Source organism: Haliotis asinina, chromosome 16, assembly GCF_037392515.1.
Source record: "Haliotis asinina isolate JCU_RB_2024 chromosome 16, JCU_Hal_asi_v2, whole genome shotgun sequence".
NCBI classification, from domain to species: Eukaryota; Metazoa; Mollusca; class Gastropoda; order Lepetellida; family Haliotidae; genus Haliotis; species Haliotis asinina.
The window spans coordinates 21,999,725-22,071,813 of record NC_090295.1 but is presented as its reverse complement, the minus strand read 5'-3'; the positions used below and the strand labels follow the sequence as shown (position 1 = coordinate 22,071,813).

The window sequence follows — 72,089 nt, the reverse complement described above, 5'->3', positions numbered from 1 at the left end:
TGAACATGACAATCGGAAAAACGTACTCGAGTAAGGTTTTAGAGTTTGAACCACTTATTTAAAATCTATATCAAAGCAAGCCCGTTCAAACCGCTTTCGTTAAGTACCTTGGTGAATCTTTTTACAAAACGTCCGAATTACATGGTTTGGTTCGGCTATTAATCACACATGAGAAGGAATCTGTCAGGGCATTCATAAACACAGCTGTGTGGCAAAGATGTGAAGATGGTGATTCTGTTAAATGCATTTAATGTTCTTCAAGATGCTTTTTCAGGAGCATTTCAAATATATTTACGAACATAACTTGTAGCCATTCTTTTAAAACAGTATCTAGTAACTAGAGCAGAAAGTAAACTGTTATCCCAAAGCGTAATTGAAATCGGGAAGGACAGACCTGAAAAAGAAATTTCAAGACAACATATTTAATTCAAGCCCATTTAACGTTAATGTGGAGGGATGGTTCGCTCGCGCTCTTAAGCTGCTGCAGTTAAAAGTCTGAAATTTAAAATTGCTGCTAAATGAGAAATTAACCAGAAACACGTGTGCGAGTAGATACAAGAATGAAAGATACACTCTTGGCTTCAATAAAGACGGGCTTTTGACAGTCCTGTCTCTTCGGGTAATGTTTTCCTGACGTTGTATTCACACTGAAGCTTTTATTATTATAGTCATGAGGTTTTAGTGCAATGTTTCGTTTTTTTAACCCAAAACAAATTTGATGGAAAAATTTGTAGTGAAATATGCAAAAAACAAAATCGATTAAGCGGACTGTTTGCATTTCAATAACGTGTTAATGGATGGCTTGAACATTAAGAGTAGAATTATTGAGTGGAACCTGGTCAACAGGTGTCTTGCACTGAACGCATAATTACAGAACACTGTCGGGTTAAACGTTTGTCACTGACACAACAGGTGTTTGATGGAAGGTGATGAGAGATTTATGTTTTTTCAGACAAAGAAGTTAATCCTGTTGCATATATAACGTTAGTTGCAGGCCATATTTACTTGACATGCATGTCTGTTGAGGTCCGTTTGGTGACAACGCCACGCCATTATTGGTGCGATGGGTATCTGAGGTATTCTATGGCTGTCGTCTACCAGCAGTTGAAACTGACACAAATGCAGGCGGTTATGCAACTTAGATTACATGTATATCTAAAACCCAAGTCAAGTAATTATTCGATTTTTTTTGGTTTCGAAAGCAGAACGAACCGATTGTTATGATTTCATCGATACATTTTGTTCGAACTTTTGCGTATGATCCACCAGAATCGACGTATTTATTCTATAAAAAATCGTTTGTTTCTTATCGCTACACTCAGCAATGTCCCAGTTGTGTGACAGCGGTTGGCAAAGAAACTTGAGTCTGGACCAGTCAATCTGGTGACTGACAGCGTGTTTGTTGTTTAACCTAGCAGACCCCGGCTATATGGAGGCGGTTTATAAAACTGGAGTAAGGATCAGAGTGATCACAAATATGATCATCTATCTATCAACTGGGACAGGCAAACCGACCCCGCTCCCCGCTCATCCACCTTCTCCCACTTCTTCACGGATACATCTTCTCACACTGTATGCAGGTGAGGTATCAACACAGCTGTTTGACGGCGCAACGGCATAGTACAAATGTTTCAGGGGCAATGATAGCTGAACTATTGTTCTGTATAATATGGTATTTTAACACTCGCTAATGTTGTTTCATTGAATACAATACAAGCTGCATATGATAAAAAAAAATCACACAGAAGCCAGAAACGGAAGTACAAGCTCATTTCATGTTCAAAATGCAGGGATGTCAATACTAAATCAAAATTGGCAAATAATATTGCATAAAGAACAAAAAGACCTTGAGATCTATTATTAGGGCGAATCTAGATGGAATAGGTCAGGATCAGATCACTCACGGGGATCAAATCCTTCCCCTCAGGACCAAAACACTCCCTTCCCGATCAAAACGCTTCCCTAAGGATCAAATATTCACCCTGTGTAAAATCAAAACGTTCCCCAAGATAGAAGCCCTCCCACTGTACTTCGTGTAAATATGTTGTGATGTTTATGTCGACTAACGGTATCGGGTGGTCAGGCTCGCTGACTTGGTTAACACGTCACCGGTTCCCACTTGTTCAGATCGATGCTCCTGCTGTTGATCACTGGATTGTCTGGTTCAGACTCGATTACTGACAGACCACCGCCATATAGCTGGAATATTGCAGAATGCGGCGTAAAACTCAACTCACTCACTCACTAAAACAAAACAGTAACGAACATGTTTCAGAGTCTCCTTTCTCTACTGACAGGAGAGTGGACTGAACCTTTATAACTGTAGGTGTTACCCTAAACAACCTTCTAGTTCAGTGTTTGTCAATCGACTGTCCCATTTTGCTGCAAACTGGACGATGAAAATCCACTGCCATTTTTACAATGATTGAAGAATGAAGTTCTGAACCCTTTTACATATTTCCGATTTTCAAAAGGACTTACACCTTTTAAATGGTTTTATCCATAGGACCATATTTTTTACCCATTTTAGCAAAATCCGTTAATGAAATGTATAAAAGAAAACAAATGGTTTTATATATATAACGTTATGTGTATATATATGGTTTTATGAAAATCGTTCCATAATGTATTTGACCCCTTTTGTTTATGTCTAGATAACAACGTCTCGTAAGCCTTATTGTGTAAAGAATTATGTTTTCATTGTATATGTCTTTTATGTCTTGGTTCCATAAATGTGACACTAAGGTAAACTATATCTGGCTGTCTGACAGCTGGAAGATAACAGTGCAACAGAGATGCACGTCACTTCGCTGAATGAATCCCAAATATTGACAAGCAAGCTTAGAGATTTACGTGGCGAACCGCACGCGCAGTTTACCTTACCTTGTACACGCACTCGTGCACTCACCTAACAGTATTCGCTAGACGCCTTGCCGACATCATTAAGTATATTTATAAATCAACTCAAATTGTTTTGAATCAATACAACCCGAACCTCAGTGGCTCCAGATTTATAGCCGATCCTGTAGCAACATGACCCTATTATGAAGAGAAACATACATTGCAATTTGGTATTCAGCCTCAGGGGGTGACGGAACTGATTGACGGGGATCGAGGAGGGGGTTGGGGTGGAGTGAATCACGGGGGGAGGGTCGTCCGAGAATCACAGAGACCCAGGCAAACAGGTGGGTTTACGTGAATGGAGGTAACTTTCCTAAATGAAAATTATTGCTTACGAAAGACGTTGCATTATATTACAAGTGAACGTGTCTCATTCACGGGTGACTGGATAAGTAGGGGTGTTCACGTACAGGAGCGACAGCGTCCGTCGTACGTGACATGTCCTGTCATGATACTGGAATCACATCCTCCCTATTCAGACGGGAGATGAAAGACTGGCCCCTGTGTATCGCTACCACTCCGGTTCGCATTCCTCTTAAACAATTCCACTGTGAAGCTTTTTTTTAAAAAAACAACAACGACTGAGTCACCCCAGAAGTACCTATTGCACCGAAATACCTCGACTGACCGAATATTTCAAATCTTGAGTGTATTCTGCACGGGAGACTAAATAATATTGTAGATTATCCCTTATTCTTCGTATTTTTTATTAAATAACAAAGATATAAACACCTGAGTAAATTTACAGATTAAATGCTTTTGTTCGACAATTATTTGTGTAAAAAACTCATCACGTTTCAGAAAAACCTCCAAAATTACTTTATTGCTTTTGGGTATTGCTGGTGCATTAAAATATTTTGGTCCCTTTTATGGCCAATACACAATGTAACAAATATCAATGCCAGAAATGGGCCTCACACATTGCACCCTTGTGGGGCATCGAACCCAGTTCTTCGGCGTGACGAGCGAACGCTGTAACCACTAGGCTACACCACCTACCTATATTCGATAAATAACTCACGAAGCTAAGCGGAATCATGCAGAAAAGGGAAGCCTAAGAATTGTAATTGTAATTGTAGCTATGATATTGTTCTTGGAACGACGCTTTACAATTAAGATGCTTGATAAACCAAAAGAAAGTGATGTACAATTTCGACATAGTCAAGTCTAAGTTGTGCAGTCAAGACTGACTTTAAAACGAGTAATGACCTGTAAAACATTTTTATTTAATATGTACAGAAGAAAACACACACCTTGTGTTATGAAAGGACCTACGACTCGTATGTCACAATCAAAGGACCTCCAAAATATACGGATTTTTTAACTAATCCCAAAGGAACAGGTGTGTACTTTCTTTTGTATTTCAGTTTACTTGAGGTGAAAAAGAGTCTTTTTTAAAAAAGAGTATGAGTACGATTGAAGTTTCGACTGACGTTTTCAACTAGCGTGTCACTCTTGTAGTCACAACCAAGAACACCTCGATTTGAAAACATCTTAGGACCACCGGTGTCTAATGTTCAAGTGTACTTAACTTCATATCTATATGGTCTGATGATGGAGCATTGTGGTTAAGAGCTCGTCACACCGAAGACCCGATTTCATAGGATTCTGGAGCCCCCGCCTTCATGCTGCTGGAGTATTGCTGAAAAGTATGCTCACTCACACTCTTATATGTATTGTCCACCATTCAGTACTTACAACAAAAATATAACTCGGGAAGTATTCTTTCCGTTCCCCATATTCTTTCTTCCGCGGGATCGGGTGGTCAGTCTCGCTGACTTGGTTGACACATGTCATCGGTTCACAATTGCGCAGATCGATGCTCATGTTGTTGATCACTGGATTGTCTGGTCCAGACTCGATTATTTACAGACCGCCGCCATATAGCTGTCATATTGCTGAGTACGGCGTAAAACTCACTCACTCACTCTTTCTTCCGCAGATTAACTGAGTTAGCGCTAAGTGGTTCCGCCGTATTATTGTATTTCATTTGAGGGCTTTTCTTATTTGTGAGTCCTTTAGTAATTGTTGTGTTAGGTTAATGATTCTAGTATATATCAATTTAGAAATATTATTTGGGATTGGGGAACTGGAGGAACTCTTGCCTATAACTCCTCTGAGGTCATTATGAGATGTGTCCAGGGTCGTTAGTAACACAAAGTGTTCGTAACATTGTGACCCGTCGTAACTGTACAGTTTATCATAGTCGTTACTGAAAGAAAACGGATGTCCAGGGCATTCTCCAAGGGCAGTGGGGCTATCTGCATGAGTAATCTACATAGAATATGCTTGGACTGATTAGTCATTGTTGTCTCTCATTGTGAGTGAAATACGGATACCTCCAAATTTCTGCATCGTATTTCAGAACAGATGATTGTTGTTTTGGGCCTTACTCAGCAATGTATGGCGATCGACCTAAAACAAGTGAGTGCAGACATGACAATCCAGTGATTGACATCATGAGCATCGATCTACGCAACTCGGATACGATGACATACATGACAGTCAGATCCTGTCATTCGCATCCTTATATAATCGTGTATTGATTGAAACTAATTCATAGAATCTATGTCAACCGTATTTGAGTCTCGTAACCACTTGAAGGATAATATATCTTGCAAAATTTCTGTTGCACTAAATGATTTTACAGTGTGACTGCGTTGTATAAACTTTAGCTAAAATTGACAGGCACAACTATCACTATTGGCCCCGAGGATGAACGTTAACTCGATGGGAGGGCCAGCTAAACCAAATGCTTCTCGGTTAAGTAGGTTGGCCTTCAACGTACACTGTATATGTCAATTTACAGTATGCTGCATTAGACATACACCACCTCCTAGATTGGAACCGCAAATAACAAAACAACCTTCCTATTCAGACAGATTGGAACTTAATAGCTGAGAATTTCCCTACGTTGTTATAATATAGACACACGTCAGACCGTAACAATAGTCCATGTGGGGTTACGCCCTGGAGAATAATATGACCGAAACATGGGATTTAGGAGAAGCGTGTGGTCAGAAGGTCAGATAGGCTTCTAAGCTTCAGCCACCACGGCACGCCCATTTGTGTTATGGACGCCGGACAATGGTCAATGTCGTCAGTTGAGTGGACACGAGCCCGTCTGTCTCGTGGGAATGAAGATATGTGTCTATTTTCGTCAGTGGATACATCTGTGTAACAAATGACTGAAGCTGGACGGGCTTTGTATTAGTATCACGTCAGTGACGATTTTGCATTTTATGTGCATTCGTATGACGTTTGTGGCGAGTTTGCATTGCTTTTGCATTAGTACCACGTGAGTGACTGATTTCACGGGTTTTGCACGGTGATACTAATCACGTCAGAGACGATTTAGCATTGTGCATTAGTATCACGCCAGTGGGGAGATTGCATTGCTTTTACATTAGTATCACGTCAGTGACGAGTTCGCTTTGCTTTTGCATTAGTATCACGTTAGTGGCGAGTTTGCATTGCTTTTACACCTGTATCATGCCAGTGACGTGTTTGCATTGCTTTTGCATTAGTATTAGGTTAGTGAAGAGTTTGCATTGTTTGTGCATTAGCATGAACAATTTTACATGTTTTTGCATTAGTATCAAGTTAGTGACGAGTTTCCATTGTTTTTACATTAGTGACGCGTAACCGTGTTTTTGCACTAGTATCACTTCAGTGACGAGTTTGCATTGCCTTTGCATTATTGTCACGTTAGTGACGAGTTTGGATGGTATGTGCATTAGTATCATGTCACTGACGAATTTGCATTGATTTTGCATTAGTGTCACATTAGTGACGAGGTTGCATTGCATTTGCATTATTATCACGTTAGTGGTGACGTTACCTAATTTTTGCATCATAGTCACGTCAGTGACGAGTTTGCATTTTTAATTGTATTAGTGTCACACTGGAGACCGGTACTGTGACGTTTGCACCAGTATCCCGCCAGTGACGAGTTTGTATTGCGTTTGCACTAATATCACGTAAATAAAGAGTTTGCATGGTTTGTGCATTAGTATCACGTCAGTGACGCGTTTCTATTGCTTTTGGCGAGTTTGCAAGGGTCTTTTTTGCATCAGTATCACGTCATTGAAGAATGTGGATTGACTTTGCATTAGTATCACGTCAGTTACAGGTTTGCACTGTTTTCTTGCATTAGCAGCACGTTAGTGACGAGGGTTGGTCTTTTTTCATAACACTTGCATGACCCTAGCGACGAGTAATATGTTCCAGTTCGGTTTTAGATGTTCATGGTGAAGTTACCACTTCTGCATTTAAACCCGAAACTTCAGCTACTTTCAGAGAACATTTTAATCTACTCTTGGGAGGGACATTTTAACATTTTACCCATAAATACACGAGTCCAGATAGCTCTAAATACTCATGACATTTCCCAGGAGCTTCTTTAAAACGGAAGTGATGTCATGCCTTTTGCAAGTGAGCCACATTTTTGAAATGACGGAACATACCTCACCACACTGAACTCCTGTTAATCAGGAATATTCTTTTTCCACAACATTATAAACTCCCAACTTTAGTAAAACGCTTCTCTTATCATGGCATATGCAGTAAACGACGTTTTTTCAAACCAAAAGATAGACAAATTGTTTTTAGGTCTCAGAATTTCACTGCACATTTTAGTCGAAAAACGTGTAACGAGCTACGGCTGTAACGAACTATGATTAGCGGTTCCTTTGAATTCGATATAACCGTAAATTACGTGACCATAGTGACGCCAAACGTTATGTTTGGAGTGTGGAAGAAGCTTCTCTGAATACATTACATTTTGGCCAAAACCGTCAATATCGAGAAAACAAAGTCTCAAAGACTCAACTTTCAAAATCTTTCACACGATCGCGAATAAAAAAGGCAAAAGTCCAAGAGATCCCAGTCGCGCGTCCTGCACCTGCCGAGACTTTGAGGTCAAGGGTCAGATTCTCAAGACGCAACATGATTCCTTGTTCAATTTAACACATACTTATCCCGCCCATGCTTTGCTTACACCCTATTGTCCTTCCGAGCGTCCATTCCGTTTTGGATTGATAATTTACAGAATATTGTCCCCAAAGCCTTGACCATTGTGAACCTGCATTTAACTCCCCGTGTTTCGTACCCCCTGCTGGCCGATAACCAAGTTTGTGATGAGACCTCCTCAGGTTTGGTCAGTGGTCATTGTGTCGGTATATCATTCAATGTCCGATATACAGTGGGGGTAATTGGCTGGCCCGCCTGGCTATTGTTACCTCGGCAGACACTGACCGCTGGTCAGACGGCCAGTTATTATGGTTTACATCTAACGTTGAGGCTGGTAAAGAGGCATTGAAATATACCCATGCGGTTTTGACATTCGGATTGTCTCTCGGTGCTTTGCACCCCGGCTCACATTAGTAGGAATCCATGTTGGAACTTGTTTCGGTCACGTGAACATCACATGACATAAAATCCACCGACGACGATCGCCAAAACCTTGATCAAATAGGCGTTGCAACCTACAAATGCGGTTTTGATGTTCGACTTTTCTGTCGGTGCTGTGATGCCTCGGTCCACGTTAGAGTGGAATCCATATTGGCTCTTTCGGTCACATGACCAGCACATGACGTAACGTTGCCTGATGACAACCGTGAACAAACTGTTTCTGGTGGGGTTTTTTTCTTCATTTTAAACCGTATCCCGAAACTGCCTCGCGAGCATAAAGGAGCTCCTTGTTCCGCGAACTATACGCGGCGGGTTATGGCGTTATGCGGTTTGCTGTAAAATCATGCAAAATGTATAACTACGCCGTCATTGCCCAAGGTGTCGTGTAGTTGTTAGCTGAACGAACCGAGCGGCGACTTAACTTATTGCAGCCTGAATCATTCCTTCTGACAATGACATAATGCCGGATACATCTACAAAACACCGAGACCCACCCTTCTGCAAGTCCTGTTGTAAGAGAATCTCCTGATGAAATCTCTTGCGTCGTACATCATGTGTCGTGTATGATATAAGCTCCACACTTTGGAACATCAACAATCCTAGGAATTTTTATATGTTCTTTTGATTGTTTATTTGTTGTTAAGCGCCGTCCTAGGAAGTATTCAAGGTATATGATACAGAAAGTCAGTACAAAAGAATACACAGTCCTGGCTATCCTCAGGGACAAATTCCGCTTGGTGTGAAGTAAACCATGCTTGTGAAAGTTGTGTGGTGGTGTGTGATCCTGTGCTTGGAACTCAGGTCACAAACCAGTTGAAATTAAGCAACGTTGGGTGCAAAGCGTTCTTGGATGGGTGAAAGTGTTTGACAAGACAAAAAAGTTTAATATTTATAAGGACTTGAGTTAACACAGCCCCTCGCCATTGTTACACAGTTACACATTCGGAGCAATATATACATTGCCTCATGAATTTAGCTAGATGCAAATGAGAAATCTTATGAGAGGATTGTTACAGTTGAAAAAAAATGAATCTTGATGGACATTCTCGATAAAATCGATCCATTCAAATGACTCGAGTCTATTCAAATGATACCTAATTGTTGTGAGTTTACACTCAGTGGATGCAGTCACACAAGCATTAAGCCATTTTTATATCATACATCGTTCACAGTTTTAGGACCTTTAGGACACTTTTCCATCATAATCTTAAAAGTTAACACCAAAATTTTATTATTTGCAATTAACAATTTAAAAAACGCAGAACACGCACTGATATGTTTATGTAGAGAGGATATCTTCCTAATTTTCTGACAGCTTGACTTCTGAGTGTTTCAAGAACTTCAGTTTGTTCTGCCCCACAAGGAAACACATGTGATTCATGAGGTCTCACATGAGGCAAGTTAGTTTGTTGAAAACCATATATGTGAATGTATAAGTACCCAGCAGAAAATGGGTACCCGGTGGGATAAATCATATGACCAACTAGCACCTAACAGCTTAGGTTATCCGGGGTAGGCTTTGTGATGCGACATTTGGCAGCTTTGAGATGGATACCAGAAATTAATTTTATATAAAATGGGTCGCTGAAGATCAGTGATGGCACTAGATGTTCATATCAAGTATGTCGGTCCCAAACGGTTTACTTGTAAATCTGGTGGTTAGACCACACAAACGAGTGACTGATACTAGAGAATATCTCGATGCTGTGTTTATCTTTGTGTCGCCTGGGTGAATCTAAGAATATATTTATTAACTTTCTGACCACACAATGAAGCTGACATACACGGATGAATGTAAAAGAGAGTCAGGAATTCTCATTCGGAATACACGATATAAAATTAGGAGCCAAATGTGGAACGAAAAAAATGGTATCAATATACCAGAGAAACAGTCCACGTAACAAACAGTCCATGGTAAGTACGTTCAGAAAACCATCAGTAAGTGTGTAAGTTTAGTTTAGTTTTACGCTTTCGGCGATATTCCAGTAACATCAGGACGGGGGCACACCAGAAATGGCTTTTCCACATTGTACCCACGTGGGGAATCGAACCCGAGCCTTCGGCGTAACGAGAGAACGTTTCAACCACTAGATAACCCCACTGTCCAGATACACCATCAGCTTTCACTGATTTCGACCACCTGATCCACGCAGCTCCACCGTATGACCACGATAGTTTGTTGGGTACGTACATTCATCAGGCCCCGATTTCTCGGAGCAAAATTAATTCTGAGTTTTGACTTAAGTCTGAGTTTTTACTAACATTTGAGAAAACGCATTTCACAGAATGAACTGAAATCGGCATAAAACTCAAACTATCGGAGACAGGTTGAGTTTGATGGCTTGATTACATAGGTTGTTTGGGCTTTTATATTTCAAAAATGCAGTTGAGTTAAAAACTCAGCTGTTTCAAATTGTGAAACTCAGTTTGATATTTGAGTAAAACCTTAAGTTTGTTTCGAGAAATTGGGGCCAGGAGTATCCTCGTGGTTTTTACCAAACATGTATTCTTTTGTTTGTGTTTTTGTTTGTTATTTAACCACCCACACAGAAATATTCAAGCACTGTAAATGATCAGGTCTTGATCAGACAATCCAGTGATTACTCTACTTTACTGGGACTTGATGACATGCATCAACAAAATCGCCTATGCTGATCCGCTCGATCCCGTTAGTCTCCTCTCACCACAAGCATGGGTTGCTGAAGTGAGTTAGTGAGTTTGGTTTTACGCCGCTTTTAGCAATATTCCAGCGATATCACGGCGGGGGACATCAGAAAATGGGCCTCACACGTTGTACCCATGTGGGGAATCGAACCCTGGTCTTCGGCGTGACGAGCGAACGCTTTAACCACTAGGCTACCCCACCGCTGAAGACACGTGTATTTGAATCGGATCACACACAGCTATACACCAGGATCTTCCCAAGGCAATACTTTTTCATGAACCTTTTTGCATAGGTGTATTTATCAAGTGCGTTGTTGATCCGTAATTGTTGTTTCGTCTTCGTGTGTATGTAATGTTTCAAATGAAACAAAAGAAAACTTGAATTACATTGAATTATACATCATAGAGATGCTGAGATGCTCTGACCAGCAAAGAAGAGTATTAGTAGTAGTATTTTTATGAGTTATTCTTTCACGAGAACTGATTCCACACTCATTCCGTGACAAAATGTCGAATGGCGACTCGTGCCGCCTTCATGGCCATTTTTATGACTAGATACCGCCTGAGTGCAAACGGGCATATTAAGGAACTCGTGGGACTAGTCCATACGTATATTTCCTACAGTATTGCATATATTGCACAGGAATGTATTACGGACTGTTGCTCAAATATAATGCGATGGAACTCAATAAGATTACACACGTATTTAGAATCCCAAAATACTCTTGAAGGTTCCTTTGCTCGAAGTTCGTGAAGGCATGCACTATTTTATTGGGCCTGAGTTGGCGGGATAGCCTTGTGGTTAAAGCGTTCCCACGTCAGGCCGAAGACCCGGGATCGATTCTCCTCAGTAATATGGCTGGACTTTTGCTGAAAGCGACATGAAACCAAAGTTACTGACGTATTGGACAGTCTTGTTTCCATCGATATCACAAGTCTATAATCACGGAAATGGTCGAGTGGTAACGAATGGCTCCCAGGGTGTTCCCGTACGTTACGTCAGAGGGACAGTAGCCAGCAGCTACTTGGAAGAGATTTTTATCACGAGTATATTACAAACCACTTCCTAGTTCATTATATTAACTGATGAGATCAGAGAGAACGACCCGGAAATAAAATCCCGTTCGCACCAGCTGCAGGACGTCCGTATACCGACTGCGGACACGGGTGTCATGCCAAACAATGATGCATTTTGATTTTATTTACATATTATACTGCATATTTCATATTTATAAAATTCATCCTGGTTACTATAGATTTAAAAACCCGGTCCAATAATGGACCTTGTGTTGAGGAAAATGCCTTTACACCAAACCGTCAAATAAACGAGACGCACATGCATTGACGTTGAGGTGTTTTTCATTAGGCTTTGCGAACTGCCTCCGTTGTTTGTATCGGAATTGCTGGTAGCATACCCTTTTCTATTTGCATCCCTTAGTTTGTATCAGGATCTGATTACTAGTAGTATACCCGTGGTTAGTTATATGCCTTACTTTGCACCAGGATCTGATTGCTAGTAGTATACCAGTGGCTAGTTACATGCCTTAGTTTGTATCAGGTTGTGATTGCTAGTAGTATAGACGTTGTTAGGGACGTGATGGGCGAGCTGTCTAATGCGCCAGGCCAGTGATCCAGTAAGCATGGTGGTGCCGGGATCGAGCCCATCTGTGACAGGTGTAAAACCCTTGGAGTCAGTCACACCGTGCAGTAAACTTGGACAAAGTACTGTGACTGTGTATCGCAGGCCATCCAGCTGTGAATGGGTACCTCGTGGGGATTAGAGAGCCGCAACAGTTCGATGTTCCTTGAGGCAGCAAGGCATCCAATGATCGAGGGGAAAAAATACCAGCGTCTTTGAGCAAGCACGAGTGCGTGGATATGTGCGTTACATACATATCCAATAGCAAAAGTAGTTACATGCCGTAGTTTTATATCAAAATCTGATTACAGGTAGCATTCTCATTGCTGTCACCCATACAGTAAATATCTACAAATGATGTCATTTGTAGCCTACCTCCTACCTGGCATCTTGTCCAATTAACGCACTTTCTAAATCAACGCGAAACCTAATGAAAGTCTTGATCTTTGATTGGCTGAGTGATTAATATCATGACTTTTTGCTGTTCGTCATGACAGGAACACCTAAACTGGCGGTACACAGTCTACAAGTGTTTGGAATTGAACCCGAATATATGGTGTCACAATCCAGCGATTTAATTACACGGCCCACCCATCGTCCTTCCATGTCTGTTGCCCACGATTAGACCTGTTATCAAAATTTAAAATATATTCTACTTCCGCGTTTGCCCAACAGGAGAAAAAGACAAGACACGACATATACTGAAGTGCAAAATAAACGCAGCTCTGTCAAGTGTTTAAATAGAAAACAAATATAAACACTTAAGTTTATGAGATTTCATTTTTTGCGTTTCTTTTGATGTTCAGTGTATGTTCATTTACTTCAGCAGATGTATTTTGTTGACGCCATCATTGCTTCATTCCAAAACGTTCAAAGTATATACACAATGTGCATACATCTATCATGCGATGAGGCACACCTGCCAGGGGCACATTCACCAAGCAGTCGTAGTGCTGTGACAGTCAACGTATGGGAGTTACGATCATCTTAGCGCTACAATCGTCTTGAAGAACGGGGCCATGTACGGCCCAGCGTACCCCAGCCTCGTGCCATTGTACTGACTCATACAATATGTACGTTTTTATTTTAAGTTTGTCATGCGATCTGGAGATTTTAAACGTCCATTTTGAACTGTCCAGCCCGCAGGCAATTCCACCGTGTAATTTCCACCGGTTCAATGCATAACAACCACCGTATGTTCAGTTGCTGTATTGTATCGCTGTGAGTACAATTTCCTGTGATATGTTTTACTGGTCCATTTTTAAGCCATTTGGGCCCATTACTATGACAATATACTTTATGTATTGTGAAATCGTCCACTATGACAATACATTTTGTATTTTGAGATCATTCGTACTAACAACCGACGTTAAAAGGGCAATGATGTCGGAATGTCCTGCTATTGTGATGTTCTGTATCGTAAAAAGGTCTGTAATCATCGAACAGTAAAAGGTATAATTTAGATGAGATGTGATTATGGTTAAACGGTCCTCAACGACAGAGGGCAATTCAAAGTAGCCATGTCTTTGACTATTCCGAAAGCGATCGTACCTACAACATTTGACACGCGTTGTTTAACTGGGCGCTTGGCAGTATTCCAGCTGTAAGGCGGCGACTTACAGATAATTAAATCAGAACTAGAATATCCAGTGATTGATATTAACTAGGCATCCGTGACACGCTGTCAACCAAGAACAGGGTGTGTATCCGTTCTTAACTACTCGCTTCTTTTCGTGACCTACAAGAAGACGAGTTCCCCAGTCCCAGTCATAAACATGGCCAAGAGGTACGAGATGCTACCCGGAATGACACGAGTTGTTACGAATGGTCGTGTTCCTCAAAGCGAACTTAGCGCTAAGGCGATCGCAAGTTCCATACTTCAGCATAGACTTACGACAGTCGTACGGTCGCTTTGAGGAACGGGGCCTAGGTCTTTTGTATAAGGCTGAAAAATCTAGAGGCATTGTCGGGTTGAACTGAGAATCGAACCCATACTTTTGTCCAAGTGACATATGCCTCCTCAGACTAAAGAATTACCACTTTGTCCCTGTACTGCTATATTATGTCATAAACTGACCATACAATTAGATAACGATTAAAATCCACCCCGGAACGAACGCTTTTCTTTCTAATTGCTATTTGACAATGTTTGTTGGTGAGTTAGCATAAATACATTTCGAACAGTATTTCTATTATACTAGTATCAGCTCTATGTGGGGCTGGGAAAACTATAGCTTCCTTGCAGAAGTTATTTGCGAATAATTCAATGCAACAACAAGAAGTATCTAAAATGCATAGCACTGTGGTATATTTGTAACCGATGAAGTTCTACAAAAATATGAATATATTACATAAATGTTTCTTATAAATCAACAAGTTCGCTATATCACAGTCTTTCAAGATGTCACTTCAGATCTGGCCGGTGGTTCTTTGCATTTTATTAACGGCCGCGACTGCCGATAGGTCCAGGGTCATTACTGGATTGAAGAACCATATCTATGTGGATCCGGGTACATGTAAGGGACGTAACAATGAACATCACACTGAAGTCAGTAAATGGTGACACTTCTTAAATGTGCGACCACGGCCTCCAGATGGACCCTTTTCCACATTCCAAATTATCCCTACGTTCAAAATGGCCGCCATGAACGTCATTCCGGTTTTGCTCACGAACTTGCACGTGCGGCTCGTGAAGCACGTGTTTCACATGTAAATTAGAAAGTTGTGCAGGTGGTGCGACTAAACATGTCTCAGCAATGCTAGAACATGGGATGATGGTGATGCTCCCCGACACCTGTGTCATCGGGTACACTGCTGAGGATGACGGAAGCGTTACCATTTGAGTTGTCGCTACTGACGTCACAGGCGTGCCTGACAAGATGTGATTAGACAAAGATGGCGTGTTCTGAATTTTGGCTGGCACCGTATAGTTCGACACCTGTCTGCTGTTTACAATGTTCGCAGGCACAACAAAAGCTACTTCCCCAGAAGAGAGCTTTGTCGGTATGACTTGCATCGCACTGAACACTTGCGCCGTTTCCGTCTGGGCTAATGACGTTACGCTCGCTACGTTGTTGTTGACATCCATGGCAACATCATTCTTTGATAATTCCGTCGATGAAGGCCGAATCTGGTTACTGGATACTACCGGTGATGCAATTTCCCTAGTTGGTTCTTCCGGAAGTGACGTCATTGTCTTAGATGTGAGGTGGTCTAAAACACGAGTTTTGAGTTCTGCGTCACATCCGGCGACAGTATCGAGGTATCTACTGACTTCCTGTTTACACTCATTATAACCATGGCGGTGCTTGGTTACACTGTTGTTGCTTGGGTCTTCCGTTGTTGTGTCTGAGCAAAATAAATGAATAATCAATGTGAGAACAGTTTGGTTATTAGATAATGTGTCCTGTCTCGTGGAGTGGTTTCAGAGCTAATGGTGAAACCATGATCGGAGTGTTCAACCCCAAAACCGCTCACCCTCCTCCGTCTCCGAACGAGACTAAGATACCTCCAAACAAAAACACATGGAAAATTGTACAAAGCGGGGTTCAAACCACGTTTCTCATTCTCCGACTTTGTCTAGCATTTATCCGCTCTCGTCAGATCTATCTACACAACGATGACCACATAATGTCATGTATGTAAAAGCATGCCACAAGCCGATGTTGATATATATACTGCAGTGATGAAAACGGGTTGAGTGTTGGGTGGTACAATCTCACCTATCAATCAACGATAAGTACAGGTGAGAGGAGATTGCGGTCACTCATCTGCTCCTCTAATGCTACATTAGATATTGTTATTTCCATGACAATGTGAGGTATGTTGGATTGGATGTTTGACAGGTGTCTAAAGGACAGGTATATTGCGTGAAATGGGGCGTGCAGTGTCTCACCTGTGAGCGAGTGCTTCTGGATCTCTCTCAGGTGTTTGACTGTCATCTCCAGAATGTCCGCCTTCTCCATCTTGTTGTGACGCCCACCCTTTGGAAAAAAAACATAAATTGAGTTACGTTGTTGATTTTCGACTGATAAGCATTGTCACCAGTGATCGTGATACGGGGTGTGCTCACTGTGACCCTCGTTTGTTTTATGGTATGAAGCAGCCAATCGCATTTAACTAGCAAACAGTGGGATGATTAACAAGGGATTAATATGTGGTGAGAGCAGAACAAGCATCATATGTAATCTTGGATTCGCATAACGTGCAGTACAACCAAGTCTGTCTAAGGTGCGCCAATCTGTCCAATGCATTAAAGAACCACTTCCCTAACTAATATATTTTATTCGGCTTCTTCGAGAACCACTGCGTTACCGAATCACTGACCATAACTTAGTCCACGAAACTACAAGCTTAAAGACCTAGGTTTCATAAAAACGAAAAGCAGTGGGCTTTTTCATTCCGCCAAAACCTTAAACATGGTGCCCTGAGTTGAGTTTTACGCCTCATTCAGCAATATTCAAGCTTTATGGCGGCGGTCTGTAAATAATCGAGTCTGGACCAGACCATCCACTGATCAACAGCATAAACATCGATCTGCGCAAATGGGAACCGATGACACGATCTCTTTAGTCGCCTCATACGACAAACATGGGTTACTGAAAGCCAATATTCTAGCCGTTATCAGTATAAGTACACTGTGAATCTATCTCAAAAAGTCAAGCTCGACTTTATCAAGTTCATTATCAGCATTGTGTTATTAGAAATTAAAATTATATCATAAATTTAAAACATCTGATTGGTGACACCTTGTCCCCACTTCCATCAAAATCTGCGAGCATCAGTCGATATCTTTAAACATATTGAATTGTGTCAACAGTGACGATAAATACTAAATTATGAAACACACAAACCTTTATATGTTCCATAATAATTCAAGGCCGCAAGCCGTGTTAAAGGGGGGGTACAAAGGATTAAAAACGAAACCTTCCCGCTGCGTTCTAAAAGAGAGCATAGAAAGTGTTCCCGATACATCAGTTTATCGGCTTGTTCACCGTCACCCACATATATTGACAGTCCGTGCGAAACAAGCAAGGGCACTTTCAGTACTACCGAGTTATGTATTGTGAATGAAGACATACATCTACATACATTACATTTGATAGGGGTGTTGCTGTTATGCCATGATACACCAAACTGGTTATTCAAAGCCTGTGCGTTTAAGGAACATTGACCAACGCAGTATCCCTGTATAAGATTGAGTAGTATGTGTCGTCGAAGACGCGTGTGACCTCAAGGCGCTGCTGTCCCTTCACCCTGTGTCTATGTGAGACTACACTACTACTACTCACATATATGTACCTCACTAACACGGAAAATTTCCGGAAGTGTAAGATTGATAATTCCGGAAAACATTCTGCAGAATTACTGCAACATGTTTGCAGAATTATCAGGGTAACCTTGAATGAAATCTCCTGGCGAGGTGTGTTGACGGATTTAAAGTCTCTCACTGGGGGAAGGGGTGCTTTTTCAGAATTAAAGCGGTACTTTCATGTAATTACCATACCGTGCGAATGTGGTATGACAAACATTTCGAGAATGTTTCGAGACAAAGAGAGGCAGTGTGACATTCTCGAACAAGCTCTCGATGTTTTCTAAATTCTAAAGCCATATGTCTGGAAAGTGTGGCCTAAAACTCACTCACTCACTCTAAATTCTAAAAGCGGATTCAAGATTCGATTCGGACAGCAAGTATTTGTACACATGTTAATGATATTACATCATTTGAGTGAGTGAGTGACTGAACCAGTGGTTTGTTGCCGATCACTGTAATATGTACACGTGAAAGCCTGCAATTGTGTATTGCTTGGCACACAACACCCGTTACGACACAACAACGTCATGGATCACATTTATCCCTCCGCACTTGTCATTGTGACTACAAATATAACGGTCATCATTTCCGACTTTGTGACAAGTACTGGGAAAAGTATTAACCTGTGACAAGTATAAACCTTTTGCGACCTGTTCAACCCCTCACGCGGTAGATGAAACAAGACCGCTTTAACACCTTTTTCAAAAGACATTTCCAGGTTACAAGTTCATATAATAAAAATATGCTAACATATTTACCTCTTTGTTAATGGCATCTAACAGTAAAGATTTCAGCTCCGACAAACTGGCGTTTATTCTCGCCCGTCTCCGTTTTTCCATCATCGGTTTGTTGGTCTGAAAAGAGAAACGAAACGTACACTCTTCCACCCTTATTCTGTTATTTTTATGTATATTATATATACATCAACAATCCGACAATCGAATACGTTGTTATTCATACCCTGCGAGAGTCCCTCGCTGACGCTGACTTCTCAGATCTCATGACTGTGTTATGTTCCACGAGTTCAGATCGTGTCCCTTCTGCAGAGGAATGTTGCCTAGCACGCGCGTATATCGATAAAATACCTACACCGTGCGTTTCGTGTGACAGACACAGACACGCTGGAACGTTACACCGTCTCAACTCGCGTGTCAATCACGTTCCATTAAGCTCCGCCCAACTCGTGGCGTTCCGATCACTCATTGGTTTAAATAACGTCGCGAGCAGCACCACGCCTTGGCGCATGCCTAAACACGCCCGTCAACCAGGAAACTTGTTGATATGGTAATAAAGGCACGCGACCAGGCTTTAGAAGGAGTGTGGGAAAACCCCGCCCCTACCTCGCGGCCAGGTAGACGTCACCTGTGTTCCCCCAATCCCCTACCTGGGGGATATATGTGGCCAGGAACGCCGATACCCGACACACCAAAACACCTCGGCGAACGGGGCACTGGGAGAGCGTGGGAAATGAGAACTCACGTCCGATTTATTTGGTTTACGATTTAAATATCTTTAAACCTATAACCTTGTGTCATTACGGCGGTGTATAACTTTAGTAAAAGCTCATCAGCTTCTCATAAGTCCCTACTGTCGACGAAGGCACCGCTGAGCCAAGCCTCGCTTCAAGCGGAGTCAAGGTGTGAGCTTTATCATTTTTGATATGTTTTCATCGATTTCAGGATTGTTGCGGTAACTGTAATAACAAACGACAGGGGGAGGGACAAGTGGAATTACGGAGTGTGACCCTCAGTGTAGCCCCTCGGACCCCTCGCAGTCCCCTCTGACGTACAGTAACCATAGGTGTCTTGGTAACAGGGGGGCTGTCGAACGCCATGGTTTGTTGACTGTGTTCCACTTTCAGATAGCAGGCTGATTGTAAGACGACTCGTTCACACCTGCAGGGCAACTCGCAGAGTTGAGGTTGTGATATATTACTATTATTTTCACAAGCAATCAACTGTGATTCATGTGTAGAAACAGCGTTAGATCGACCTCAGAGTGCAGAATTCCTCTCCTCAGTCTTGTCAGAAACCTGCTCCCAGCACTGTCAATCCCTAAATATTTGTCCAGTATGTCACCACACAGACAGGTCGCATGTAGGAAGACTTGTCATTTTGTCTTTGTTGCGCAACCCTATTTGCGCTACAGTTTGCTTGTGCACAGCATCAAACTCATAATATTGAGTGAGTGAGTGTACTTTTTACACCAATCTCACCTTTGATGCATCTCATTTTGACCTCAGAACAGTCACCTTGCTATAAGGACTGGGTAGCATTAATCGACAATACATGTACGAATTTCCTTATAGCCGAGTCAGTATTGTTTTGCGCCGCTTTTAGTAATATTCCTGCAACCTAACGTCAGGAGACATCAGAAATGGGCTTCACACGTAACCATGTGACGCTTTAACCACAACGCTACCAGACTGGACTTAATGATACTGCGTGCGCACACACGCACGCACGCACGCACATAACACGCATGACCATGCCTACTCACAAGCTTATGGAATAGATTTTCTGCTGGCTTGTCACCCTGGCATTAAGAGAATCGAAAATATACCATTGAACAATACCCTGCTATATTACGGCGTCCTGTAAATAATCGAGTCTGGATCAGACAATGCAGTGATCAACAGCATGAACATCGATGTAAGCAAATGGGATAAGATGACACGTGTCAACTAAGTCAGTCAGCCTGACCACTCGATCCTGTTAGTCGCCCCTTATGACAAGCATGGATAACTGAAAACCAAATCTTCACCTTGTTAAGAATTCTAAGGGCAACTGAGTAGCTTAACAATTAAGGCACACTGAAGATCTGGGTTCGACCCCCACACCCCGGGTTTCATGTGAGAAGCCCAGCTTTTGGTGTCCCCCATCGTGATTTCATGGGATAATGTTCACAGCGGCGTAAACCTTACTCACTCACTCAAGACAATCAGTGTACGTCGCTGCGGAATCTGGAATACCGCTCAGTAGAAGATCCGGAGTACCAAAACCAAGTTCTTCCTCTGAAGATTAACCCTATGAATCAGGCATAGAATTTCCTCAACATAAACCTGACCCACCATGATATACACGAAATACGTTTTCAAAAGCGTTGTACCAAACTCACTCACTTAGAAAATATCATAAAGCTCCAATCGGCTCAACATGAAGCGAGCGGAATGAGCCGAGATATCCCGAGTGTTCTTGCGCCAGACCATGCGCAGCAATGAAGTATATGAGGCGTCCCTGATGGTGGTTCTTTCCGCGTGACATGTGCCGACCTTTGATATTTTGACCGGAAGGTATGTGCTGAATCTTCTTCTGATGTTAATGGTCATTTGTCTCATATGTTTCATTTAGCTCGGTGACTCATAAGGCTTACAAGGCTTGCGGGCCTTTAAGATAAGTTATCCTCTTGATCGAGTTTTCATGTCTTTTGACATTTCTCATCGTCTCGGATATGAATACCACAATCATCACTGCATTTTTCATGCCACCTCATGGAAACCACAGGGAAAAAGGTATACTCTTCATAGTTTGATTTCACCAAAGAATGTATACAGCTTTAGCGAAACATTAGCGTCGCGAAATGAGACAAGCTTAAGGCCACAAACACAGATGTGATACCAGTTGTAAATGCTTCACATAAAAAATTCCTTTTTATTTAATGTTTAGCCACCCTAAAGCATCGATGAATACTTTAAGTTGTACTTTAAGTTCTCTCAAGGGTAATACTGTCTGGTGTACGCCTCTTTGTAGGAGTGTTACCCGAGACGATAGGCGAGCGATCACACTGCTTCAAAGAGGCGTACATCGGGCCGCTATATTGTATGTACAAAACATCATTTTAATTTTATTTGGAACACCGCTACAGAATGTATGACATGTAAACAAAATGGCGTCTGCCTCTCGACTGGATTTTTTAAATCAGTGAAACATGTTCTGACAAGCTTAAAATTGATATGAAGATGGCTGGTTATGTTTATGTTGAGTGTGCAAACGATTCAGTGATTAAACTAGCTATAGTGTAAATAAAGCAGTGAAAGTAGGAAAATAAATGTCTACTTATTTACCTAAAAACAGCTAATCAAGCGGTTGTGGAACACGGGGAACCACATGCCTCAAATCATGACGTCATGCGTATGATAGCGATACAGCTTGTCTGCGGATAGTTTGGCGGTTACCGTGGCAGCGGGTAATATTTTTTCCAATTGTCGCTTTCCTGAGAGGTGAGACACGGAAAGTTGTTGAAGCGTCATTGGCCAATGATATTAAAGTATTTTACATGAAGGAAAGATCAGTTCGTTTGTCCCTGCACTATAATTGTGACAGGATATTTTTTTCGCGGCCATTCTTTAAAACATCACTTTGGGCTTCCTCCCTCACTCACTAAGTCACTCTCTCACCCAAGGAATCGAATTGAATCACCGATCCAGTGAGACCATACATAGATATAGCTTTAAGTGTTATCAAAGTGCCATGTGTGGACATGATAACCCTATACTGTTGGCTGTTTGGTTTGTTGTTTAACCACGAGATCAACATCATGAGCATCGATCTACCCAATTTAGATACGATGACATTCGTCAGCCAAGTCAGCGAGCCTGACCACCTGATCTTGTCAGTTACCTCTTTCAAATTCACTTCCACAAGAACTAGAAATTATTGGGACTGGTCACGATTTGAGATGTTTTAAGATATCTTTTGACAGGTTTCGTTGGTAGTATTTTAAATAAGTGACATTTCTGGACTGTTGGACACAAACGCTTTATTTCAGATTTCACCTTTTGGAGTAGGGTAGCCAAGTGATTAAAGCGTTCGCTCGAAGCGAGGGAATGAACCGACGATTTGCGGCGTAAAACCATAGTCTCTCAATTTGTCGTCCCACACAGAAAGACACCAAACTCGGGAGGCAAGAAGAACTGCAGATGCATGAAATGGTGGTGTTCATACCAAAGTATTAAATTTCAACTCCCCACGCAACTATATGTAACCTTCAAGGGTAAAATTGCCAATCCCTCTTTCAAGATTAAATCAAACTTCTCTGAGGACAAGATGTCATGATCGACTAGAGGAATATGCCTGATGTACATACTGAAATATATATGAGATCATCAGTGAAGCGGAAAGTTAAACTTGTGTCCTTTTCGTGAAAGGAGCATTGATTTGGAAAAAAACCACACGCACACACCCGTTGTCGACAGTGTTAACTCTTCCGTGGGGAGGGAACGATGGAAAAGCCTTGATGGTGAAATGCTCGTCGACCCGTTGGCCCGATTTTGAGTCCCCAGCTGGCTCCAGTGTGTGAAATTCGTTGTCGGTGTTGCTCCCAATGAAGCTGCAAGAAATTACTGAAAAAGAATGAGTGAGTTTAGTTTTACGCCGCTTTTTCGTTGCTGGTGTCGCTCCCACATGAAACTGCCAGAAATTATTAAACAAAGTTTAGTTTTACGACGTTTTTTGCAGTGCTTCAGCTGTATCACAGAAATGGGCTTCACGTATGTGGGGAATTGAACCTGGGTCTTCAGCGTGACAAACGGACACTTTAACCACTAGGCTACCCGACGTGTGCATCTGTATGTGCAAACGAGTTGTAATTACAGGATAAATATAGCATTCGAGTAATTGATCAAAGGATCCAGGTACGGATAAGGGACGCAACTCAGGTGACCTGACATCGTTATAGTTCAAATTTGACACTTCTGTCTAAAGTGGTTTGAAAACTGAGCCCGTAATAACTTTCCAACCGTAGCCAAAACTGCCCCCTTAAGATCATTAAAATCTGATCAGTTCACCGGGGCCTGTTTTCCAGCGATCTTAGCGTTACGCCAGACAAAATCTGACAACGTCCATACTGTTATCACAGTCGCTGAGATCGCTTTGTGAATATAGGCCCAGCTTCCCCCACACAAAATTGCAACATGATAGGTCCATCACAGGGGTCAAGCAATACCCGCCCCACACAGCCCCGGGGAAGCTGGAGCGAGAGGGGAGGGTTAAACCAACATTTAGGGAATAATATCCAATGAAAATGATTTGTGTATGGGAGCATCGCCCCGCGTTAATGATGAGTTAACAAACAGAGTGATCTACCTGGGGTCAACAATTCTATTCTTGTTAAGCGTGATTCAGAATTTGTAATGAGCTGTGTCCAGTCGCGATATCATATAACATAATACCCATACACCGATCTTTATCTCGCTTCATCGCTAATGTGATAAAGACCACTTTCATAAATATTTACAAACTAACAAAACGAGCGGCGGCGGTTTGCACACAAAGTTTTCATAGTTTAACTGGGTTTATGTGTTTAACGCCCACAGTTATAAACGATAACGCCTTTCTCATGGCGGGTGAAGTATTTGTAAGATGTTTTCACACAGGCACGTTTCTAATTTACGATACGGGAGAAGAAAGCTGATAGATTAAACACTAACCCAAAAACAATTTAACCCTAGGGTACAAAATTCTGGAAATTACAACAATCAGTTAGTGCTCTAGTTGACAGACCTTCAAAAACGGCTTCAGCATTTTGTTCACTTTGTTACACAAAGAACAACGCCTATTTCCTTGTCCAGATGGTATTGTAAGGGTTTTATAAAACTTGGAATCGATATTTAACAAAAGTGCTACAAGAATTAAAAAACATGTATTTAAAAAATGATTATAATTTAAAAACACCAATTGTCAACAGCGAAACTTCTGTTATTGTCACCGAATACGTGACACGTTTTCATGGACAACAATTCTTGTTCCCGATGATGCCATAATTCATGTTCGTTAAGAGCAACTATAATTTGTCAGATCTTGCTGGCAACGAAATCGGCACCGTCCTGAACACTCTGAACGTTATGTTCCATGTCCAATTTGGTCATATTAGAGACCTGCCTCTGGTTTATACCCCCCCCCCCCCCAAAACAAAAAACAAAAAAAAAACAAACAAAAAAAAAACATAAAATAAGTTAAAATAGCTCCCTACTTCCCAGATATGGATACAACGTATGAAGCTTACAATGTTTGAAGCCTTTTCTGGTGCCCCCCGCCGTGATATTGCTGGAATATTGCTAAATGCGGCGTAAAAATATATTCACACAATCACTGAAAACACACATGTTTATCTGCTGATACAGACACACTGCAATCCGTGCCTCACTGTACGAAATAACCAACCAACCAACTTTGCAGAAAGTGAGAAGCTCTTTCAATGCTGAATCTGACCAAAGAAAGCTGCATCTTCTGACATGCGAACTACACGCTTGAAAGTCTAATGGACGGAACGTCTTCCCGGAGAGCAAAAAATCTTTAGTTCGATCCCCGGCTGCGTCGTACAGCAAAATGTTTCGAATGAAAAGTCCGGTACAGTAAAACCACACGCACACGCACACGCACACGCACACGCACACGCACACGCACACGCACACGCACGCGCTCAAACATATCTCGCCTTAAAGGTGCCATAAACCTGAACGCAAAGTTAAGCCACATATCATTCAATAACACAAAAGCGGCAAACCGGTTTTAAATTACCTAAAAAGGCCCTCGATTGGAATGTAGCACCCCTGAGATGTGATCATTGACATCATGAATGTGATACGGTTCTCGAGTAGCCTTCAACAGTGTGACGATCACACAGCAATATTTATTGCCCCTCCCAGATTTACCAGCTTCAGTGATATCGTATATCCCACAGTAATCGTGTACATTATACCAGCGTTTTATTGGTAGGCTGATCTCTCTGTGTGATTTAAGGTGACATTTAACGCTGACGAAAAGTCACAACCAAGTCCAGAAAAGCGCTTTTGAAATAGTTGCGAGTTATTTTTGGATAAGAGTGGGACACTTCAAATCTCTGTATCGCCACATCACGCCATTACATTGTTTAATGCCATCTCTAGATTTTGTTTCATGTTTTAAACGAAATTAGAGGACAATGAAAAGTATTTGTTATGAAATATAATGCAGGTTTGCATTTGATAAGAATGGTAAAAAATAGTTTTTTGGAGTGGATAAAAGGCAATACATCCAGAAAAAAGTGATGGTGGTGGTAGCATTTGAAGGATGAGCAGTTGTTGTAGTGGTAGTAGTGGTAGTGGTAGTGGTAGTGGTAGTGGCAGTAGTGGTAGCGGTAGTGGTAGTGGTAGTGGTAGTGGTAGTTGGAGTGGTAGTGGTAGTGGTAGTGGTAGTGGTAGTGGCAGCAGCAGCAGCAGCAGCAGCAGCAGCAGCAGTAGTAGTAGTAGTAGTAGTAATTATAATAACAGCAGAAATAACTAAATATCAGTGTAAGGCCTGTATAGCATATGACATCTTTCCCTAGGGGTGTCACATCTCTTTCCCGGTTAGAAGAAACCAGCCCACCAGTAGAGGCCTGCTCGTCAATATAAGTCCGTCCGTCAGTAGAAGCCTGTCCGTCAGTAGAAGTCCGTCCATCAGTAGAAGCCCGCCCGTCAGTAGAAGTCCGTCCATCAGTAGAAGCCTGTCCGTCAGTAGAAGTCCGTCCATCAGTAGAAGCCCGCCCGTCAGTAGAAGTCCGTCCATCAGTAGAAGCCTGTCCGTCAGTAGAAGTCCGTCCATCAGTAGGAGCCTGTCCGTCAGTAGAAGTCCGTCCATCAGTAGAAGCCTGTCCGTCAGTAGAAGTCCGTCCATCAGTAGAAGCCTGCTCGTCAGTAGAAGCCCGCCCGTCAGTAGAAGCCTGTCCGTCAGTAGAAGTCCGTCCATCAGTAGAGGCCTGCTCGTCAGTAGAAGCCCGCCCGTCAGTAGAAACCTGTCCGTCAGTAGAAGCCCGCCCGTCAGTAGAAACCTGTCCGTCAGTAGAAGCCCGTCTGTCAGTAGAAACCTGTCCGTCAGCAGAGGCCTGTTCGTCAGAAGCACATCTCTCAGTAGAAGCCTATCCGTCAACGTCCACTCCCTTAGTTAAATTTGGAGTCAGCTTGTGCATCATCCCTGGTGAGCTAACCGCAATAAATACTTATTCTATTCAACATTTATTAAATTTTCATCCCTCCACCAGGTAATAAAAAACAACCCTGGACAAAAGGTTCAGATTTAGCGTGTAGAGTTGTCAGTCACAGTCACCCAGCATGACAAATGGAGTGCAATCGTATACCTACAGAGGACGACGATCAGGACACTTCTATCTCAAAGTCTCTTAACATTGAGTCATAATTACGTTCACTTGACACTGACGACCAATTCATGTGGAAGTAGATATCATGGAATTCAAAACTGTGGGTAGCCTGACAAAGCCAACACAGACAGAGAGACCGTTTAATCACATAAACGGATTACGCACGGCAGGTATTGTCTATAAGACTTTTGAAATGTTTCAGTGCTCGTTTCTCTGCCAGAGCTCACTTGTGAAAAAAGTATAAAGTATTACAATTTGGGCCACGTGTTTATTAGATTAAAAACAGTAACTACATAAAATAAATCTCTTATTTGGAAAGGAGAAGTTCTTTTGAGGAGATACAAAAATGAATAGTTTATCATTCCCACTCTGAAAGACGAATATCCTTGATTCGTGTATCTTTTTGCATTCTGAGGTGAAATGTAACGTGTTAATGTGCTCCAAGCTCCACACATGACTGTTTATAGACATGTTGGCCCCGTGGAAGATCTGTTCACTGCTGGGCCAATCATAATAAATGTGTTGTGTCGGTGTAGGGAGACAGATAATATCGAACTTGTGTTATACAGGGTTTTAAGATGTGTTGGCAGTTTCATTTCGTCGATGTCTACTTAAATACATTCCAGAGACAAGATGTCTCATTTGGTATGTCATAGCTTTCAGTGTGATTGTTGAATGGTCCATAGGCGTCCCAACACTCTCATAATTTGACAGCAATGTAGACTAACGCCTATATTCTGAATATATACGGGGTGGTGTGCGCGCGTGTGTGTGTTTGTGTGTTTGTGTGTGTGTGTGTGTGTGTGTGTGTGTGTGTGTGTGTGTGTGTGTGTGGCGGGGGGAGGGGGGTGGGTTTGGGGGAGTAGGTTAGCCTAGTATTTAAAGAGTTCGCTCGTCAAACCTAAGACCCGAATTCGATTCCATACATTAAAAAATGTGTGAAGCCCATTTCTGGGATTCCACATGATATTGCTGGTACATTGCTAAAGGCGTCGGAAAACTAAACTGAAAGACAAACAGGCACATTAATCATCTGGCACTATAAGACAAATGAGGCAGACCAGTCAAACACAGAATAAGGGGGCCTTCATTGAGCAAACTTACATCACAGACACCGGTGCTCTCAGAAGCACGAAAGTAAAAGCGTCCGCTCGTCAAGCGGATGACCCGGGTTCGATTCTTCACATGGGTACAATGTGTGAAGTCCAGTTCTTGAGTTCCCGAGATGGTATTGCTGGAATGTTGCTTAAGAACGGCATAAAACCATACTTACTCACAACGCGAGTGAGTGAGTGAGTTTAGTTTTACGCCGCACTCCTCAGCAATATTCCAGCCATATAGCGGCAGTCTGTAAATAATTGAGTCTGGATCAGACAATCCAGTGATCAACAACATGAGCATCGATCTACGCAAATGGGAACCGATGACGTGTCAACCAAGTCAGCGAGCCTGACCACCCGATCCCGTTAGTCGCCTCTTACGACAAGCATACTCGCCTTTTGTGGCAAGCAAGGGTTGCTTCACAACGCTAAAACATCGGAGTTTTTTAATAATATGATATCATAAAAGTATAACAACACACCAATCATATATCAGAAAAGATAGAGATCTGCAAGTCACTATTTGGGCAAATATCTTCAACAACAACAACAAAAATATGCATGAACACTATACAAAATACATGCACCATTTTTGGAAAAAAAATGTCCGCCAACTGACACAAAAGGTTTTCAGTGGAACCTTGGGACGATTAGGCAATATTTTTTCAACATGAAGACATATAAGAACCTTATTTTCCACTTCAAAAAAATCAATTTAGCGACGCGACGCCTTAAAAGTCCGTGGGAAAGTACCGGGATCTAACTCAAGTCACGAACTTTAATTGATAATGAAGCCTCCTCGTTCATTACTGATATTGTGTACAATTTTGACACACTAGTTAGAAAGTCGTAATAATTTTTTTATAACGAAAATATACCCATGTTAACTTCACTACTCGCTCTTACGAACTTTTGTTGTATGGAATTTTCACTTTCATGGGCGGTTAGCAACATTTATATATATTTTACGACTTAATGAAGTCTGAATTTTTTAACTTGAACGGCAATAAAGAATAATCGCATATTGTCCAATTTTGCCTGATGGTGAGGGTCCTAATGTGTAAAAATTGGACGAAGTCTTTGATGAGAGATGAACGTCTATTTATGAGTCTTTTCGGTTGGAAAACATAATTTGGAAAATGCAGTAGACTGTGTGATATCTAGATAAAAGCCAAACATCACTATACATAGTCATTTTCACATGCTTGCCCGAGTTATATGCATCCTGTGAAAGAGATTTCTTCGGGCTGTTGGGTGTATTTATAAATCTGTCCCGAAAATGTGGAAAATATGCCAACAAGGTGTTTTGCTTGACCCTAATTGCACGAGTGTGTGAACTCCGATGTGAGAAAGCAAGGTAAAGCAGTCAACAGCTAGTCATGTATTGTGCGAGAATTGACAGGAAATGTGCTTGCTTTAGCATGCGTGATTGGTGTCGGTATATGGAGAACATTCTTTTGATGTTGACAAGGCGTATTTTGAAAGTTCGTGTGTGTGAGTGAGTGAAATATATATTAGCGGCAGCAGCGTTGGACAACGAAGATCATTAACGATGAGTGTTACATGGTTTACTTATCTCGAAACAATCATTTCCTATTCGTCCTGTTCATGGTTCTGTTTTTGTTCTCAAGGTTGCAATTGCCTTCATATTTGCTTAGAATGTTTGTTGTTTGACGCCGCACAGATCAAGTTCTCAGTTATATGACGGTATAAAGGTGAGTATTGATATATTTGTTTGTTTTGTATTTATCATAACAATCGGCAAAATAATCGAATCTGGAACAGTCAGTCCAGTGATCAAAAGCATGAGCATTGATCTGCAGAACTGGAATACGATGACATGTGTCAACGGAGTCAGCGAGCCAGATCACCTGATCCCGTAAGTCGCTCTTACAGGAAGCATGAGTTGCTGAGGACCAAATCTAACTCAGATGTCCACGGTTCCGCTTTCTCTTTGTCTCTGAAAGTGTGCAATTTCACAGAGACAAATAGCTTTGTTTAAAATGAAAAGTATCCACAACCGTAGCGGAAATATCATGAGAAAATACTGACTTGCTTAATAAGCGGCGTTTGCATTACAGGCATGCGCAGTGCTGGACGTCATAGTCTTTCAGAGACAGTTAGACAGTATAAACCATTCTCTTGCTCGAGTTTTTCAGCCAATTGGAAAATTTAATATTATCCGATATCTTCCTCACTTGCGATATAACCTGAATGAATTATTGGCTTGAGGACGAAAAAACGTAGCGCAGCGGACAAATATGTTCTGCAAATCATGGCTACGATCCAAGTGTTAGTAATGTTACGGTCTCTTGTAAATATGATTTACCAATGGCCTACAAATGGCGAGGCGCTACGAACGGGGAAGGGTGGCCTAGTTGTTGAAGCGTTCGCTCGTTACACCGGAAACTCGGGTTCGATTCCCCTCCGAGGTGATATTGCTAAAGGCGGATTGAAAAAAAACTAACGCACTCACGCACTCGCCCACAAACGCCTTGCGGACTGGAATTATATCCGTTGTTTATTGGGCTGTGAAGGGTGTAATCGAGTTTATTTTTATGCCGTTTTAAGCAATATTCCTGCAATAACACGACAGGGGACACCAGAAATGTGCTTCTCATTATATCGGGGTGTGAGCTGCGCACCCGTGACGTAATTTACTACACACGTAAATTAACTTTGAGCATTCAGCTGAAGTAATATTCGGTGAAGGCAGTTTTACTCTTTCAAACAAATGTTCCTGTGTTTTCATTCTTTACAGACCACCAGTGAATGTTGCTTCACTGTCGTCCATTCGCTTACTACGAGACACTGAGCACCGTTTAAGTCGATTATGCATTTAAGTCGATAGGAATCGGAGAGGCAACCAGCCGGGGTGGAGTTCATGGACAAGCATGTTACTGTGCGCTAACAAATTACGCCATATTCCTTACGCTGATAATCTGACGTCGAGGCCCTTCATTTACAAAGAAAGCAAGTGAAAGTATTCTACAGTCGAAAACCGTTTTGCCGAACTTTGATTTGGCGAACTTTCGGTTGTCGCGAAGTGAAAGCATGAGCCCGGCGTATTCTATTGTCATTATTTTCCAGTTATGTCGAACCTCAGTTAACTCGAAGTATTTACACAGGTGTCTTCAATTTCACTTATTCCGTTTGGTTGTCGAAAATGCATTGAACATATGTAGAGGTATGTACAGCCTGAATCGAAAGCGAGTCAAACAGCTGTCCAATCACATTACATAATAGTGCGAGTAAATTTCTGTGCAAGCATGTGGTATGAATGGTAGGGATTGTCAAGGGCGATGCTGAAACGAAATTACAATTACGAATGGTTCCAAAGTAATTGTTACAGCAATATGGCGGTAAAATGCCCAAGAAACTCGAGCTTGTCGTAAGAGGCGACGGGATCGGGTATCGGGTGGTTAAAATGGCTGACTTGGTTGACATATCATTGTATCAGTGTTGCTTAGAGCGATGGTCATGTTGTTTGTCGATTATTTACACACCACCACCACATAGCTGGAAAATTGCTGTGTGCGGTGTAAAATTAAATTCACTCACTCATTCATCCCTGGACAATCGAGTATGGAACGTGGGTAAAGAACAGTATTGGTGCTCAAAGTGGTCATTAAGGATGCTTTTAAGATGCTGTCAACAATATACCAGCAATACCACAGTGGGGGCAAAAAGAAATGGGCTTCACACACTGTTCCCATACGTGGAATCAAACCCGGGTCTTTCGGTTACACGCGAACGTGGAATAAAGCTCTACGCATTATTTTAGCTAAATCAGATAGCTTATAATTTGATTTCTCGTGACAGTCATCTGCAGAATACTGCTCATTGTTTTGACATTTTTGGTATCAAAATCTGAGGCTGTGCAGGATATTGTGTGCACTCGAAGGATTTTACGGAAGCATCGAACAATTTTCCCCAAACTTCTGGTAATGTTTTGGCATCAGACACGAAACATGTTATTCGCTCTCACAATTTAAAGTTAATGTGAGTATGTAAGTAATTTCAGAGTAAAATACTTAAGAATGAAGCATTTGAAGATAGATAGTATACCTGGTGGACTGAGACGTTAATTTAACTGACACGTACATGCATGTACAGGTTTTATTGTCTGGGGTGTATATGGGTATGATCTTAAGCCGATGTACGCATTATTCCAGCGATATCACGCTGGGTGACACTGAAGTGGGCTTTTTATACCCATGTGGAGAATCGACACCCGGGCCTTCTGTGTGACATGCGAATGCTTTCACCACGAACCCATTAAGATCCGGGTTAGAACTGTTCTTCTCAGTAACACATGCTAGTGGCAAGAGGCGACTAACGCGATCGGGTGGTCAGGCTTGCTGACTTGGTTGACCAATGTCATCGTATTCCAAATGCGTAGATCGGTGCTCAAGATGTTGATCACTTGGTTGTCTTCTCCAGACCTGATTATTTACATACCGCCGCCATATAGGTAGACTATTGCTCAGCGTAAAGCTCATGAAAATATATCGCGATATTTGGTGCTCTTGTATGAAAGTATGACCTTAAAAGCTGGAACCTTGGAATCAGTCAGAAACTATGGAAGCGTTTAAGGGGCATGTGTATCAAGGGCATGTAAAATCTAGCAGTTATCAGTTCTTGATAGTGCACAGCATACTTATCCAATGTTTGTTGCGTTGTGTTGTATTGTATTGGAAGGGCTAGGAGAAGAAATATATCTGGAAAGGCTCATTCACAGAAAACAAAATCTTTCACCAAATGATGAATGCTTGGTGTCACAAAAATAACAAACCAATCAGAATATCCGGCCAATTTCATGTATTTTGGTGCAGTAATCCACAAGTAATATCATATTTCTGTTCTTGTACATATGGTTGAATCTACAGAATACCCAAGATGTATTTAACTCCGTTCATTTATATATCAGCTTATGTCTAATGTGTTTCAAATAGCATATGGAATCAGTATTATATATGGACATACACAAATGAAAAGTCTTCTGCAGTCGACCAGATACGTCACGAGAGGGAAACGCGTGGCGTTCGGTTTGTCGGAATAACCCGAATTTGTCCCGAATGATAAATTCAACAGGTTTTCAATAATTGAGACTTGGTCAAATGGTACACATTTGTATTAAAACCCAGTTTGAGTGAAGACGGAAACAAGTCGTCATTATCGATGGTATTCGCATTCGGTAAATTCCGGCATTACTCGAGTTATCAAACAAAAAAGTTGGCGATATGTATTTCAGTTTGACTTCAGCTCATCAATATCTTTGATGTACGCTTTGTTGATTTCACATTTTTTAGTGGGCTCGGCAGTATGCTCTTCCGCGGAGTTATCTGCCCATGGCTGAATCTTCCCACTACCAAAGATAATGAAAACGACAGCTGCAACCACGTAGATACCAGCGCTGATGAAGAAGAAAACTGACCATTGTTCCCGAGTCCTCTGAAAAAAAATGTAAAATACAGTTAACTGGAGAAATGTGTATGTGTCAGTGAGCCTCTTTGATCAGTGACCCGTGAAGATCTAGGTTAGTCTTCAGCAAGCAATGCATGTCGTAAGAGGCAACTAACGGGATCGAGTGGTAACACTCGCTGACTTGGTTGGTACATATCATCGTATCTCAACTGCGTAAACCGATGCTCATGATTTTGATCACTGGACTGCCTGGCGACCAACGTGATCCACTGGAGGCAAACCCTGTCCATGTTCAACGCCAGTTGGTCATCATCAACTATCATTTCCTCCATGGACTGTCGATCGCGATAGAGAGTCAGTCCACGTAATTTTAGTCCCAGAATTATTCGTTACACTCCTCTACGGAGTCTAACAAACCCTAGAAGGAGGTCGCGTCAGGTAACCTTTGAGCGACCTATGACTGTTCAGTCAAACGCGAGACGGCCGAACAGATTCAACCAATCAGACAACGGCTACTGTATAGGGTTTGATAGGATTCACAAAATTCCTCAGTCACTGACACTGATCCATCAGCAAAAGAAAATCCGCATAAAACACGAATAATTGACCTGCAGTACATACGCTTAAGCTTTCTGATGACATCGTTACCATTAGCTAATATATCCGCAAACTGACATCACTGAAAACTGACAAAAACGCTATTTTCAAGGACTGTTTACTCACTGTTGACATTGTGGCGTGCTCCTTATGCATCACCCAGAAGCGGAAAATAGCATTCGGAATCGTTCCGGTACAAACCGTTCCGAGGTAAAAGTTCAAAAGGTATGTGTGAATGTCACCTTTCGCGATTTGGTAAGCTGTGTTCTGATTGGTCAGTCTGAAAGGTTACCTGAAAGACCTCCAGCTAGGGTTAATTAGACTAGGAGTGTCGCGAATAATATTGAGACTATGTTTACTTGGGCTGGATACAGAGTGAGTCAAAACTTTAGATTTTAGATATGTCCAAGAATAAATGTTCCTAATATCAAGATGTCTTACAAGATGAATGATCATGGATTACAGACCCTTTATCATTTGGTCATGACACATTATAGTTTGTTTACATGTGAAGAATTTCTTGACACATCTTTCGGCGCGAATCGGAAAACAACCCCGGGAAATCGACGTCTTTACAACATAATCAAATGAATCCATTTCACATATTGTGCATGTTTAGGCTACATGGGGTTATATAGACGCTGTTTCAAGACTTTAGCTTCTGTCAAAACATACAAAATGTGAGTATCGGGTGACCAGGCTCGATGACCATCCGATACCGTTAGTCCATACTCGATTATTTACAGACCGCCGCCATATAGTTGGAATATAACGAAGTGCGGCGTAAAACTAAACTCACTCACTGACTCTTGGAACAGTGTTCTACTTATATTACAGTGTCCCCATTCACAACGCACCCATAATGTTACGACTTGTCGTAACTCCATAGTTTATGACAGGCTTACGAATGTGGTTGCGCTACAAACATTTTGTGGATCGTTGCCGAGAGAAACAGGTTTGACAGCCAAAATGGACACCATTAAAATTGGAAAACAGCCTATGTGGTGTTGAACATCAAGAATGGTTGTGAAGAACAGGTGGTGTAGACTCGAACCCAAGTCACCATTGTGCTTACGTCTGGGACGATGTAGGACACGCTGAGAGGGGCGATGGAGTACGCTGCGAAACTTAATCCCTCTCCTAATGCTGCTATGTAGGATGCGAACCTGGGAATATAACAAAGAGAGATCTCATCAGTGTGACAAAGCAGCCAGCAGAATCGTCTGGATGATGGTAGGTGTGGTCGCAATGGCGGTTGAGGCAACGTAGTGGTGTGGCGAGATGAAGAGAGTGATTGAGTTTAGATTTACTCAGCAATATTCCAGACATATGGCGTCGGTATGTAAAGACTGTGGACGCTGTCCTTCCACTTTGCCAGTTTCTAATCCCTTGTCAAATAACAAATATCAGATTGCAATTAACGACCCTAATTGTCTTCATCAGACTGGCCATGCATGGCGTGCGGCCATTATATACTGGGAACGACAGTCATCTGTCAGATATAAGATGGCAAACGTTTAGGTATATGTTAGCGTCATACCAAATGGTCGTGGTGGCCAGAGTTTGGTATATAGAGGTCATAAGTTCAAAGTCAAGACGAAGAAAGGATGCTGTCTCCCACTTGTAAAGGAATGTTTACTTCTACATATAAAGGTAAAGATGAAATAGAAAGGCGTGTTAATGTGTTAAAATGTAACAGTTCTTGTAAATGGGTGAAATGTGTTATATATTTGATTAGTGCTTGTACATTACTGATGCTACAAATATCAGAGATAGTGCTTGTACATTACTGATGCTACAAATATCAGAGGTAGTGCTTGTACATTACTGATGCTACAAATATCAGAGATAGTGCTTGTACATTACTGATGCTACAAATATCAGAGGTAGTGCTTGTACATTACTGATGCTACAAATATCAGAGATAGTGCTTGTACATTACTGATGTTACAAATATTAGAGGTAGTGCTTGTACATTACTGATGCTACAAATATCAGAGATAGTGCTTGTACATTACTGATGCTACAAATATCAGAGGTAGTGCTTGTACATTACTGATGCTACAAATATCAGAGATAGTGCTTGTACATTACTGATGCTACAAATATCAGAGGTAGTGCTTGTACATTACTGATGCTACAAATATCAGAGATAGTGCTTGTACATTACTGATGTTACAAATATCAGAGGTAGTGCTTGTACATTACTGATGCTACAAATATCAGAGATAGTGCTTGTACATTACTGATGCTACAAATATCAGAGGTAGTGCTTGTACATTACTGATGCTACAAATATCAGAGATAGTGCTTGTACATTACTGATGTTACAAATATCAGAGGTAGTGCTTGTACATTACTGATGTTACAAATATCAGAGGTAGTGCTTGTACATTACTGATGTCACAAATATCAGAGGTAGTGCTTGTACATTACTGATGTTTCAAATATCAGAGGTAGTGCTTGTACATTACTGATGTTACAAATATCAGAGGTAGTGCTTGTACATTACTGATGTTACAAATATCAGAGGTAGTGCTTGTACATTACTGATGTTACAAATATCAGAGGTAGTGCTTGTACATTACTGATGCTACAAATATCAGAGGTAGTGCTTGTACATTACTGATGTTACAAATATCAGAGGTAGTGCTTGTACATTACTGATGCTACAGATATATGAGGTAGTGCTTGTACATTACTGATGTTACAAATATCAGAGGTAGTGCTTGTACATTACTGATGTTACAAATATCAGAGGTAGTGCTTGTACATTACTGATGCTACAAATATCAGAGGTAGTGCTTGTACATTACTGATGTTACAAATATCAGAGGTAGTGCTTGTACATTACTGATGTTACAGTTATATCACAATGTATCATGTGAAGGTGAAATGGAATAAAATATTGAAATAAACTGTCTTTAAGTATACTGTTTTAATCTTCTGCTAATCGTTAATTAATCCTAATTAATCCCCTCATTGTTGATTTAAATCAATCCCCCAACAAAGAAACTGACATAGTGGGAGTAAATCGTCTGGATAGGACAATCCAGTGATCAACATCATGAGCAGCGACCTACCTAACTGGGATACCGTGACATGTCAACCAAGTCGTCGAACTTGACCACCCGATCCTATTATCATTTCCAGGTCTTTAATTAACTTCCTTATTATAGCAAAATGGGAGGAATTTCTGCTTAAGAAAGGCAAAACAGTATCATAATTAAATTGTAAGTTTCCTTCAAACAACTCGCACCCAACACTGATGACGTCACTATGAACTGTTAATCGCTCGACGTTAAAAGAATTAGCTTTCAGTTATCACTGCCTGCACTTTTATGATAACTAGAGGTCGATTTCCTGAAAGTTTCATACATTTTAGCTATAACACTATGACTTACTCATTATTGTCATATTTAATCAGTGTGCACATAACAAAAGTGTTGAAGTTTGGAAAAAAGAACTACTTTTCCTGGCAATGGTGTTAGGAGTGGTATGCTTAACCTTTGACCTACAGGGACGTTGAAATGGTTCAGTTAACGAATTTTGTTCATGAAAACAAACAGCGTAAAACGAGTTGAATTAGAATGAGGATAACTGTAGAATGAGCTCGAGGATAACTGTGGAATGAGGATAACTGTGGAATGAGGATAACTTGGAATAAAGATAACTGTAGAATGAGGATAACTGTGGAATGAGGATAACTGTGGAATGAGGATAACTGTACTGTGTTTGACGAATTGGGGACGCATACCGGTGGTTATGTAGCCGGTAATCTAGTTGTATCGCGCTTACGCCTCGCCGATTCCAATTCGTCACACACAGTACATTTATCCCCTAATTAGCCTTTCTTTCCTGCAAGAAGATATGATCTGACGTACTGTGGCGCTATATCCACAGGGCTCACCAAACTGGCAGCGGCAGTGACGGACTGGAACGGCATAGCTAATGCGATGATGGCAACAGCGATGTACTCCTGACCATCCCCCACAAAGCACAGACCAATGGTCAGCGCAGTTGACACCGCAAACCCTGGTAATAATCCATGAAGTAATGCCACAATATTCAGTGACTAAGTTTGGTATTACGCCGCTTTAAGCAATATTCCAGCAATATCTCGACGGGGGACACCAGAAATGGGCTTCACGCATTGTACCCATGTGGGGAATCGAACCCGGGTCTTCAGTGCGATGATCGAACGCTTTAACCACAAGGTTAAACCGCCCCGGCAACACTAAGTGAGTGAGTGAGTTTTACCGCCGTTTGTACTATATGTCAGGTACTTCAAGCGTGTCAGCCTCGTGTAGGAAGACTGATAGAAATAATGCAGGTCTCATGCTTGGGACAAGTGATGACAAACCACAAACCCAATAAACACAATCCGGGATTCGAACCCATAACAAGGGATACAACATACCATAGCAGCATCTTGGACAACTAAGCCTACCATTTTCAATGTAGTTACAACAATAATCAGTGGTTGAATGACAATAATCATTGACAATAAAGTAATTGCAATAATCAGTGATTGAAGGACAAATATCAATGCAGTATTGGCAATAATCAGTGATTGAATGAAAATAATCAATAAAGTAATGGCAATAATCAGTGATTGAATGACAATAATCAATAAAATATTGGCAATAATCAGTGACTGAATGACAATGATCAATACAGTAATGGCAATAATCTGTGATTGAATGACAAATATAAAAATGTAATGGCTAATCAGTAACTGAATGACAAAAATCAATAAAGTAATGGCAATAATCAGTGATAGAATGACAATAATCAATAAAGTACTGGCAATAATCAGTGACGATATAGAATAATAAATGACATTCTCGCAACAGTAAATGAAGTAATGGCAATAACATATGAAACAATAACAATAGTCAGTCAAGTTCGGACAGTAATCAACGACTTACTGCAACTGTACAATGACTGGATAATAGCAATAATCAGTGAAGCGGTTCCAGTTATCTAATACATACTAGCACAAATCATAAAATTCATGGCAATAAATGACAAGCGAATGGCATTGTTAATGTCGTATCACCGCGCTTTGGTAACTGACACGTTTTGCTTGGTTTTGAAAACGATAACAATGCCCTTCATATCATCATTCCATACTAATCATGGTTCAAAGCTCAGCTGGAATATGATACACTTTGGTGTCACGACGGTTCGTTGCGTTGTTATGTGAGAACTTACGACGTACCGATTGTCTGAGTGAGTTTCCGAGTGTGGGTGACGGACAACCGTTTCATAAGCAGCAAGCTGACGTTGCTCCAGGCCAAAGTCCCTAGCACCCGAGTAACATAAGGCATTGAAGAGAGCACGCCGTTCTGTAGACAGACACCCCCAAAAGGGAGTTAAAAAGAAGTGTACCAATTCAATCGAGATTTTGTGATCTTTCATATCTCATGTCTTATTTCTTTGTTGTCGTTGTTGTTGTTGTTTTTTGACATGGAAGAAAACCCATAAAACTGAACATTTTTGGTTATTCTTTGACGGAATATTATAATTTTGTCTTAGCTGTATCAAGAACAAAAGCGAAAACGCTTCAAAGTAATGGCTGGCCCAAACGAAGGGGGAGCCATTTCTAGATGATGACTCTCGTTCCCATTAGTGGTGTTCCGATCACTTATTTGAAATAATCGAGGATACGTCGCAGAGGTAAAAAATCCAAGCAATCGATCATATTTTCTCATAATCGAACACAGTCGATTTTGGAACCACTGTGACAAAGTCTGAAATACCTGACGATGGAACAAACCTAGGACGTAGTAAGGGCTTGAAAATGTGTTTCATTCTTAGAAAACGCACTTCACTTGCTGAAACTTAATGACTGAATATTTCTTGAAGTCTTTGGGTAGTTTGTGATTATGATATATTTGTCACTTCAACGTAGCATAATGCGTCATTTCGCATCGAATGTGAAAATTGATAATGCAATTTGTGCGGGTTTCTAAAAAACAAAAACCCACAGAACCAAATGCTTGTTCTTTATACGTATCTCCAATAACAACTTTATGAGGGAAACCTAAAAAAATGACGCTAACAAATTTTGATGGCATTAAACGAGTCATCAATTGTGAGATTTCACCAAATTCCCACCACTAAGTTTACAGGGCAGCTTAATGTCTGCGAGATCCTGGATGCTTAAGGCCTTAGCTCTCCTTACTGAAATGCAGCGTCTTTCCAATAGCCACCAGTGCCGCTGTAAGGTCCCAAAATGACAATCGTACCGCATGTAGTTTTCAAGCAATGTACCAACGATAATTTAGTCTGCTTACCTCTTCTACATCAAAATTCAGCGCCGTTGCCATATACAAAGGGAGGTAACTGCTAAAAAAACTGCTGTTGCACGTGTGCAGAAACATGACGATGAGAAACGCCCAAACCGGTTTACTCCTAAACATGTCTTTCCAAGGGACATGTTTTCTCTGGAAAATACATGTGTCGAAAATACATTAATTTCAAGGTTAGGTATTGTACATTCACACGAAGCCATGCAACGGAATATCGCCATTTGCATGACATTGTAATATTCCTGCGTTTGCTCGTATATGTCACAAACGTGGAGATCTATTACTCCAGTTTGTTCTCCCACAGAAACCAGAAACTCCGTGATGTATCTGGATTACAGCTAAAACGGAGCATAACCCAACTCCTTCTGGTGAGTGGCGTTTAATTTGTACCGGGTATTACTAAAAGCAAAAACCTTAAGGTCCAAGTCGACGTTTGTTCTGTGTTGTAAGATGTACATCTTCTCGAAATGAGTTATATTTGGATGCATTTCCGGTTTGTCATAAGCCAGGTACATCCACATGAGACCCCAGATGATCGCGTAGCCACCTGCAGGCATAAAGGAAGCAGCGTCACTGAGTGCATGATTGGGTTAAATATAGATATCATCATTTCACCAATGTTTGCGAGAACAGTCTCATATTGCTACCAAACACATTTAGGTTATCATGGATTTTACGATAACTATATATAACCATAAAAGGTGGCCATGTATGGACGTCAACTCCCTTGTTCGTAAACTCCAAGAAGACAGGTCCCCCTTCTCGATGCTTGTTATGTGCGAAACCAATCAACACGCGCGTAATAATTGCAGTGCTTTGACAAAGTAAAAACCCGTGCTTAAATCATTTATGACTTATTTTCGTCACCTTCTTTCACTTGCATCAAAGAGGTTTAATTCTTTCAAATAATAATTAAAGACTAAAACAATCACAGCAAAATAACATGCTTCAAGTGGAATATAAGGAGTTATTGTTCTTGTTCTGATATTCATGCGGCAATGTGGATGTTCTTGTTCTGATATTCATGCGGCAATGTGGATGTTCTTGTTCTGATATTCATGCGGCAATGTGGATGTTCTTGTTCTGACATTCATGCGGCAATGTGGAATCCTTTTAAAGTGGAATTATACAGAGGCACAAATCGTCCAGGCGCTAACGTGTCCTCTTGCAATCCTAGACGACAAACCTCCCACACCAGTGAAGTGCATTTATATATTTGTCTGCTGAAAGTGAACCTCCTCACCAAACACGTAGAAGATGAACGGCCAACCGTTGTCTACTGGGATGAGGCAGAGGTAGCCACAGATGAAAAACGTCACTATGTTTGCTATGTTGTAGCCTGGAAGTGATAAAGGCGTGTAAGATAATGTTTCTATGGCAAATAAACAGACTTCAAACAAACTTTCAGTGCAGCGTAAAAGCCTGAGTGAACACAAAATAATTCAACTAATTTCCTAGAGTGCCCGGGCGGTAGGGTAGCCTGATGGTGAATGCGTTGGCTCGTCATGCGGAAGGCCTGGGTTCAATTTACTGCATGGGTACATGAGTGCATGAGTGTCCCCGTCGTGATATTGCTGGAATATTTTAACAGCCGCTTAAAACTAAACTCACTCTCTCTTGGAGAGCAAATAATATTAAATTTTGCATTTCATTTCTAAATTGAGCGTGGTAATTCAATTACAATGAAACCTCGCATGTTCATTTCTAACTTCATAAGCCATGTCTTCCTCTATATGTGTACTCCGGCGGCCTGTAATTATCGAGTCTGGACCAGACGATCCAGTGACTGAAGTCATAAGTCATAAGATCCTACTAAACTAGGATGCGACGATTATGTACCCATGTCAGTGAATCTGACTACCCGATCCAGTTAGTCACCTTTAAAGACCAGCATAATTGCTTTGAATTCTAAATGCATATTGACACTCACACTGTACATAGCATTGGCATACATAGTATGGGAACTCGTGCTGACAAAGACCCGTGAAAAACCGCGGTTAGATAATTATGGACCTCAGTAACCCATGCTTGTCGTTAGAGCCTACAAATGGGATCGGGTGGTCAGGCTTGCTACCTTGGTTGACACACGTCATCGTATCCCAGTTGCGTAGATTGGTGGTCATGAGACGTGATAATGTGTGACATCATATATGCCAAATCAAATCAGCAGAAGACCCCGTGTGGGCTATCATTTGGATTACCCAATGATGGTTTGGCTTGGATGTTGTTTACAGGCTATACACGTGTTTGCACACCTGGCAATATTCCAGCTTAAATCGCGTCTGGACCAGACAACGAGACAGTCCAGTGATCAACGGCATGAGCTGTTAGGATACGAACTTGACCACCCGATCCCGTAACTTGCCCCTTACATCAAGCATTGGTTGCTGAAGACTTCTTGGCATCCCTCAGTCACTTACCAGTAAAAGTATAGGTGACCAGCTGTGCCTTCTCATGTATGGGAGCCCAATACAGCCACACATCGACTGATACTGGCATCACGCTGTTCTATATAACATACAATATAACAAACACACAAAAACAAATTGAACTGAAGAATGAGTGAGTTTAATGTTACGCTGCACTCAGCAATATACCAGCAATATGGCGTCGGTTTGTAAAAAATCGAATCTGGATCAGTCACTCAAGTGATCAACAGCATGAGCATCGACCTACGCAATTGGGAACTGATGATAAAATGAATTCATTCGTCTTAAGGAAGTTCTGCTATTTTTCACTGGAAATTGTTTTGGCCCGTGTATTTCAAAGGAAGTGGTTATTCATTTGATGATCAACACCGTGTCTATACAATCCATTCTTTGATCACACTGATCTGTTATCATCAACGCTTTGTTGATTTTGCATTCTGGTTTGCAACTTCTATATGAATGAGAGCATCCCTGAACATAATATTTACTATTACTCGCCCGTGGAAGACACTGCAGTGTAATGTTTCACGTAATGTTTAATACCGCTGGACGTATGAAGTCATAACGATTTACAGTTATGAAGTCGCAAAGCTAATTAATACCTCTGTCACAATGGTATTAGACCTTGCTGAGCACACGGAGAGCTGAGAATCAGTTTGTATTGGAGAGTAATAAACCGACTAGCTATTCTCGAAACGTTCGTAGCCCTACGAACTTCTTAAGCCCATTCTTAACACATTGGCTACGATCAAAGTTAAGAATTCCTAGGGCTACGAACGTTTCGAGAATAAGGGCCCAGAATACTAAAGTCGCTAAGAAAGTGAAAGATGCCGAATCATTAACTCGTTTAATAAAAATGATAATACGCGGGGAAGTTGTTAAGTATATCTATTTACCTAAAACTGTGAAGAAACTATCACCACAGGAAATATTGCCTGTGTGAGATCAAACGATATCTGTAGATCTTGCACAATTGAATAATGAGATCACAATGCTTTGACATCATCAACTACACGACCCAATGCTATGTCAACACCCTGATGACATGACGCTGCCATGACGTCAAAAACTTGATGACGTCATAAAACTATGACTGCTCCACTGCAAGTCTAATGGCAGGGCGAGTTCAGAGCTGTACATTTTTCATTAAAAACTAATGAGTAATCGTTGATGTTAAATAGAATCCCATCTTCAGCAACTCATGTTGATATCACTGATATGAGAAGGCACTGTGAGATTCCCTGTTTATGTTACTATGTATTTTGATTCAATGGATTTCCCGTCTTTTGCCATCCAACCAAAAACAAACAAAAGCCCGAAAACTGATCCATTATCTTGAAGCACACATGACCGTTGGCCTTTGTTCTTACACCGAATATCAGTTTAAATTTGCCTCTATCAAAACATTTACAACGGACAGGGCGTACTCACGACTGCAAATCCGAGAGCCACACGACACAAGACAGCCAGGTACGCATGACTTCTTGCTGCTGCCGGAATGGCAATCGTCGCGACGCCACCCAACACAACACTCGCAAGTATAACCCTCTTAGCACCAAATCTTCGAGAAGCCAGACTGCCAAATATCGGCGAAATAACACCAACGTAGTAGGTTGACGATATGAGAAGACCTTCCATTTCGCTGCTGTAGTCGAATTCTGCTGTGGTCACCTGGATACAATTAAAGAGCGGGGAGTATGGGTCTGCTCCGCTTTTAGCAAAATTCCTGCAATGTAATGACAGGGACGCCAGAAATGGGCTTCACACGTTGTACACATGAAGAAATCGAACTCGGGTCTTCGCCGTCATGAGCCAACGCTTTCACCACTAGGCTACCCGCCGCTCTGGAAACGGAGAGATTCTCACCTTCTATGTATTGTCCAGTGCAATGTGCCTACGCGAGGTATCCATGCTGAAAAGCGAGCTGTACGCTTAAAATATATTGAACAGCAAAAGAAACGTAACTCTGCTTTTTCTCGTTTTTTAAAAATCGAAAACATAAACATGAAACGCTTACTTTCATTTTTTCGAAACTTGCGTTTCTTTTGCTGTTCAGTATATGTAGCAGTTTCTGGACCTGAACAACGTACAGCAATATTGCTGTGACGATTCAGATGCGTGTTGAAAACGTTCTAAATAGTGTAAAGTACTTGCAGTTATTTTACTTAATACCAGCTCGAAGATACTTTGTGTCAGATTTGTGTCCTTGTTAAATAGTGCCCTCACATTTGAAGACTTTAACAGTTTGCGGACAAGAATATTGTGCAGTATTGCTACGGCAGGTCAGATCAGCGTTTTAGTTGTTATACAATACCAACTAGGAGTGACTATTGATGGGAAAGCAACTATTGCGATGGCAATAACGAGAATCTATTGCCACAAACTGCTGCAATAGTACTGTATTCATTCATTCATTCATTCATTCATTCATTCATTCATTCATTTATTTATTTATTTATTTATTTATTTCCCAAAAGAATATACAGTTTTGTTTGTTTAAGAGGTAACGGGCGGAAACGCTAAATCCGATTGAATGAATCAGGTACTCCCTGTATTTTGCACTGAGCATGTATCAACAGAAGTCAGTTAGTAAACTATATAGTCACACATAATATCGATGCATCAATCGATGGATTTTAGTTTCTACCATCCATTTAATTGCTCACCAACCGCGATCCATCGATACTCCAATGCATCGTTACAGTCCAAATACCAACAATGAAGGGCATTATTTTATGCAACACAAGACTGTGCCAGAACTGTGATTATTCACTACGGGAGCGAACTGAGGAACGAAAAATATTTCTAACATCACTTTAGAGTGATTTAAATTTAGTTTTATATCTTTTCTTTGAAAAGAATGTTGTTGTTGGTTGCCCGGCTTGTATACGTGATCATTTCTTTTCTGAAATATTCAAAATTGTACATGAAAGATATAATTCTACGAAGATACACGCAAGGTCTATTGAAAAAGGTTTAACGCAGATTAAAAATAAAGTGATATCGAGGTGAAAAAAACACGTTCATTAAAAGTTAACTAATATCATTTCGGACATTTAGCACAAGCTAAACGATGCGCTTTCGTGCAAGCAAAATACAAATGTTAGCCAAGTGGATGTACCGAAACACCGTGTTCGATTCCCAACAGAATACAATGTGACTCACCCGATGTTGATGGCGGGATACGGTTCACACTAACGTGAGTTGTGTTTTGCGCCGTTTTCGCAACTATCCACCAACATCACGATGCCAGAAATTGACTTCCTAAATTTAACCCATGAGGGGATTTGAACCCCTCAGCGAGGCAAGCGAACGCTTTGACCACTACGCCAAAATACTGACATGGTTGTAAAAACGTACTTTTCATCTTAAGATATGCAATAATCATTATCAACGTCTGTGGCAACATACCTCTCCCGCAACTGAATAATTCAACCGTTCCCTGCTTCCCGAGTCTGAGAATGGTGACGTGTCATTGGTGCCAGCGTTGCTTAGGTTAGAGTGCTCTCCCTTGTCAAGAGTTACTCCCCTTGTCATGCACACGATAGCGAATGACATGCAGTTTTTCAGGCACTGTACAGAAACGATACCGAGAGTCACCATGTATCCGAGGCGCCATCTGCAGGACGTGTATTTCTGAACCATGGTTGGGTAATTTTCGGGGAGTGGTTCATCTTGGTATCCCGTAGGTGTTGATCCATTAACTGAAAAAATGATATTGTGATTCCAGCATAGATAAAACTTGAATATACAAATTTGATGATATGTTTGATACAGTTTGGTTTGCTGATTCATGTAGCATTCAGCAGTATACCAGTTATATGGCGGCGGTCTGCAAACACTCAAATCTGGACCAGACACACCCGTGATCATCAGTATGCGCACTGATCTTCGGAATCGGGATACATGTGTCAACCACGAAGCGAGCCTGGCCAACCAGTCTAGTTAGTCGCCTCTTACGACATGCATGGGTTACCGCATAAAATTCTAACCCGGATATTCTTGGGTCATTGTTTACGAGTGTCGCTGTTTTGTTTTGTTTTGCAGTGTTTTTGCGACTGTTTTCAGCTTGATAACATTTCGATAACGTTTGTAATTATTTGACTGAACCGATTTTTCAAGTGTGTTCCTTTTGCGCCCTATAGTTTTCAGAAAATACACACACACACACACACACCCCCAAAGCCCTATTAATCGTTTGACCTCACCTATTTATCGTCAACATATGTAACAAAAGTGTTGGTGTCATGATTATACACAACTGCACACGTGCAAAAAATCGGTTTTACCTGAAAATATTGATACTGATGAGATTTCTTACAAGAACTAGAAAGGCATCGCCACAACGCAACAGAAATCACCTTCCAGTTGAAATTCTGCAGCAAAGAGCATTCACTGTCTGGCAATAAATGTCTAGATTACTTTCAGAAATTGGCATCTGTTTTGAAACAGTTTCAAGGTCAAATCACTACGTCACGTCTTGACACGGAACATCACCATTTAAAGAGTGCGTGCTGTATATTACCAATCTTCTGTTGCCAGGCGTCTGAGCAAGATATCACGTTTTGCAGCTCGTTGCAACCAAACAAGTATAACAAATGACCGTCCCTGTACAGGCAGACCTCGAGTTACATCAGCTGCGTGATCGTACCGCCACTAGTGAAGGCACAGCCGCCAGGGTGCCTGGACATCAGATATCCGGGAAAACTGTACGGACCAGTTTAAAAGAGATTGGTCTGAGAGCCAGGAAACCCGACGTTTGGGTCATGCTGCGTCGTCATCATCGCGCTCAAAGTCTCCGATATCTAAAAGTATCAACTTCTGAACTGATGTAAAATTTCATGCACTTAAGTCTATTTTTGGATGAGTTATACGTGTTTGAAATGACTACATTATCGCAAAAGATTTTTCGTCAACGCGTTTCTGTCTTTTTCTCTTGGTTAGTTTCAGGTGGCAATCTACCGTGCATACCCACCTGACGCAATAATGGCGTCCATTTTGTTTTTCAATTGTGAGGGTAAAAAAAAAACATAATATTTTCAGCGTGGAATCTTTTTTATTCATGGTAACTCCTTTAATGTCTTAGAAACAGGAGTTTCCAAACTTTAAGAAACAAGAAACAGGGATACAGTCATTGAGATACAACAATTTTGGTGGCCATTTTGTTTTTAAATTTTTAGGGTCAAGAACACTTTTTTCAGCTTCGTGTGCTGATTAGCACCTTTAAACAGGTAAAGTAAATTGGACAACAAATGCATAAACATCTTTTATTTGAATCGTGACTTGTGTGTCAGCGTTGAACTACGCACTTGGGATAAGATGACTCGTTATAACCAGTTCACCAGGTCAGTCGTTATAATTATAACCAGCCTGGCCGAGGATCCGGAAGGTCACCCCTACGTATGACAGTTAATTTGGTAACAGGATATACACGACGACTGCAACTGAAATACATCATAGCATACTGAAGGTCACTATCTAGAAGAGGACCGGCTGTTTCATTTGAGGAACCGATACGACACTTTGTGCATCGATGTTCATGATGTTGATCACTGGACTGTCGATTATTTGCAGACCGCCTCCATTCAGCTGAGATATGACCGAATACGGTGTTAACCAGGAAACAAACAAATCGCGTAATTCCATGTTTAGGCTTGTTTGCTTAGAATAATGGTGGTCAGATTCAGTGACTTAAACAGCTAGCAGTTGTACCCCTACAGAGTAATGTACATGACATCAACCCTTTGACTGACCAAACGCTTATTATAATGAGTGTGTGAGTGACTTCAGTTTTAACCCGCACCCGCACTAATCTGGCTACAAGTATATGGCGGCGGTCTGTAAATAATCGAGTCTGGACCAGACAATTAAGTGATCAACAGCATGAGCATCGATCTGCGTAATTTGGAACCCATGACGTGTAAACCATGTCAGCAGCGAGCCTGACCACTCGATCCCGTTTAATCGTGAGACAAACCTGACGTCCCTATGAATGATCACAATTTGTACACGAACCTTCCTGAAAACTCACACAATGGTTAGCAAACTTCAAAATAAACATAACTAGAAAATATCAAAATCTAGGATACCAGAGCAGCATCCAGAACGAATGCCATGTTTTCCTCCCACAATTTGGTATACATCATGTAATTCACAGGCAACAGAAGGAAAACACTTCTATTTTTCAAAAACAAACTCAATCATTTAGAATCACGTTTCTCTTCATTTACAAAATGACTGTAAATTTCGCAACCACTAAAAGTATCAACAGATATTAAACGCTCTGAAAAATAACCGCCCACCTTCTGCCATTCTGTCTCGGGTGACACTTCCTTCGTGACGTCATCCCTCGATTTAATCGGTAACGGTGTACCGAAGCGTTTGAAGGTGTGGCGGATTGACACGTGGATGTAGTACAGTCCGTGAGAGGCCATAATACGAATATGTGATTTGTCATGACGCGACGTGAAAAGATTTCAACTGACATTAGTTCCGAATTAGATCTGGGCTGATAGCACCCTCGTTTAGACATAAGTGAGTACAGTTTTACGCCGCATTTAGCAATATCAGCAATATCTTAGCGGGGAACACCAGAAATGGTCTTCACACACTACCCTAGCGGGGATTCGAACCCGGCTCTTCGAGGTGAAGAGCGAACGCTTTAGGCATTCGGCTACCCGTACTGCCATTTTCGACTTCGTAATTACATTACACCACCGGTCTTCATTGGACATGACCCCTCGTTCAACAAGTTAAGAAGTTGTTGTAATATTGATGGAATACAGCATGAAACAGAACTTACTCCCTCTTTATTACTGACGATAGCGCTGACGATATTTAGAGAGGCAAAATGTGTCGGCCATATTGAAAATGCCATCCGAACACATTTACTTGGCTTTGGTGACAAAAGGAGAAAATAACAGTCACAATCATCAACAACCTGCAGTCCTGTGGCAGCTGTTCCAGTGGTACACTTTGACGATATTCACCCATGGGCAGCACACCCGCTGACTATGTCCAAACTAAGGGAAGGATAAGCCTGGCCAGTCTACAAGTGTCTTACTGTTACCATCTAGCTTCCTAAAGGCCAATGTGGATCAAAGAACAATCCGCTCATGTTGTTTTGCCTTTTTTATCTCAGATATACTCTTTATGTGTTTGTGTGTAACAATGTAAGTTGATTATCATGTTGATGTTTGTATAATGACTTTGTTGGAGACACTCTTATACAAGATACAAATAAACGACTTTTATTCCTACAAAGTGAAATTGTTCCAATATATCTCCATATTTCCGAGTTTGAATTTCCTGGCTTAGCTTAAAAACATCCAACCGATGCAGAGGTACGGCAAAGCTGCGTATAAACGAAAATTATGCCAATATTTATGCAAAAACTCAGTTCCTCGGTTTTGCGTAAATTATTGTAAATGCTCCACATACCTGATCTTACATACCTACACACAACAATGTCAAATCCTGGCTTGCTTACCGGTGGATAGATGAGGTAACTGAGGTTAGACTGAGAGGCTCTATTTCAGCAAACGAACATCTTGGTCGTTTCTCATATTACAGATCAAATGTATATAACAAACGCGTAAATCAACATTTACACTTTGTTACATATTTACAATTACTGAAAAATGGGAAGATACCCAGCAGAGTGTGAGTAAGATGGGTGCAGTTTATTAGGTTACTTAAAGGAAAATTAGGATACTCAACTGAGATGAGATGAGTGAGTGAGTTTTGTTTCACGCCGACATTAGCAATATTCCAGAAATATCACTGCGGAGGACACCAGAAATCGGCTGCACACACTGTACCCATGTGAGGAATCGAACCCGGGTCTTCTGCATGACGTACGAACGCTTTAACCAGTAGGCTATTCCACCGCCCCAGATTAAAACAAAATTGGTGATATGTTATATACGGATTAACGGCTATCCCACCGCTCTCCACTTGAGATGAACACAAGCACGTACAAAACTCAGTGACCCAAAACGTTATCTGCAGTCTGTAGGCTGGATAATGACTTAATTCACCGACAAAAGCAGTAACGGAGAGTTACTATGACCTATTTCAACATCACTGGCCAAAACGACAGCCATGTGCAGATTACAAGTGAATGCTGTGACAAATTCGCCCTAGCCTCCAACGCATATGAGTCGTTATCTCCATCTAGCCCATTTACTAAATACCGTACATCCTCCTCTATTCGCTCTTGCCACTTTCTAGGTTGAGTTAGTGACAGTAGTTATTTTCTACCAACCAATCAGCCATGACGTATACGTACTTCCAGTGGGTGACCTGAACAATGAACAATCGGGTATATAAGTATGTGTTCGACACTGGTAATTTGGGAGGCACGGTTCCAATTGATTTGGTGTGTTGGTATATAGTGGAGATCTGTCAATAATTGGATGGACCGACAATCCAGTGATCAACAGCATGAGCATCGACCTACAAAACTGGGATACGATGACAGACAAGCCATCGAGCCTGACCACCAACCACATTATTCGTTTCATACCACAAACATGGGTTGTTGAAGGGATGACCCTGCAGTCGTTCAGACTTAAGGTGCCAAGCATTTCTGGTGATCCACAATTTAAGAAATAATAATCAGAATACCAAGTAAGTAGCGTGAACGATTTATTCCTATTCTGGGAATAATCTGAGGATTTTATTTTCAGAATTTTCAAAAACAGATTATTTTCTGAATACCCCGTCGCCAAGCACAAATTGTTTATACAGCCCTATCAATCTGACTAACAATCATTCAAACTACCATACAAAATTGTAGACGTGACTGACACTGTACTTTCAGTTTCACATATAATAAGTTCATCAAACCAGACGCTATTCAGTCTCTTACCTTACCTTCTTTAAGCATTGGACCTCTCAGAGTCACTAGCGAGTTACCTCCCTTGATACCAGTACTATTCAGTAATATCTGGTGTTTAACATGAGTACATCACTGTCATTTCAGACTGGCCATATTGAAATGTTATAGGAAAGGTGGTGTGCCTTTCCGTAAAAATCATCTGTACCTCCCACCACCACCCTCCCAAGCCATACCTTCCGAAATTCTAACATTAAACCCTTGATCCGGCGCATTTCGGAGGAAAAAGGGGACACGGACATATCACTGATGTGGTAATACGTCACTTAACCCCTGAAACTAAATAAAAAAGTGAAGTGTTTCTCGGGCATCGGCGCTTCACTTTTATGTTTGCGCGTAACAATTTACAATTTCTCACTGCCGTTTAAAAAAATAATTTTGGATTTGAAGGGTTCCGATGATCCTTTGTCCACTGTAAGAATGAGTGTCTGGAAGAATGAGTGTAACTGAATCAACAACTCATTAACACGTGCTTATAAAGTTCCCAAGCTGTATTTCTAAAAGAAAAATAAATAAAAATGCGTTCCTCCATCTTCACTGGGTTTTTTTCCTAATCAAAAACTTTTAGAAAGTCCTACCGCCCTCGTTACTTTTGACAAAAAAATGAAACAGAAACATTCATTTTTTTTCTAAAGCCTAAACTGCTTGGAGATGCCTATCTACCTTGTTTCCTTAAGTGCGAATATTCATTTCATGTGTAATTTGAAAAGTTAAAATGATTCTTTTTCAATGTGGGTGTACTTGGCGTTCTCTCAAGCGTACATCATAAAGAGATTATTGCAGTAATTGTGCACATGTGGATTTTTTTAAACTAGATAATAGGCCATTATACATAAACGCGACTAAACCTTTCCCACATTCGAAAAGAGCTTCTCCAGTCTGTTCACGTCATTCGAGCCCACGCTCTCAAAGTGAGACACCTAACCGCCAGCAGAGCCAACCTTATAAAAAGTACCAGAATCTATACTTCTGCTGAGTACGTGTAACTCCAAATATAAATGCCCTTCATTTATTCTGTTTTGTAAATGGCATTGTATTGTGATATATGGCAGTTACCAGTGTCAGTACTAGCTCTCAGTTTAAAGGTCGCTTACTCAGTTACTGACGAACCCTGTATCCGGCAGTGTCACACTTGTTTATGTTGTGAGAGTCATATGATCCGGTCTTTAAACTTGGTCAGTTTGAACTCAGAGGCCTAGAATCATCGACTCTTCGAAGTCTTTCGGCCATCGTCCTTCTACTGTCAACAAAGTATTTGACTAGATCCTTACAGGGGAGCCCTCCATACATGTCTCAACGAAAGTATCAAGCGCTGTCATAGAGTTTAGACGTTACCTAAGGACGGTCACTCTCAATCACGAACTGCCGTGGACCGCATAAAGAACGCATCTTCACATCAAAAGGATGCTTCATGTTTTATGGAACGTACGTGTATTCAGTATTGTCAGGTGGGCGTGCCCGTTTCTGATGGGTTGTAGTTCGGGGTGGCGGGGAAAACTAGGAATTAAACATGGCATTTCATTTCGCTCCACCCAGCAACATTTCAGCTGTATGTTGAAGTTCAGAAATTAATCGATTCTAACCCAGACTATCCAGTGATCAACAGCATGAGCATAGATCTACGGAAGTGAGATACGATGACATCTGCAAACCAAGTCAGCGAGCCCGACCACCCGACCCGTGAGACCGTCAACAACAAACATGCATGGGAGGGCCAATTCTTACCCGGATGTTCAACGTGTATGTTTATTGTGACAAGTATGAGTATGTTTATTGTGACATAATGAGAAGTGATTTTGACCGGTCAGCTGAATCAAACAGGCGAGCCCAAAACAGCGATAGAGGTGTATTTTCAGCTGCAGTCTCCCGTAAGTTTGTGTTTGAATCAAGGCCAAGGTCAGGCACGGTGTCAATGTGATGGTTAAGATCAACGTCAGAATTAAGGTCACGTCAGAGGGGACGTTGGTACACGATATGGTGTTGTGTTTCTTTGCCGACAAAAAAAACAGACATATCATAAAGGTATCAACTTTATTTTACCATTTGAATTCCAGATGAAAATACAGAATCAGAGATGTACTGCATAAGAGCTGGAACGATGTTTTCTATGCTGGACCTAAGGACAAAATGAAAGGTGAGTGAGTAGGGTTTTACGCCGCTGTGAGCAGAATTACCGCCTGACATCAGAAATGGGCATTGGACACTGTTCCCATTTTGAGTGTGACGAACGAACGCTTTCCCTACTGGACTACCTCTCCCGCCTCAAAGCTAGATAGGTTAAGACCAGTCAGACCCGTCAGACCCGAGTGTTACTAGTTATAGAATTGGAGCAAAACAATGAAGTCATAATTAAAAACTGAAACCGGCTTTATTGATTACGCAATAATTTTCTTTTATTTAGCTTTCTATCGAACATTATGATAAAAAAATACTCACAGATAGACATCAAATTCTGTTTTGACTGGTTATAACGCATTTGTTGTAACATAGGCCCGACTGCATTTCCACAAAGGGTCACCAGGTTGTCTACACAGTCGAAAGCCGTACGGGCCATGCTGGAAGAAAACGTTTACATTAGGTCACGATTAGATCACGATTAGATCACGATTAGATCACGATTAGGCCACGATTAGATCACGATTAGGCCACGATTAGATCACGATTAGATCACGATTAGATCACGATTAGGCCACGATTAGATCACGATTAGGCCACGATTAGATCACGATTAGATCACGATTAGGCCACGATTAGATCACGATTAGGCCACGATTAGGCCACGATTAGATCACGATTAGGCCACGATTAGATCACGATTAGGCACAATTAATAGGTCACGAATAGATCACGATTAGGCCACGATGTGAACTCTCTGTGATCGTGATATATCTTTATAATCATGTCATAATCGTGCCATTTTTTTAAGTAAACGTTTCAAATGCGTAGTTAAGTGTAGGCATCGGAGCAAATCGTTACAGAGGATAGCAAAACGTGAAAAAAGCGGAATGGAGCGTTTCGGGATAATCGTAATACATCGTAATAATGAGTACCAGATGTTAATGCCCATTGTCCCAAGATCTATTGCGATTGTATAAAGATTTCTGGCTATGTGTCACGTTGTACACAATTTATATCGACCTAATACGATTCAGTTCATTTGTATGAACCTTTTAACACGCTGTACTACAAATAACACCCACGATGTGTCACGATTTATTACACTCCCTTGTTCTGCGTCACCTTCTGGTGCGTTTAGTGTGCTTTCTATAACGTGTGTCATGCTGTCAGGCGAAATCCAACTGCAGGCCGTTTCACACTATTTCATCGTCATTTTCGTTATAGAAAATAGAAAAGTGGGCAAGGGCAAAGGAAAGGGTTCCAAAGTAACTCATGTTGTCCGAGAATCGTGTCACAATCGTGATTAATGTGTCTTAACAGAAGGCAACAAAAGGTAGGAGATTGTTCTGAACATCTCAAAACGTAAAGAATCGTAACACATCATATACTCAAATCGTAATGATCGTAACATGTCGATACAGATCGTCAAATATTTGTGACAGAGCTTCATTGAAGCGTAATTAATTGGATATACCCTCGAATGCGTACCGGATCCCATCAGAGTTTGTGAAACCGAAAAAGAGCGTCAAGAAAGGGGCAAAGAAACAAAACGTTCCACGATCATGGAGATCTGCTGCGATATTTAGTTCGTGTCGGATCAGCGTAACTGTGTCTTAGTGCAAAATGCAGCATTAGTTCAATATACTGGACAAAATAAGTCAGGGATATTGGCGTTTTTATGATATTTTATCAGTATGTCACTGAATAAATAAATCATTATTCATAATTCCGAAAGTTACATATATCCTTAACTATTTCTGTCCAGTATAGATGTGATCATATCCATTTAATGTCACAGCCAAAGCATTAACCACTGGCATGCTGAGATTCCAAAACACAGAACCACCATGCCAAGCAACGCTGTATTGGTTTCTCCGGACGTGGGTGCCTCGTTTAGTAATATTCCTATTATTGTATGGAACACCAGGAAAAAAACTTCACACAACCTGCACGCGGCTCACTTACCCTCAGACAACCTATACGTGATTCACTTACCTATAGACAACCTACACGCGGTGTTCGTATCTATATACAACCTACGCGTCGTGTACATACCTACATACAACCTACGCGTCGTGTACGTATCTGCATACAACCTACACGCGGTGTGCGTATCTACATACAACCTACACGCGGTGTACGCATCTACATACAACCTACGCGTCGTGTACGTACCTACATACAACCTACGCGTCGTGTACGTATCTACATACAACCTACGCGTCGTGTACGTATCTACATACAACCTACGCGTCGTGTACGTATCTGTATACAACCTACACGCGATGTACGTATCTACATACAACCTACGCGTCGTGTACGTATCTACATACAACCTACGCGTCGTGTACGTATCTACATACAACCTACGCGTCGTGTACGTATCTGTATACAACCTACGCGTCGTGTACGTATCTGCATACAACCTACGCGTCGTGTACGTATCTGTATACAACCTACGCGTCGTGTACGTATCTACATACAACCTACGCGTCGTGTACGTATCTACATACAACCCACGCGTCGTGTACGTATCTACATACAACCTACGCGTCGTGTACGTATCTACATACAACCCACGCGTCGTGTACGTATCTGTATACAACCTACGCGTCGTGTACGTATCTGCATACAACCTACGCGTCGTGTACGTATCTGCATACAACCTACGCGTCGTGTACGTATCTGCATACAACCTACGCGTCGTGTACGTATCTGTATACAACCTACGCGTCGTGTACGTATCTGCATACAACCTACGCGTCGTGTACGTATCTGCATACAACCTACGCGTCGTGTACGTATCTACATACAACCTACGCGTCGTGTACGTATCTACATACAACCTACGCGTCGTGTACGTATCTGCATACAACCTACGCGTCGTGTACGTATCTGTATACAACCTACGCGTCATGTACGTATCTACATACAACCTACGCGTCGTGTACGTATCTACATACAACCTACGCGTCGTGTACGTATCTGCATACAACCTACGCGTCGTGTACGTATCTACATACAACCTACGCGTCGTGTACGTATCTGCATACAGCCTACACGCGGTGTGCGTATCTACATACAACCTACGTGTCGTGTACGTATCTACATACAACCTACGCGTCGTGTACGTATCTACATACAACCTACGCGTCGTGTACGTACCTGCATACAACCTACGCGTCGTGTACGTATCTACATACAACCTACGCGTCGTGTACGTATCTACATACAACCTACGCGTCGTGTACGTATCTGCATACAACCTACACGCGATGTACCTATCTACATACAACCTACGTGTCGTCTACGTACCTACATACAACCTACGTGTCGTGTACGTATCTACATACAACCTACTTGTCGTGTACGTATCTACATACAACCTACGTGTCGTGTACGTACCTACATACAACCTACGTGTTGTGTACGTATCTGCATACAACTTACGTGTCGGTTACGTATCTGCATACAACCTACGCGTCGTGTACGTACCTACAGACAAGTTACATACAGTTCACTTACCTGCAAATGGCGGACAAGTCTGGGTTGTTTCCCTCCTGAAGCGGTGCTATACATTCAAGTAGGCTTCTTTGATAGTTCGATGGACATCCTCCTATGTAAAACAGCCGATGATGAAATATTTTGTCCAGTACTTGATTTTGTATTGTTCATTTAAATGAAAGTACTGATATGATGATGATATTCTGATTACATCTCGATTATATTCTGATTACATAATGATTACACCCTGCTGTTAATATGTGTCTGTTTTCGAGTTTCTGAAAATTCAAAGATGGCGGTTTGGGGTAAGTAGTGTACTGCATCGATTTGTCCAACATTCATCCACTCGACGGGACAAATGGGAATCAGTGTCCCAAAGGCGATTAAGGAATAGTCTCCCCTCTTATCACACAGCAAATGTTATCCAGTGTGGTCAAAGTTAAGGTAACGGTGTGGGTGAGTTCGGTTATACGCCTCTGTCATGGTTATTCCAGCAATGTCACGGTTGGGGACACCAGAAATGGGATTCACACATGCCCATGTGGGGAATCGAACCCGGGTCTTCAGCGTGACGAACCCTAATGTTCTGACCGCCCTGTTGATTTGGCGTCCAATTTTCCCTTCTATTTCCCAGATTGGGAAAACCTCTCAGACATTTTGTCTCTCCAAGCCATGGGTAATTGTTCACCAAATGTGTGGTGAGTGAGTCAGTGAGTAAGGTTCTGAGCTTTTAGCCATATTCCAGCAGTATCAGAGCGTGGGAGTCTAGAAACGGGCTTCACACAATGTACCCATTTTGGGAGAGCGTGCTAACCACTAGGCCACCCCACAGGTAGAAGCAACACGTACCTTCTCCTCCGTCAGTGCCAGGACCTGGTAGATATAAAGAAGAAAATGTTAAAGATAAAGATATATGCAACCGCCCACAAATGTCTCATGAAACCCCACGTGGGCATTGGATCGACGTTAATTTGACATTTGCTTGACATTAGTTTGACATTGGCTCGACGTTAATTTGACATTTGCTTGACATTAGTTTGACCTTGACTTGACATCAATTTGACATTTGCTTGACATTAGTTTGACAAAGTCTCGAAGTGAGTTTGTCAAGTCTCGTAGTTGGTATTACAAAATCTCGAAGTTATTTTGACAAAGTCTCGAAGCTAGTTTGACAAGGGCTTGACATTAGTTTGACATTGGCTTGACATTAGTTTGACATTGGCTTGACATTAGTTAGGAATTGGTGTGACATTCGTGTGATATTAGCTTGACGTTAGTTTGACAATGGATTGATGTATGGCATTGCCTTGAATTCGGGTTTGGCAATGGCTTGACGTTACGTTGGCGTGACGTTAGTTTGACACTGACGTGACGACCACACCTAGGAAAGGGTTAGAATAACAACAAGGTTAACTACACTTTTAACATTTCCATAAATGGAGATTTCTTAAATATTTTTGAATTATTAGTTTTCATTACGCACATAAAACCATTTATTTTGTTTGTGTCTGATATTTCAAAAACGATTTGGCAAACATTTACACACATTTTCTTCCCCTAATTCAAACACGAAAACGAAACATAATATTTCTTTAAAAAATTGGATTTAACCTCATTGTTATTCCAAGCCCGTTAATGTTCCGAGCGGGGCACACCTGAAACGGGCTTCACATATTGTACCCAATGCTGGGATCGAACCCGTGTCTTTGGCGTGATGAGTGATGGAAACAATACGTACCTTGTACTCCACCAGTGCCTAGACCTGGTCACCAAGATAAACATGTTTACCATACAATAAAGGAAAAAGGTACATAAGATCATTGCAAAATGCGAAATATATTTTATTTAATGTCCGGGGGCTGCCTCGAGTGACTGAGTAGAAAACATTTCTCGAGATGTTACAGCATTTCAGCCCTACTTTAATTATTTCAGCAATGAACCTGGGATTTGAACCTACGATCACTACACGTCGGACGTAACTCTTGCCCTTGGAATCAGACCACTGAGCCACCCGTGCCATTCTCTTCCCACAGAGGTTACTTGTCATATCTTCCTACGAACCTCCGTTCTAATACGTCCATATTTCTCGGTTCTCATAAAATCCCCTAGCGGCACAAAATGGCAGCAGATTTATCTCCCTTTTTTCTGTCCAATCAGAACACGTGTTACATCGACTTAGATTCAACTTGACAAATGCAAGCAATATGGAGAAACAAAAATGACATGACTGAGTTCTGTCTAGAAGAAACATTTGAGTATCACGCTCGGGAAGAGGTTCTAGTTTTCACGATGCATCCGGAAATTACGGAGATCTTTCGAACGATCGCTTTTGAAACAAGGCCGCTGATTGCACTACTAAATCTGATTGCCTCCAGTCACTAGTCTTGAACACTCGCACCATGAAAGGGTCGTATTAGAACAGGGGTTACATAGGAATATGTGACAAGTAGCCACTGTGGGAAGAGAATGCACCCGTGCTTGTTGGTTGTATTCTCCACGCTAAGCGTTCTTATTAATAGAAAGACGCAGTACTTACACAAAGAGCTTGCCTGGGTTCTGAATTGGTCAACAAGTGCATTGAACTGGGTGCCCATATTGCAGGCCTCGGTGTAGTTGGAAACACACTCTATGGCACCTGGTAGAGATCTACAAAGATGATAGACCATTATCTAATTATAATCTGATTATAACGTTATCTATAACAAAACATCCACAGTATTGGCGTATACAATATGCATCTATATTTACCGCCATCCAGGAGCAAGTGTTGATACTATCACTGTAGTGGTGGTATGTGAGATCCGACGTTCACACAACCTTCGCCAGGTAGCTCACCTTAAAGCTCACCTGAAAAACTGCGTTAGAACCGAGATTCCCGCTTAGACAGCATTCACCGTGTAGCTCACCTGCATGCCTCTGCGGTGTTCGGTTCTCCAAGCGTCAGAACTTGCATGTAGCCGTTGATCTCACTGAGGCATACTTCAATACGCGACTGGAAGGGGCATTCGGTTGGTGCTGTTGTTGGTGGTTCTGGAGTCGTTGCAGGTGCTCTAGTTGAAGGTGCCTCAGTCTCTTCACCTGGAAGAGTTTTGTGAAGAGAATTTTGAATGGAGTTTGATAATGTACTGACCATAGGTATTCATAAAGGGTACTGAATACAGGATACAGCACCACAGATGTCCAGAACACGTTATGCATGGCTGAGTTAGTAAGAAAGTGAGTGAGGCCTGACTATCACATACACCCCCACATGTCTCTGCAAGATCTGGAAATGACCCGTTAATGACTCATCATCGAAATTTGAATATGGATGCCCTGTTGTAGATCCTGTTGAAAAACCCTGAATCATTAATGTTAAGTGCAAAAGATGCCTAGATGATATAGTTTGGTTTTAACGCCACTCTCAGCACTATTAAATAATCAAGTCTGGACCGGACAATCCAGTGATCAATAGCACCGATCTCCGCAAGTGGAACACGATGACATGCATCAACCAAGTCAAAGAACCTGATTACCAGATGCCTTTCGTTACCTCTTACGACAAGCATGGGTTGCTGAAGACCAATTCTAGCCCGGATCTTCACAGGCAATTGCCAAGAGGTGGTAATGTGTTTTATTGACTCACATATCGCCAAAAGATTTGAGCGCAACGCGTCTAAGCGTATGACCGCAGGGTTGAAAACACTGGGGCATTTGGCAATGTTTCTTTGAAGACATCCGATGGTTCTCCTAACCTTCCTGCAAAAAGAAAATATGAACCTAAAACCTAATTACATCAGATATCGGCATATAGATTGAATATTGCCGAAGGCGATGTCAAACTAAATTCTCTCGCAAAAACAACGGGAATTTCATAAATACGTTTTGTTAAGTGAGTTATAACGTTTCCTTTTTAACAAACCATGTACCAACTCGGCTTGTGTTTCCAGGTTCATAAGGGTCGTAGGGGTAGCCTAGTGGTTACAGAGTTGCCTTATCACGCCGATGATCCTAGTTCGATTCCACACATGGGAACCATATATAAAGCCCATTTCCGTTATCCCCAGCTGTGATATTGCCGGAATATTGCTAAAAGAGGCGTAAATCTATACTCACTAACTGACTCCCATGTGTACCAACTCCCAGGTCATGAGGGGAAATTGGGTAGTCTAGTGGTTGGTTTGTAGGACTGAAGTCCCGGGTTCGATTCCCAACATTGGAACAATGTGTGACGTCCATTTGAGGTGGGCCCACCTTGATACGGATTATTGTAGGCGGACACTCGGTCGTATGTCATATTCTCCGGAATAATTCTTTTTTATTTCATACGAGGAAGAATAATTTTTGTGGTAATTCAGACTTTTTAAGATCATGATAATAATTATAGCGATAACAATAGTATTTAAACATTAATTATATCACCATGACAACGTTTTGTCTGCATGAATTTGGGATTTTTTCTCTCATTTTCAGCACTGATATTGCATGAACATTGCCGAAAGTGATGTAAAACCTTACTCGTTCACCTTTCCATCAATAACATTTAAATGCAAAACGTGGTTCAACAGGCATTCCGTGTGTTACCAGCACTGAATAGGCTGCTCGTAGACAAGACGTTGAAGTCTGTGAGCACATCTCTGAATCTTTCCTTTCTTCCTGAATGAACAGACGACACCCCTCCTCAAGTCGTCATCTTCATCCTCATCAGAATCAATGTCAACACCTGAATGAAAGTGAGAGAGTTTAGTATTACGCCGCACTCACCATTATTCCAGCTATATGGCGGCGGTCTGTAAATAATAGAGTCTGGATCAGACAATCCAGTGATCAACAGCATGAGCATATATCTGTGCAATTGGGAACCGATGACATGTGTCACGTCAGCGGGCCTGACCACCCGATCCCGTTAGTTGCCTCGTACGACAAGCATAGTCGCCTTTTATGGCAAGCATGGGTTGCTGAAGATCTATTCTACCCCTGACCTTCAACTGTCCATATCAGTAGAAAAATTATACGTTTTGGTTGTTAGATTATTTATTAGTGATCTGGAGAACGCTACACTCAGCTGTGTTCACAGGTACACTGAACAGCAAAAAAACGCAAGATTCGATAAAATGAAATCTCATAAAAGTAAGCCTTCATGTGTATTTTAAAACTTGACAAAATCAGATGGGATGTGCTCCCGGTGGAGAACTTGGGCACTCTCCTGATCTGTGCCAAGAGATCAGGAGGCACCAAACCAAGGGCACCGAGAACAATTGGGATCCTGACGACACAGAACTTGAGATGCAAGCAAGACATTTCAAAGGTGAGGTCCGCATATTTAGCATGCTTTGTCTGAATCCTGCTATTACATTGCTCTCAAAAGGGACAAAATTCAGACGCGAAATTACACTGGCTTCAAAAAGTCTCAGCATGTACTTGAAGAATGCAAACAGGCTTTGTTTTGTATACTCACACATTCCGGACACGACGTCATCAAAGTTGGCGACATGACCTTTCAGGAAGTCACATTCCCCAACAACCTCGTCCATACAATCAAGGGAAAGGCGAGCCTCCCTATGAAAAAACGTTAAAATGTATCCCAGTTTGAAAATATTTGCAGCTAATATTCATCAGTTGATCAATAACTCAGTTTCAAACTGTGAGCCATCTTGAAGGCAATCGAATTGTTTCCCTTTTGTATGAAAAAAAAACAGTTAAAATGTAACAAGGTCTTAAAACATTTGTAATCAATGTCCAGAGTTAAAAAAGTAGCTTCATTTTAAAATTCTGGCCATCTTGAATGCCATCGAATGTTTTCAAGTTTGTTTGTTGTTGCGCTGATCAGTAGGCCCCATCTGTACAAGAACAGTCTGCAAACAACTGAGTATGGACATGACAGTTCACTGACTGGCGTCCTAAATTTTACGTCCCGATTCCAAAGTCACCTTCAAAACCCTTGAAGATCCGGATTAGAATTGATCTTCGGGAACCAATACTTGTCGCCAGAGGCGAGTAAAAGGATAGTCATAATTACATCTTCACCAATGCTAGGTATTTAGTGTAATTTGATAATAATAATAATATTAATAATGATAATAATATCATTTGAAACAAGTATAATGGTGAATCAACTGGGTTTTAAAATCTAATGTGAAAATGTTTTAAGTTTTCCAGTTATATAGCTATGGGAAAAGCCTTTGCTTTTTATTTTGGTGTTTTTTAACGTCGCACTGTCTTATGATCGAGAACTGACAAACCAGTGATTAATATCCTGACCATCGATCTAGGCAATGGGGATACGATGACGTGTACCAGCGAGCCTGCCCTTCCGATACATGGGTTATAACAGTACGAAAGGGGCGGCAGTTGTGTTCAGATTATTCCGTGACAAGCGAAAACAAGTGACAAAGTCCTATCTACCTGCAAAACCCTGGCAGCTGCTCCGGAGTGATATCATTGAGAGAACCAGCATAGGGCATGAGACGGGTGTGACAACGACTTAAGTCACACCTCTCACCATCACTCAGTCCAGCTGCAAACAACAGAAAGAAGTATGTCATGTTTTGACTCAAACTGAGTGACTTTATAGGCAGCTTTGAACACTGATTCGGGTACATCACAACGTAGATCGATTGTTGTTAACGCTCTAATCAGCAAAAGTACCGCTCTATGGCGTAGGCTTGTAACCAGTGCGGTTATTGTTCGATAAGGTGAGCAACGCAGTGGCAACCCTCAGTGGACATAGGAGGACATGCAATCAACAGTTTCGATGATGTCTGACCATCTAATCCGTCAAGTCGACTCTGAAGACCAGCTGGTCTGCTTCGACGCAGTTCGAAAGCGCCAAAGGTTTTATGACGTTCCGAGCAATTTGCTATTACTGTTACGCCTGGAGACACCAGCCATGAGCTTCGAACCCGGATTTGTGTCTTAGTGAGTGAACCCGTTACCCTCTAGGCTACTGGTGGCATTTGAAGACAGCTGTGCTTTAATAGAGTTCCTACAATCTCTTGTGGAAACACTGCGTGGGCGCTTGTTCACGCCGAAGACCCGGGTTCGATGCCCCGCATGAGTACAATGTGTGAAGCCAGTTTCTAAAGTCATGATACATCTGGATATTGCTAAAAGCGGCGTAAAACTATATTCAATCACAGATGACTTCCAATTTTGACTATTTTACTGTAGACTATGATTCTTATCATTTCAGAGCAGTTTATATAACAGTCTTGTATATGTATCAGCCAGCGATTTAATGCCTCTCTTGGCAACAGGTTAGTAATGACACGAGTGTTATGATATAAATCAATAAAACACTAAGCACAACTTCAAGGTTATGAATCACGGACAAAGGTCATGGCAAAATTATATTTAATGAGAGTTGTGACCTCTGTGACCTTACGGCTGCCACAAAATTACCCTGGTGACAATTATTTTAATAATTTCCTGGGCTTAAACTCTTCACCCGATCACGACGCGCATGTGCTGTTACCGTTTGGGAGGAAGGATTTCGGTCATGTGTGGGGGTGGTGTGTCCTCTCAAATAGCCAGATTCTGTTAAAACACGTCTCTCACATAGCCAGAGTGGGATGTGACTAACTTGCATTAATGTTTTAAATCACTCACTCATTAGCCATCTGTATCAATAAAATAAATAAATGTTGATGGCTACTATGAAATGATTGGGGTTAGGGTTAGAACCGAGTTTAACCTGGCATTCAAGATAACTGCACGTGCAAACACTGTAAGTTGTTCACTGGTAACAAGGGGAGCATGGAGTGAGGTACCCTCGATGTTTGTTTATGTTTCGCGGTCCCCGAGGAGTAAGTGAACAACGTATTTACCTTACCGAAAAACCTCAATGTTAATTTTGAAAACTGATGTAAGCGGGGTGCGTTGAAAAAATAACAGAACAGCGCTCAGCCAATCAGAAAACGACATTAAAATGTGAGGTGCGTTTGTCGCTGTTGTTACTGGTCCGGACCAGGTTCGCCAGCATGAGACGATTCTACGTAGCAACTTAACAGTCATACTTTACTCAAAACAATTATACCTTTAACTAGCACCAGCCAGGGTAATGAAAAGTAGCATTTTTACCGACTTTCGTGTTCCAGGTGGACACTTTATCTATTAGACCACCTTTGGATTAGTTTTTAAGAAACAAATTGATCGCAAAAAAATCCTGTCAATCCTTACGGCACATCCATGACTTTCCCTCTTGCATGAGAACATTTTGCCAGAAAAACGAGGTTTAGAATATTACAACCACAAAGTACCAAATGTAAAAGTTTTACCATGTGGTGTCTCACACATTGAAAGTGCAGTTGATGCTGATATTGAACAAATGTTTCACTTTTGACAAAAAGAACTGTTAAGTACAAAAGTGTTTGGTTTGTTTTTTTTCTAGTTTTTTACTAGCCAAATTCATTTGTAACTGGGGGAGTGTGGGGATTTTACAGCTTTCCTGTTTTTACGGAGTATGAACGCGATTGAGTATTGAGCAATGTTTACTGTTAGATGAAAACGGCCTATATATAGTCGTCTGTGGACAACCAGAGACTGATAAAGTGAACATCGACCAACGAAATTAGGCTACGTTGACATAACCGATCCTGACTATCCGTGCAAAGGTCTCCCCTTTGTGGGTCAATGTACACTTTCGACACAAGTTTCAGGGTAACAGTGACAAGCAATACCCTCAAGTTTAAATTCATATTGCAAATATTTCTAAAAAATGCAACATTTAAGAAAAATAATTAGGCCTTCCATCAGAGGCAATAAAGTATATGCTCCCAAACATTCAATAATCGGTGAACTAAAGACAACGCAATGTAACATATGTTATATTTGGTATCACACTTTTTTAGTATGGCTGACAACTGTGTGCTGGTGCTTCAGTCTGAGAGTGGGTTCGAATCCCGGATGCTACTCTACCACAAAAGGAATCGAATTCTTTACTATGAAAGTGTAATCCCCATATCATCGCATTCTAGAAGGAAAACGAGTGATTGAGTCTAGTTTTTACTACGTCGTAGTAATACCACGACTAGGGAAACACCAGAAATGGGCTTCACACATTGTACATACGCATTGTGGGGAATCGAACCTGGGTCTTCGGCGCGACGAGCGAACGCTTTAATTACCAGGTTAACCTACCGCTCCAAAAAGGTAAAGGAAATCCACAATTTTTTTGTGGATATTCAAATTAAAGCACATGGTGTTAAAATCAAAGTATGTAGAGCCGTGCATAAGACTTACCCACAGCTGCCAGGAGAAGGGCAATCAAGTACGGCGTCATATTGTGAGAGCCTCCAACCGCCTCTATACAGTTGAGTTCATATGGTAGAAGTGAGTGATGACCCGAATTATATACTCTCATCGTGAAGTTAAATACAGTCCCAATTAAGCCTGACATTATAATCTGTAAAGTGGTTCGAACCGGTTAATTAAGAGTACGTTTACGCATAATTCATTGCAGTAAAATGTGACAAAACTTGATTCCATGTATGATATGTTTCGTTGTTTATTCTGCTGTTATTTCAGGAAATTACGAAACAATGTAGACACTAATGTCGTGAAAGGCCATTCACAGTATTATAGTTTGAAAGGATTGACCTTTCTGGTTGTATCAGATTGTACAGGCGAATCTCTCTAATACGGACACCGCGTTATGTCAAGTCGAGTAAGTGCAAAACGACTGTTTTATAAGTTATTGAAATTCGCAGTCACGATCTGACCAGCTGGTTTGGGGACGAGGGCATTTATGTCGTTTCACGGAGCACTAAGCGATGGAAAACCAAGCTGCTACTGCGATGAGTAAATAATCAAGTCTAGACCAGACAATCCAGTGATCAACATCATGAACATCGATCTACGAAGTGGAAATACGATGACGTGTAAATAAGTGAGTGAGTGAGTGAGTATGGTGTTTAGCAATATTCCTGCAATATCACGGCGGGGGACGCCAGAAATGGGCTTCACACATTGCACTCATGTGGGGAGTCGAACCCGAGTCTTCAGCGTGATGAGCGAACGCTTTAGCCACTATAAAATGCATGAAACGGTATCACTGCCCTGAGTCGGAACCAGACAATCCAGTGATCAACATCACGAGCTTCTATTTACTTTAATATAACGACAACCGCCACCCAAAGTAACAAGAGACAGCGAAACCGTCCCAATACAGAAATACACAGATAATCAATAACCTAGCTAGTGGCAGATAACGTTGGGTTAATAGGGCCTTATTGCAAGTCATTCACAGGATGGTAAAAACGCCAGTAAACTATCAACACTTCAGTGATACTGAATATCAGTTATGTAATGAGTATGTATTTACTTATTTATTTATTTATTTATTTATTTATTTATTCCAGCAACATCACAGCGGGGTCACCAAGACTGGGTTTTACACATTTTATCCATGTTGGGAATGTGACGAACGAACGCCTTAACCGCTAGGCTAACCCACCCTGGTATTGTAACAAAGCTAGGACGCGACTAGGGCTCCGTGAGCTGAGAACACCTGCAGTAAAATCCTCATTTATTGTATTATCTCCCTTCTATCAGGACCCTCAGTCAAATGTGATGAAAGTATATTTTCATGAGGCCACAAGCAGCATTGGCCCCCACTGCGGGTCAGAAAAACGATGAGCTAGGCCCCTGTTTACTATCCAGTCCCCTAATCTTCTGTCCCAAACTCACACAATGCATAAGGACGTTGAGATAATCTCGCACTGAGTGGAACAACATGTAAAAAACTTTGCATTTTGTGTAGGGAGTTGGCTTGGGCGCTAATCTTTCAGCTCACCAGTATGGAAAAGTCTATGAAGGTCATGGGTATTGTTCTACCCTGACTGTGTAACAACTGGCAGTTTCAAACTGTGTTACTAATGGCACGTGTAAGTAATGGGAGACAACCGACACACCACGTATTAATCATCTAACGTCATTGTGCATTGATCTTAATACGTATATTGGAAGGTTTTTAACTGTTTTACAGACTATTTTCGGTTTGGAAAGATTTTGTATCTGTAAGATCAATATTTTGAACTGTAAGATCAATTCCAGGATTCAAGATTTGGCTTTGGTTTGACTGTTGTTTAATGCTACACTCAGCAATATTCCGTCTGTTAATAATCGAGTCTGGACCCCCAGACATTCCAGTGATCAATAGCATGAGCATCGATCTATGCAACTGGGACCCTATGACATGCATCAAGCAAGTCAAAGAGCCTTGCCATCCGATTCCATTGGTCGTCTCAATCGACGAGGATGCATTGCTGAAGGCCAAATCTAACGTGGATCTTCAGGGGTTGGATTGAAGGAGTGAATGTGGTTTTACGCTTAGCAATATTCCAGCAATATCACGGCGTGGGACACCACAAATGCCGGTTGTCAGCTCGGGGCTTTCCTTCCTCCAAAGATCTAATTGGCAAACATTATTGTAAATAATAAACACGTGCATTTGTTGTTTTAGTTTTGCCAATGAGATCGCCGAAAGGTACTGACGACCTATGCTTCCGACATAGCAACTTCCGACACACTGTTAAGTGATTTAAAAACAGCTACAAATGCATCCCCACAAAAAACATAATGTTTCTGTGATGAACCTTTAGACATTATATAGTTGGGGACTGGATAGTAAACCAGGGCTTAGTTTACCCATTTCCAGACCCAAAGGGCCGGACCAGACAATCCAGTGACCAACAACATGAGCATCTATCTGCACAATGGGGAACCGATGACATGCGTCAACCAATGACCACCCGATCCCGTTAGTCGCCTCTTACGACAAGCATAGTTGCCTTTTCTGGCGAGCAAAGTTGTTATGAGCGAAAGTTAATCGTTAGTTTGGAATCAACTTGTCATTTATAGGAATTAACACTGACGTGCTCAGTGCCATCTACAGGAGTTGGATTTCTGACAATTAAATCATTTTTATACTGTAATTCTGCATGGTGGTCTTCGGATCACTGAAGTAATCAGTAACGTGAAACATTACTTCGTGGTTATTGAACCATGAAGATCCTGGGTTAAACTGGTCTTCAATAATCCACGGCTGGGGTAAGACTAGGGTAAGACTGGAGTAAGACTGGAGTAAGAAGCGGCTAACGGGACATGGTTGAGTTTTCAAACTTGCTGTTTTCGTTAACATGTCATACTACCCCCTTGACTAAATCGATGCTCATGCTGTTGATCACTGAATTGTCTGGAGACTAGAGACTCGATTATTTACGGACCGCCACCAGGTAGCTGGGATGTTGCTGAGCGCGGCGTTAATCATCAAATGAGGAAACTGCTCGACACAGCCCTCCGTCCTGCACATACTGGAATCTCCCTTCTACACTAGTCTGCGAGGTCATCATAAAAGTATGCTCATTGGAAGATATGTCTTCATTCATTATTCATGAACAGTGCTGACAGCTTCCGATACAAATGCAACATGCCCCGCGCCCGTGGACCTCTGGATGGGAAACACGTGCGCATCAACTGCCCAAAGGTCTTTATTTTCGACGCGATTAGCATAACCTTCTCCACATGACCGCACACGTTGGTAACCTGTGGGCGAGACGTGCTGTGATTGGTGTTTCGACCGTACTTCATCGTACATCTTCGTGTTGACTTCCAGTTCTGATCGAGTGGCCATCGTGTTCACACACTAGTATCATATCAGAATTAACGATAGCAGTATGATAGCGACACAAGAAGTTTCTTGATTGTGTTGTGTTCGTGGTAAAATCGTGATCAGGAGATGATGCACGATCATGACATTCACCACGTGAACCCTACACGGTGCGTATACAATAACTACACGATCGACAAGACCTCATCGCGATTTATCAAAATTTGAAACAGGTTTTAAGTTTGAATAATAGTGCTAGGATACGAACACGATTAACACACTATACAGTGATCGTGCTCTAGTGTGATATGGGCTTTAGACTTCCATGTTGCAATCGTAACACACCATAGCTAATGTACAGCACATCCCTTCTGCTGAACTTAATTTAGCTGCCCGTAGGCTGAAGTGTTCCCTCGTCAGGCGGATGGCCGACATGATATAGTTTATGAACCAGTGCCCCCCCACCATGATATCTCTCACGTCGGTGTAAACCAATACTCACTCACCCACGTGAGTGTATTCGCAGCCACGTGTGGTTTATCACACACTGGTGATATCTCAAAACGGTATCTTCCCTTAAGACAGACATCCTAAAAGACAGACTGCTTAAAAACACATTTATGGTTGGTTGCATAAGGCTTTATTAAGATGTACTCTTAATAATAATGGCTATGTATCCATTAGGCATTAGGCATTGACTGTAGTTTATTTAGTTCGTGTAGACATATTGCAACTCTTTGTATTGGTGATATATGGTATAATTGAATGTCACTTATCCACCTGTCATTAAACAAAAACACATTGATCGTGATTTCCAGTTTATTGGAAGACAGTTGTCCAATTCTTAAGTGTATTGTGTGAACATATTGATACTTTCAATTCGCAATATTATCTAAATCAATGCCTGCAATTTATACAAAGTATTAGTAAAATTATGACTCTCTTCACAAAACGTATATATTGAAACAGGAAGGTATTATGATATTCACATAAAATATTGAACATGACTGTTGACACAAATCCAAACAAAATTCAAGCACATCATCTTCTGTGTGCTTGGAAAATCAGGGAAAGTCTCATCCTCGTGACTGTGACAGACTACGAGCAAGCTAATTCACTCAATATCAAGATGTGTCTGCTAAATGTCCGCTCAGTCAGGAATATTGTTGATGATTCTCCATAAATACATTCTGGAGAATGACATTGCCATGGCGAAAGCATATTAAGGGGCGTTATTGTGTGAATATTCTCGTGCCTGACATATAGCATAATGGCATGTCACCGACACACACGCTAGGGTTTAGAGGGCTAGGGTTTAGAGTTACGATCGGGTATGGAACCAACTGGAGGTTTTGCAGTCTACGGTATCTTGATGGGAGCAGTATAGACATCGTCTGTCTTTGGAAAGAACAGAGTCAGTCCTGAACCTATCATTTGAGATCTCATTTAACTGATTGTAAAATGTGTACAAATGACAATTCTGTTGGGAGACTTCAATCTTCATGTAGATAACGCTGAAGATAAGCTGTCTTCACAGTTTCTAGAGTGCCTGAATGCCATAGATGTAAAGCATCTTGGTACAGTGTCGACTCATCCAAACGGCCACACGTTGGGTCTGTTAATCACAAACAGACCAGAGATTGAATCATTTCTCAGTTGTGGATCACTGCGTCTCTGATTACAGCAATATTTCCCGTATTTCCTACAGGAAAACAAGAAGCATAAACACCAATCAGTTTCGAGCAGACACTGACAACAGTGTCCTTGGATCTTCCCATCTGGAAATAAATGTTTTATATGATCTTAACCCCATGGCAAAAACATACCATGACATTCTGCAAGAACTACTGGCCAAACATGCCTCAGTCAAACAATGCAACATAGTCCTGCGACCGGGCACCGGCTAGATGAGCTGAAAGTCAGTATTGGAGATCCAGCCTGGAGGTCCACAGACAGACAAGCATTCATGAATAAGGTCAACCTATTTACCCAGAACACTAAAATAGCACAGTTGAAACGAACCATCATGGACAACAATGGCAATACCTGACAAACAATACAGATCACT

The 72,089-nt window shown here is 41.4% G+C and overlaps 4 protein-coding genes across 5 annotated transcripts; 1 reads left to right on the top strand and 3 right to left on the bottom strand.

The window, feature by feature from the left end:
- Positions 1-14,902: 14,902 nt before the first annotated feature.
- LOC137268186 (transcription factor HES-1-B-like) lies at positions 14,903-19,096 on the bottom strand. The gene is made up of 4 exons (XM_067802719.1): positions 18,891-19,096; positions 18,689-18,784; positions 16,512-16,599; positions 14,903-15,964 (listed from the first exon to the last, which is right to left on the bottom strand). The coding sequence occupies exons 1-4, from the start codon at positions 18,930-18,932 to the stop codon at positions 15,186-15,188; spliced, it is 1,005 nt and encodes a 334-aa protein (XP_067658820.1). The 5' UTR covers positions 18,933-19,096; the 3' UTR covers positions 14,903-15,185.
- Positions 19,097-25,876: 6,780 nt separating this feature from the next.
- On the top strand, positions 25,877-26,834 carry LOC137267694 (uncharacterized). Its single transcript, XM_067802160.1, has 2 exons — positions 25,877-25,882; positions 26,235-26,834. The coding sequence occupies exons 1-2, from the start codon at positions 25,877-25,879 to the stop codon at positions 26,832-26,834; spliced, it is 606 nt and encodes a 201-aa protein (XP_067658261.1).
- A 6,119-nt stretch (positions 26,835-32,953) lies between these two features.
- On the bottom strand, positions 32,954-49,226 carry LOC137267693 (uncharacterized transporter slc-17.2-like). The gene is made up of 11 exons (XM_067802159.1): positions 49,217-49,226; positions 46,326-46,618; positions 44,346-44,585; positions 42,906-42,993; positions 41,729-41,824; positions 40,899-41,032; positions 40,471-40,620; positions 39,393-39,519; positions 38,053-38,203; positions 35,244-35,334; positions 32,954-33,598 (listed from the first exon to the last, which is right to left on the bottom strand). Exons 1-11 carry the CDS (start codon positions 49,224-49,226, stop codon positions 33,395-33,397), a joined length of 1,584 nt encoding a protein of 527 aa, XP_067658260.1. The 3' UTR covers positions 32,954-33,394.
- A 4,601-nt stretch (positions 49,227-53,827) lies between these two features.
- Positions 53,828-66,731, bottom strand: LOC137268423 (uncharacterized). 2 transcript variants are annotated; one of them, XM_067802992.1, is made up of 12 exons: positions 66,655-66,731; positions 63,820-63,931; positions 62,873-62,973; positions 61,999-62,137; positions 61,061-61,173; positions 60,342-60,513; positions 59,972-60,081; positions 59,174-59,197; positions 58,285-58,308; positions 57,457-57,547; positions 54,250-54,368; positions 53,828-53,929 (listed from the first exon to the last, which is right to left on the bottom strand). In XM_067802992.1, exons 1-12 carry the CDS (start codon positions 66,692-66,694, stop codon positions 53,919-53,921), a joined length of 1,056 nt encoding a protein of 351 aa, XP_067659093.1. In that variant the 5' UTR covers positions 66,695-66,731; the 3' UTR covers positions 53,828-53,918. The 2 variants fall into 2 exon arrangements, with proteins under 2 accessions (XP_067659093.1, XP_067659094.1); XM_067802993.1 differs by lacking the exon at positions 59,174-59,197 and having other exon boundaries at positions 66,655-66,710.
- Positions 66,732-72,089: the final 5,358 nt, after the last annotated feature.

Coding starts and splice junctions, on each gene's coding strand:
- LOC137268186 (XM_067802719.1), bottom strand. CDS start 18,932: ATGAGATCTGAGAAGTCAGCGTCAGCGAGGGACTCTCGCAGG. Junction 18,785..18,890: donor CAGCGAGGGACTCTCGCAGG/GTATGAATAACA, acceptor TTCTCTTTTCAG/ACCAACAAACCGATGATGGA. Junction 16,600..18,688: donor TAGATGCCATTAACAAAGAG/GTAAATATGTTA, acceptor TTTTTTCCAAAG/GGTGGGCGTCACAACAAGAT.
- LOC137267693 (XM_067802159.1), bottom strand. Junction 44,586..46,325: donor ATTATTCAGTTGCGGGAGAG/GTATGTTGCCAC, acceptor AATTGTATCCAG/GTGACCACAGCAGAATTCGA. Junction 35,335..38,052: donor CCTGTGGATATAGCGCCACA/GTACGTCAGATC, acceptor TTATATTCCCAG/GTTCGCATCCTACATAGCAG.
- LOC137268423 (XM_067802992.1), bottom strand. CDS start 66,694: ATGACGCCGTACTTGATTGCCCTTCTCCTGGCAGCTGTGG. Junction 59,198..59,971: donor AACCCAGGCAAGCTCTTTGT/GTAAGTACTGCG, acceptor CTTGGTGACCAG/GTCTAGGCACTGGTGGAGTA. Junction 58,309..59,173: donor AGGCACTGGTGGAGTACAAG/GTACGTATTGTT, acceptor TATATCTACCAG/GTCCTGGCACTGACGGAGGA.